A 72089-nucleotide genomic window follows, 5' to 3' on the forward strand; every position below is an offset into this window, starting at 1 on the left:
CCTCCTCCTCCTCCTTCCAATCCTCTTTAAGAGAGGAGGAAAATAGGAGAAACTCCAACTTGACCTTCCCTCTGCGCTCCTCAGACCTCTTGGAAGTCATAGCCTCTGAAAAACTATTGGAAATTCACATCACATCCCACCATCACCCCAAAAGACCTTCCCAACTCCTAGCATTTTTCAGAGTTCATTAACCACTTTGGTGAACGAATCAGAATGATAGTTGCTAGCAGGGGTATCTGCAGGTGTGGTCCCCAAAGTCAAGATTTTGGGCATGATAGTGAGATCAATGCTCCCCCTTCTTTTCTGTGTGTGTCGCATGCAATGCACATAAGAAAGAGGTGCAGCTTCGATTACACCATCTTGAGGTTTTTTTTACCATCCCCTGTGGACACCCCTGGTTGTTAATAACACTGATGGGACTTTTTTTCCTGAGCTGCTGAGCTTGCCGATCGGAAGGTCGGCGGTTCAAATCCGTGTGACGGGGTGAGTTCCCGTTGCTAGTCCCAGCTCCTGCCAACCTAGCAGTTCGAAAACATGCCAATGTGAGTAGATTAATAGTACCACTTCGGTGGGCAGGTAACGGCATTCCGCTTAGTCATGCCAGCCACATGACCATGGAAGGGTTTACGGACAAACGCCGGCTCTTCGGCTTTGAAACGGAGATGAGCACCCCCCCCTAGAGTCGGACATGACTGGACTTAATGTCAAGGGAAACCTTTACCTTTACAGTCAGTTAGGGCAGGGTCTCTCAACCCTAGGGTTCCACGAGAGGTCACTAGGGGTTCCCTGGGAGATCATGATTTATTTTAAAAACTATTTCAAATTCAGGCAACTTCACATTAAAGATGTAAGTTTCATTCATTTTTAGTTTAAGAACTCTGTTAATACATATGTGATAAGGGGGAGAGATCCGACCCACGACCCCTCCTTTGTGGGGTGCTGCAGGGTTCGGTTCTCTCTCTCTCCTCTCCTATTCAACATCTACATGAAACCGCTGGGCAAGATCATCCGTCACCATGGGATGAGGTATCATCAATATGCTGATGATACTCAGTTGTATATCTCCATCCCGGGTGAGGTAAGTGATGCTGTGACTGCCCTCTCTTGGTGCCTGGGGGCTGTAGGGGTCTGGATGGGGAACAACAGGCTTTGGCTGAACCCTGGTAAGACGGAGTGGCTGTGGGTTAAGGGTTCCTCTGAATCCGGGACTTTGTCATCTTTAGTTCTGGATGGGGTTGCACTGCCCCAGACAGACCTGGTGCGTAACCTGGGGGTCCTCATGGACTCACGGCTCCTGCTTGAAGAGCAGGTGGCAGCCGTGGCCGGAAGGGCCTTTGCACAGCTTCATGTTGTGCACCAGTTACGCCCTTTCCTGGATCAGGAAGCCCTTCGGACAGTCACTCATGCCCTTGTTATATCCCATATAGACTATTGCAATGTACTCTACATGGGGCTACCCTTGAAGAGTATCTGGAAGCTTCAGCTGGTCCAGAATGCAGCCGCGCGGGCTATTTTCGGTGCCCCTAGAAGGGCGCACATAACACCTTTGCTACGCGAGCTGCATTGGATACCAGTTTGCTTCCAGGTCCAGTTCAAGGTGTTGGTTATCACCTTTAAAGCCCTACATGGCATGGGACCGGGTTACCTGAGGGACTACCTCTTCCCCATATCATCAGCCCGTCCCACCCAATCATGCAGAGAGGGCATGCTACAGACCCCATTGATAAGAGAATTCCATCTGGCGGGTCCAGGATGTGGGCCTTCTCTGCAGTAGCACCCGCCCTTTGGAACAACTTGCCCCTGGAGGTGAGATTAGCCCCATCGCTCCTAGCCTTCTGGAGGAAGTTGAAGACCTGGTTCTGCCACCGGGGTTGGGGCAGGGAGGAGAATCGACATACTTGGGGTTGGCTAGTGCCTTGAAGTGCCCCTCCTACATAATGGCTGAAGGAGATCACAGCCATCTCGATTTTATGAGCTGGGGTAGTTAAGAAATTGTTTTAGACGGATTTTATTAGAATTTTATTGTATATTTATTAGAATTTTATTGTATATTTATTGTTCTGTATTGTAAACTGCCCAGAGTCCCTCCGGTCGGAGGAGATGGGCGGTGACAAATTTGATAAATAAATAAATAAACGTGTAGGCCTACACATGAAACGAATATAGTGATTTTGTAACTTCTGGCCTATATCTGAGCCTGAATGTGCAGGGGTTCCCCGAGGCCTGAAAAATATTTCAAGGGTTCTTCCAGGGTCAAAAGGTTGAGAAAGGCTGAGTTAGGATATAGAATAGAATAGAATAGAATAGCCCTTGATGTGCTATTCTGGGCAATCAAAATGGCTGCTTCCAACTGCCCAACTGGGGACACCCAATGGTTAATTCTGGTCACTTTTAAAAGGGTGGTCTTTTGAAAGGGTGGCTGTGGTAGGGAGCCGAGAGCTAATAGCTCCCTGGGGGTGTTGTATGTTTCCATTTATTCCAGTCCCTGTAAGCAGCCCCAGAAGGCTTTTCATTTAGGACGGTCCCACCAAGAGACAGTCATGCTCTCTTCCTTCAGCACATGCTCCAGTTTTCCTTTCTGTTTTTATTTTAGGGAAAGCTCTGCCCCAAGAGCAAGGCCTGCCTCTCCAAATGTCAGTCTGGACTTCCAGTCCTGATTTACTGGGATTCAGAGAAAGAAAAAGCTACTACAGCAGAGGCCAAGAAGCAACTCCCAGCCAGGAAAATGTCATCCATCTGGAATCCAGTAGGAAAGATGGGCTGTGGGGCTTTGGGGGAAGCTGTTGGGATATGAGCTGGGTGGAATGAAGAGAAGGCCTTGCTGAAGGAGGGAAGAACTGCTTTTGCGTTCCCAAGAGAGCTGGCCAAGATCCTCTAGAGCAGTGTTTCTGAACCTCAGCAACTTTAAGATGAACCTCAGCAAGGCTGGCTGGGGAATTCTGGGAGTTGAAGTCCACCCATCTTAAAGTTGCTGAGGGTCAGAAACACTGCTCTAGAGAGAGACCCCCACACACCAATGTCTGTTATAGCAAGACCCTTTGCCTGAATTGTTGAAGGTGATGCATTTCAGCCCTACAAGCGATTAGACCGTCAGCAGCTGGACATCTTTGCTTCAGCTCTGATATATCTATTACTGTGAGGAGGACCAGAGAGGAATTACAGACACCCACATCACCAAGATGTCTCCAAGCTGAGCAGCTGATTTTTTTTCCATATATCTTTCCAGTTTCCCAGCAGTATTTTTGGCTTTGGCTCACTAGCTTCAAAATCTTGTGGAATTATTGTTTCATTTTCTTTTTTAAAAAAATGGTATCCATGCGCCAAACAGATGTTGCTCCTTACTTGTTAATGGAAAAAGAGAGCACAGCCCCCTTTTAGGTGCCAGGCATTTCACAGATCTGAGCCAACCTTATAGGAGGGAAAACAACTGGGATAAGACCTGGCATTATGCGTCAGTTGGCAATGAACTGCTGAAATTTGAACTCAGGTTCACACATCAGGCAACAAAAGTGACTTGGCCAAGATTGTCTTAGGGAACCTGTGAATGAACTGATGCTCTGCACTGGCAACTCCGGACACTTCCACAAAGCCGCATTAAAGCACTATCAGTCCTTAAAGCGGCAGAAGAGTGTGCCAGCATATCGGTAGTCCTCAACTTACGACCCCAATTGGGATCGGAATTTCATCGTAAGTTGTTCCAGTCATAAGTCAAGCACCATGTGACTGGACCTGATTTTACAACCATTTTTATGGTGGTCGCTAAGCAAATCACATGTCGATAAGCTTCCCCAATTAGTGTTTTTTGCCAGAAAATGGCAAAAAAATCACAAAACATGATCACATGACTGCGGGATACTGCAACTGGTCATAAATGCGAGCCAGTTGCCAAGTGTCCAAAATGTGATCATGTGACCGCGCGGGATGGTACAATGTTTTGTGACGTTCAGAAGTGTTTTAAGCACAACAGAGACTTAACAAACATATTTTGAGTATTATGATGTAACAAGAGACAGGTTAAAATATAATTGTACTTATAACTGCTGTGAAGAATATCAGAAGCCCCTTCTCTGTATCTTTTTTCTTTTTTTTCTATTTTTCTTCAACTTTTTTTCTTTCTCTTTCTTTCTTTTTCTTTTTGACTTTATATTAGTTTGTATTAATTTTTATCTTCTGTTTTAAAAGCCTCAATAAAACCATATTCACACATACACACGAACACACACACACATTTTGCTTCACTTTCTCACCACCCCACATTAAAAATGGCCTCTTTTTTCTTTTTTTCTTTTTTTCGGGCAAGTGGATATATATCCCCAAAAGACCAGCAGTCACCCACCCCTTTTATTTTCTAGGAATGCCTATCTCAGGCTGAGGGGCATGCTTGAAAATAAAGATGAGGCTGGGTTGCTGAGGTTGCTTTGTAGCATGGCAGCTCTCCATCTGCTTGTTTTTAATTAAAAGACACTTTAAAAAAATACAGTCAGGTGAGGCAAGGACTGGGCAGTGCCAAAGACATTGTTTGCAAACAGATTGGTGCCCATGGACACCATGTTGGCCATTTGGGGCAGATAATGACAGGCTCTGTGGACAAATGGTGGGACTTTTATAAGGCAGCACCATTTTCGGCTGTGAATTCCGGCACACCACACAGACAGCTACTTTAGAACATCTTCCCTCTTCCAGCTGTACATCTTGAGAATGAAAGAATTTTGCTTTCTAAAATTATGTGTGTCGAGTTAGCCCAGACTAGGAAAGCAGTTCAGCTGCCAAGTTCCTGGTTTTCAGTCTGCATCCAAATCCAAAGGTTATAAACTTGACGTTGTTTTCCAAGGGCCGCATTACATCCTCTTTCTTTTTTTTCTTTTTTCTTGGCGTGTGTAAAAGATGGCAACGCCACAAACAGCACCCGTGAACATCTGGGGAAGGAAAACAGCCGTGGAGTCAAAGTTTTTCTCCAAGTGCTGCAACTGTCAGCACATCCCACGGACTTACTCCTTTCCATCTGCTATTTCTAGCAGAGATTAGAAATTCCCTAGTAGAAGAGAGGCTTTAACCTTATTTTAGTCTCCTTTTAACACAGGCATATGTCTTAATAAAAAGTAGCTGTGAGTCACAACCAAGCTGAAACATTTTCACAGAAATTCAAAGACTGACCACCCTGCAGCATGGGTTCATTTTTTAAATCGAAATTGTACATTTTACTTTTGAAATCTAATTTTTAAGCAAGGCCTTTAAAAAGACTACACAGCTTTTCCTCATCTGCCTGTTTAAAAATGTTATGCTGTACGCACGTTCCATTAGTAGAATTCAATATATTACAATGTTGAACTGTGTACAATTAGGTTGGAAGAAGCAGATTTAAATCTCCACCCAGCTATGAAGTTCACTGAGTGACTGTGGGCCAGTCTCCAGATCTTGGCTAATCTACTTCAGAGGGTTGTTGTGAGCTAAAATGGCAGTAGGGAGGAACCATGTATCCTGTTGGGAGCTTTTAGAGCAGTGTTTCTCAACCTCGGCAACTTTAAGATGTGTGGACTTCAACTCCCATGCTGGCCAGGGAATTCTGGGAGTTGAAGTCCACACATCTTAAACTTGCTGAGGTTGAGAAACACTGTTTTTAGAGTAAAGGCAGGAGATAATTCTCATAAATAAATAAAATGAACATGTTTGCATCTTCTTTTCATTCAACTGTTTCCTCCAAGAACACTCATTCCTGAAATAGGAGAGTAAACATTTCATTTCTGCAAACAAATTTAAGACAGGAGAACTTGCTGAAGCAGCTATAGATCTATAGCTTGAAAAATTCACTATAGATCTGCTGGGAACATTCATGGGGTGCCTGTTTTTTCCTGCTATATAATTTTCCTCTTTCTCCCTATACCAAGAACATGGGCATGGTTTCCTGCTTTTTCTTTCTTTCTTTCTTTCTTTCTTTCTTTCTTTCTTTCTTTCTTTCTTTCTTTCTTTCTCTTGTAGATATTGGAAATGTTTCAAATACTGTACTCCTGAGGATGGCATCCAATGAAAAAAAAGTTTATTTAGGAAAAAAAATCCCTAACATAGTCTAAAAACAGCATTTAGTGGCATTTTATGGCAGAATATGTGTACTACAGTTCCCATGCCTTATGCTTACTTTCAGAAATCAAAGCAAAACTCAACCATGTAATGGCTAAAGACAAAAAGAAGGACACATTAAGATTAGACCCGAGCTGTTGGACTAAAGAAAGAGAGAGTACCATTATTATGGTAGCAGTTGGGAAATAACAAGAAATATTGCATCCTAGGACAGTCTTCCCCATCCTAATGCCCTCTAGAAGTGTCAGGTCCTAGCAACAAATAGAAGCCAATGTTGCAATGATTTTCAGGACTCTACATGTAAACAAAGATAAAAGATAGTAACTAGATTGCTACATCACACAGCAATGATTTGTTTAACCTTGGTTTACTGACTGAACCACAGTAACTGGCATCGCACAACAGGTCAACTCCCCCCCACAATCAAAACACATTTCAGCATTGTTTGGACTATCTGATTTAGATCCCACAGTTCATGGATTTTTCTCAAACGGGATGTGCCATCATCCTACCTCTCCTCCATTCTAACTCTGAAATTTCATTGGGCCTTTGTCTTAATCAGGTTAGAGGCACTACCCTCTGTGGTCCTGTGCAGGCATTATAAAAACATCCCTCTTCAGCAGCGTTTATGCCCATGTGAGGACACCTCTGTGGAGTCCCTAAGCCACATGCTCCTTTGTTGCTCTCTTTACAGGGAATCTTGGAAGACATACCTCTATCCCATTTTAAAGAACTACCCTGATAAAGAGCATGGTGCTTACCTGTCACTTCTTCTACCCCACCAGGACTCTGGCGACTCTTTCCAGCCTGCCCGATTTTGTGCCTCTATTTGTTCTGTTCATCCTCCCTACAAGTGAAGATTAGTGCTATTCTTGGTGATCCCCACTGTTACTTGTATTGCTATTATATTAAGTTTATTGTTATGTAAGTTTATTGCATGTTATGCCTACTTTTTAGTCTTAACAATAATTTAAGGGGTATGTGTTTCTATGTAGTGTTTTCTGGCCTAAAGGCAATAATGAAGGTTTGTTGTTGACCACAACCCTCCAGATGACTACTACATAGTAGCAAATCTAATGGGCATCTGGATTTTTGCAGCCCAGATCTAGTAGCCCTATGCTAGGGGTTGTGTAAACTAAGCCAATGACTAAAAAGCATTTTTACTGACATTTCATTTACATATACAAATATATACATAAACTCATGTGTATCCAGTGTGCTGTGATAGTTAAAGGGTTAAACTAAGCTTGTGGAGACTTCGCTTCTGGTTGTCCACCCTCAGCCTTGGAAGATCCATGGGTGACTTTAGCCAATGACCATCTCTCAGTCCATTTTTTTTTCACTTTCATGGGTACAAAGGGATACAAATCTGCTGTATAAATAAATGTACAGTCTTCCTCTATTCTAAAAGTGAATTAAAGTACGAAAACCTATAGAGCTTAAGCAAAGGAATCTCAGATAGCTAAGGGTATTCCTCTTCCTCAGGTCAGAAAAATAGTGTGTGGACTTGGACTGGAGGAGAAGACCAAGCCTAAGTCCAAGCTGTGTCTTTTCACTGAGAACATTAAAAACATTAAAAACATGTCCCTGTGTGAATCTGTGGGGTATAGTCAGCACCTGTTTGACCTCCAGCCTTGCAATGAATACCAAGAGCTGCAAAGCTGTTGGTGGGAGAGGGATTTTCTTTCTGAAGGCCTAAATTGAAATCAGACAGCAGCCATTCCTCCGCCTGTGGAAGTTTGGAAAAAGGAGGATGAGAAAGGAATTTCCTGCTGATTCCACAGAGCTCTAGGGCTCCTGGACTATGCCTGGCCTGTGGAGGAACAAGTGTAATATTTCTCAGAAGTGTCTTATCCTCTCCTCATCCCTGGTATACCCAGCAAGGAATTATTCCCGGGATAATTTAGTGTTGAGGGCAATATTGTTTTGAGGCAGACAAAGGTGGAGGAAAAGATGCCTTAGAGGGCCTTCCGCTGCACAGCATATTTTGAAATGTAGCACCCAAAGGTTGCATAGAGGGGTAAGATCTTCTACTATTACATCCAACACACAGGATGATGCTCACGGCACCTGTGGATAATCAAATGGATTGGGTTACTCTATCTAGGCTGCAAAAATATAGATCAGTGTTTCTCAAACTTGGCCTGCAAACAGTGCGGGTAGCTGAATCCATTGTGAAGTCAGTGAATAATATTAGGAATTATGCTGGCTAGGGAATTCTGGGAGCTGAAGTCCACACATCTTACAGTTGCCAAGTCTGAGAAACACTGATATAGATCAACACAAGGTGGCAGCAAAGAGACAGTGAAGCCCTTAACACTTTGCTGCCATCTACAGAATTTTTGCAACTTAGATCTGGTATGTGTAGTGCTGGAATGGGGGCGGGGGGGCGGTCTGTTTGAAAGTGACAAGAGGGCCCCTTGTAGATAGCAGATGTAGGAATAATCAGTCTATCCAATGGTGCACAACAAGAAACTTCCTCTTCCCTTGACAAGGGGAAAAGCCATAGCCATAACAGAGTCTGTGTTTTTCATGCAGAAAGTCCCACAAGGCTCTGGAGGGAGCTAATGTCAGTTTGAAGGGCCAGCCCTGTTGAGATCATAATTCCTTATACTCCTAGCCAGCAAACTACATAAGAATTCCACATCCAAAACATGTCCATTCAAGGGAAGCTGCTTTAGACTTATTATTTCACAGACTTCACAATGGATTCCACACTGTTTGCAGGCCCTTCTTTTCACTCTGGTCACAGAAACCCTGCCCCAATGCCCCAAAGTCCTTCCCTGAGTACCAACCATATCGGAGAACACTGTCTGGGGTGTAGTTGAAGGAGACATAGTTTAATTTTGAGAAAAATGGACACGTTTTTTAAACAAACCCCTTCTCTGCCCTTCATTTTTTCAAGCTATAAGAGACTGAACTAAAGGAGGTAGTGTTTTCCAATTGACCTGGATACAGTTGAGGTCCACTGATATTTTCTGTCTGATTTCAAGAGAATCTGGGTATAAAAAAAATTAGACAGTATGGTGCTAGCTGTGGTGTGGTAGTCATGGCACATAGGGATCAGACATGGTTTGTTAGTTAACCCTCATCTGAGCTGGTATTAAGGCTGTCTTTGTAATGACTGTCCAGCTAATTCTTTCTGGTTTTTTCCCCATGACTAGAAAACAAAAAACATCCTTACATGGGCTAGAAACATTTTTCTAAACTTTAAGATGTGTGAGCTTCAACTTGCAGAATTCCCCAGCCAGCCATGCTGGGAGTTGAAGTCCACGCATCTTAAAGTTGCCGAGGTTGAGAAACCCTGCTCTAAAGGAAAAGGCAAGCATTAAGTCCTGAGTTAACGTTGCATGACTTTGCTTATGAATTAATTTAGGAGTTCTCAAACTTCGTGATATTGTGAAATGATAAAAGAATTTGTACAATTCACCACCACTACCAACCCACTCCGTAAGTAACACTAATGCTTTTATTGGGGCTAAATTTGTGCAAGAAATAAATACAGCATTTTTTATACTTAAATTTTAACCTATATAGCATGAAGGTTCTGGAATTTTGCAATACTGCAACTGCCTACAAAGGGCTTATGCAGGCAAAGGGAAAACATGTTGAACTGGGACACATCCTGTCCCAGGCTTGCTCCCTTCTCTGTCTGGCACCCAGCCTAGACTTGCTTCTCCAGGCAAAATATGAGCATGGGCAAAATTTGCACTGAGTCTTGCCCCCAGTTCACCTGCTGTGGGCCTGCCCCAAGTAAACAGGAACAAGTCATGGCAGTACCCCACTTTGCCTTGATGAGCTTTAAAGCAAAAAAGTGAGTCCCTCCAGTTGCTTGCAACCCCCTAGCATTGATGTGGGTGGATTCACTGCACAAAAGTGGCACCAGGAAATGCTGATAATAACTAAGATGTGCAGGATCTAAATGGATAAACTCCCCCTTCAATGGCTTCCCCCTTTACTAAGGGATGCCCTGGAAGTTGAGCCATGCATAATAGTAAAAGCAGATTGACTCTTCGCAGAAAGATGCGGGCACCTGCTGCAGATTAACCTCTGACCTCCTTAACTAAACATTAGCTTTTGACAGTCATATAATAAGACAGATTCATATCTGACAGGAGGAAAGGGAAAAGCAAAGAACTTAATCTTTCCAATGACATCAGCAGGAGAGACCCTACTTGCTGAAAAATGATCCCTGGCTACAGACTGAAGCTGTCAGTTTCAGGACAAGATTTCAACCTGTGCTCCGACTTTTGCCTGTGATGGCTCCGTTCATGCAATTCAGTTAACCAGACTTTACTGAATTAATCCATTTTTGGGGTGTGTGCATAGCACACTGAATCATAAACTAACTAATCAAGCTGATTTTACAAAACAAAGCAAAACCAGCCCCCGCCCCCAACCTTGATTACCAATAAGTAAGCTTAACTTCTTGTGTGAATGCATCTGCCGGGCTTTAGTTGCTCTGGTTAAGCATGTTGTGTGAACATGGATAATGAAAGGCACTCAGTTCAACAATGAGAAAATGCTGTTTTCCAAGATTTTTTCGATATCTGTTCGTAAAGTACCAATAGTGGTGGAAAGGTGATAAAATATAGGGAATTGGGGGAGTTACAGTCCCAAAACATGTGGGAGGCTACAGATTGGAAAGTTGGTATCGTTTGCCTATATCTTGGGATCATGAAATCAAGGGAAAGAAAGATGATGTTGAAGTACAACAAACATGTTTGTAAAATAAATTTTTGAAAATGACAGAGCAAGTTTCATTGTCCTCACTGCTGTTGTTTCTCCTGTTTCGGTAACTCCCCTCACATTGCAAAAAAAAAAAAACTTTAGGCCAGGCCTGGGACTGATCTAAATTTTTCCTCTGGACATAGGGGGAGACTGAAGAGACATCCCTAGACACCAAAGAGAGCACTGGACACATGATGGGTGTTGCTGCAAGACTGATGTCAGCCCTCCCAGATAAACAAGACCGGAAACACGAGCAGATGAGCTAATTCTACTTTATTGTAAGGCTACATTAACAGAATCTTGCAAGTCTGAAAGTACACATCTCCCACCATCCCTATTTACTGCCTGAGTAGTTAGGGCGGGTCCTTCCTAAGCTTCTTTCTCTGGCCATTACGCTGTTGAGGGCTCGTTCCTCTTTTATCTGATTGTTCCCTAGGTGGCATCTCCTCCCCCATCTCCTCACATTCCATCACAGATGTAGTCAACAGAGTGAAGGATTTGCTGTGTCCACTCTTTGGCCATCATTCTGCCTGCTCTTTTCTGAGAGATTCCTGATCTGTCAGGCCTATAAAGTTATCCAGAATAAGAAGCCAGTGCCATACAGGTCAGAACTGCTTTTATTGTAACAGTTATAACAACATTATCTTGCATGTCTGAATGTGCTTCCCCCCTCCCTCCCTTTATTTTGTGTGACCTAGGGAGGGGCCTGAGACATTTTGTCAAATTAGTTTGTTGGAACAGGCTAAAGCCCCACTTTTTGTTGCCTTGGTAGCAGCTCTTCCTCCTGTCCTTCAAGGCCATTCCCTATTCCCTCTACATCAGTGTTTCTTGACCTTTGCAACTTTAGGATGTGTGGACTTCAATCCCCAGAATTCCCCAGCCAGTATAATCTCAGGTCACTTCCTCTTGCCTTTATTCCTAGGCATGCAGTTCTAAGTCTCCCCAAAAGAACTTTGACTTCCAGCAAAACAAGATGATCCACCCAAATAATCCTCAGAGAATTAAGCACACCCTGTGAAAATGGTCTTCCTAGGCACTCCATCTCTGTGGCCATTTCAGTTTTCACCACCACCACCTCCACACCACAGCCACAATGGCAGGTGAAAAGGGGACCTAATCATGCACTGCTGGCATGTGGACTGGAGGGATGTAACCACTGGAAAGGATGTCTCAGACAAGTATGTTGTACAATCACAATCAATATATTCCTATACATTTTTTAAAAAATGTAAAGAGCCTCAGCTGGCAGAAAATACCAGGGGCCTCCATCCTAAACAAGAGTAAGGGCAGGCCACATTGCTTCCCTCAACAGACACAACAGCATAAAAGGAGTGAGTTTAAGCAGGTCTTCAAACGTACATTTATTATAAAATTGTGGTTTCTCTGTCCCATTCTTCAAATATTTAGAAGTGAAATATCAGATTCAGCCAGAAAAAAATCCCAAGGGCTGCAATTTGTGTATGACAGCATCCGGCAACCCTTTTTCCAGCCATGGGCTACATGTCTACAAGACCAATCCTGCCATGGGCTGCATGTCTTGTCCTTTTCAGCAAATCAGAGGAAGTGGCGGGGACTCAAAGGTGTCATTGGAGGAATACAGCTGAAATTGGGTGGCCTCTGAGATACTACTAAAGAGGCTGTGCTGTAGGCAGCCCATAGATTGCTCACTTGGTTACCAGACTGAGCCATCCCAAAAGCAAAATGCACCTGAGCAAGGGAAATCTTGTTGCCCAAGAAAGTCTCAGTCCAGACTGGAATAACTTTCTCTCTAAACGAATCCAATTGTCAGAGGTGTTGGATGGAACCAGTTCAGAACTCCAGAACATCTTGCTGCCTAGGAAAATGCTCCAGACTGCCATTTTCATGGCTGCTATATGGCTTGTCTGTCCTGGTGGCTTCTAGCAATACTGGAATTGGAACAATATACATCTCAATTCTCTGCAAAGGCACAAAAGCTGAGCTCTGGCATGAAAGCCATATAGTGTAGGTTGGGGAAGGCAGACTAGGACTAGGCAGACCCAAGTTCACATCTAGATATAGAAGCTCACATTATTGGGTGATTTTGGATAGCTCTCTCTCTCTCTCTCTCTCTCGCTCTCTCTCTTTCTCTTTCTCTGAGAATAGGTGCTCCATATAGCTGCATCCTTACATGTCATCTATATAAAAACAAAGTTTTCAGGATGTGCCAACTTGTTTTGCTGACCAAGGTCACACCAACCGAGCTTTGCAAATTGCTCTAATGTAGAAGGTAGAAGACAACTCTGAAAAGTGAACAACTAAGAAAGTAGTTAGATAGTCCTTCCCTCCCTTCATTCCTACCCGGGGATTAAAGCCAATCTGAAATTATATTTTTCCAAACAAGGAATAGCACTTTGCCACCATTTAATTCCTCCCCTCCCCTCCTCCTCCTCTTCTTTCTCTTTTTGGAATAGGACAGAGTGGGTTGCATTGCAAACACATTGCCTAATTTCCTTTTTTTCACCACCACCCCATCCTGCCCCCTTTCCTTCTGGAACAGCTTTCAAATACCAGACCAGGCTCCACCTATGCTCAAAAGAAGTATTGTCTGCCTCAGACTACTCTGGCATCCATTACCATTTGGGGCAGGGGGCGAGAGAGGAAATCAAGAGGAAGAAATTATTTAATGTTGGGTCACATTATTGTAGTTTATCCAGATGTACTGTATTATGTTCAGTGAACAGGAATTCATTTCCCTGAATCCCAGGACAGCTGCAATTTAGACAGATAAAGAGCAGCCATTTGGGTCAAGGGGATCAAAAGACTTTGTGGCTTTGGAATCTGTCATGCCAACTCCATTTTTTGAGTTCTGTGCTTTTCCCCTACTTCACATAGGCCCAGTGAGAGGATAGAAAAAAGGCTTTATAGAAGCTTTTCTTGGAACAATTTGTTGTTGTGAAGCCAGGTTAGCCTCATTAAGGGTTTTGCCTTTTGCTCCATCAAGGAAAAGGGAGAGAGGCGGGGAGCGGGGAGGGATCAGGTGGTTTAAGCAAACTTTAGATGGGTTTGTCATTGGTTGAGGAAATGAATTGAAACCCATTGCTTTCCACCGCATTCTGGCCAGCTCCCTGATGGAAAGCAGTCAGATCCACTTAAGTAATGCCTCCTGGAAAAGGAAGTATTGGATTTTTATTGGACACCTTTATTATTCAGAATTAACAAGCAAAGGGTTCCCCAGCAGGTATCCATTCTGGAAGCCTTTCACCACATTGTAACCCTGACAGCCGCAAGGCCTGGTCTTCAAATTAGACCCAAAGACATTTCAGCAAAGGAGCTGTTGGGAGGGGAAAGATGAATTTTCACCCTTCTGTAGGCTTATTATCAGCAGCAGCTTCTTTAGATTTGGCTTTGCCATTTGAGAACAAAATCTACATTTTCTTGGGGTGGTCTCTTGACTGAAAAGATGGTACATACTAGACAATTCTGCCTTCACAACCCATTAAGGTATGGTTGGCTTAAGCATGATTTCTTGAAGAAACCACAATTCATTGGATACAAACACCACACTAAACCATAAGCCATTATTTGCCTTCTGTAATGGCTGGTTCCTTGCAACAGTCCCGTGGCTGAGCATGTTGTAGCCCCAGCCTTTAGATTCCTATAAAATGCCTGGCCTTGGGAATTAGGAGATCAAGTTATCCACATAGGCTACCACTTGTCTACCAGACTCTCCAACTAAGCCTGCAGATATTTTGAAGCACAATTTCACAATGATGAGCCTGTGAAATGGTGATGGTTGTCAATTCATTTGGAGGACACTATTGGGGAAAGACAGTTAAAACTTGCAAAGGTTTGAGGCACATTTGTGCTTATTAAAAACTCTGAACTGTTCAAAATATCACACCAACTTTCCCCATCTTTTAGTCAGGGGTAAGGGACAAAGTTTAGGTATGTGCAAAACTGTGAAAAATAAAAGGCTTTGCACATAATTAGCAAAATGGGTACCATGCACCTCTGTGAAGCTGGAGTCACCTATTTCACCACTTAGCCCCTCTAATTCATCCAAAAATGCCACAAATGTCATTCATGTGACATGAAGATGCTACACTCTCTGTGCCCCCCTCCCCCCAGAAAGCATCTCCCCACCACCACAAGTGCAGCTCCTGAGCTGGAAAGATCTGGCAAGGCTTACTTTAGGTTCTGACTGCAGCTAAAATTATTTGCTAGCTTAGTGTTGAAAGCAGAACCCTGGTCAATTCAGTGCTGAAATGCACAAGTGAGACCTCTGCCTAACAACAATGTGAAGGCCCTGAAGTGCATCTGTTTCCTAGTCAATCAGTGGTCTCTTTCATACATAAACAGTGTGCCAATCTAAGCTCAGTGCTGTCCTTGGCTATCCCATGGTGCCGTGAATCTTCCAGCAGTCTTGGGAAGTCATGCTAATGAATCCCCAAGTTAAGTAGGCGTAAGCATCCACAGCAAATGGAGATTGCACCAAATGATGTGCACGGTGATGTCATGATGCAAACTCTACCCTTATGTACTTGCATTTTGACATCTGATGCAAGAAAGTAGGTTGTGTCTTTTGCATCATGATGTCACGTTGCATGTTTCATCACTGGCCTGAACCATGGTAACTAAGTTGTAGCACAGTGTTTCTCAACCTTGGCAATTTTAAGCTGTGTGGACTTCCAACTCCTAGAATTCCACAGCCAGCAATGCTGGCTGGGGAATTCTGGGAGTTGAAGTCCACACAAAGTTGCCAAGGTTGAGAAACACTGTTGTAGAGAGAAGAGCTCCTCTGCAGTTGCAGTGAAGAGTGATTTTTCACTGGTAGGGAGCCTCACTTTGTCCAGCCTCTGGAATTCTCTCCCCACAGCAGCCAAACATGTTCTGATGCCTTTGCTTCCTCCTCTCAACTTTCCCCACAGAAGAGCAACTTTGACTTTTCTCCAACAGTGGCCAGCTTGCTTATTCCTCATTTCTCTCACTCAGAAAATTAATGTCTTAAATGAAGATGGGTGGGTAGGGCAGTACCTGTCTCCTGTTTTTAGAGTTCCTCCATTTGCTGGCGGGAGACAGCAACAATTGATTTAAGGAAGGAAACATAGGATAAATGCTGAAAACCGACTGCAGCATGAAATAGCTACAGGTTTGGGGAGGGGGGAGGGGGGAGGGAAGAAGCAAAGCTGGCAACCATATGGTAGAAGATGGGGTGAGCCAGTCTTGGGGAAGGCAGTCTTGGTGTCTCATACGGATTCTGTGTTCCAGACCTCTGAGCTCTACCCAGTCATCGAAATGGGGTTTGGGCTGCAGCTACTGAATGCCAGGTCAACCTGTAATAAGGCTTCCCACCTTGAGGACTTAATAATAGATTAGAGGGCCTACCTGGCGTGTATTACCTGGCTGGGCATTGAGGGGGGGTGCTCTTGGAAATGTGCCCACCTGGATTTCAAGTGTGGAACCACTGAAACCCCAGGGCAGGAGCAGTGCAGTGGTGACAGTCATCCGAGGGCTTTCAGAGGTGCTGCTCTGGGTAACCAGATATAAGGTCCTGTTTGTGAAGTTGGGCTCTAGGGATCAGATAGGTTTGCTGCTATTGTACCTGCCTCCCTACTGCATAGCAGCTAACCTACCTAAGCTGCTTGATGCTGTGATTAATGGTGGAGCTCCCCAGACTTATAGACTTATAATATTGCTGCAGTCAGAGACAGCTCAGAAGTTCATGGCCACCATGGACCTGTCCCAGAATACTGATCTTAAAAGCGGCTTTGTTCTACTCACATTCCCACGCTCGGCAATGGACCCCAATGAATGAACTACAGAATTCCTATCAGGGATATCTCAAAAAATTCCCTACACAATATGCTCTTAAAAATCCAAATTTGTATCTGTTGGCCCATAAACTCTTGAGAACCTTAGTTGCTGCCCAACTTGCAGTTAAGTTTTCCACTAGGAGCTATCCGTGGTGCTGGAAATACCAGCTGTCTTAATGTTGTTCTATTGGTTGTTCAAGCCAGAATTCTCCTCCAGCAAAAGAAAAAGAACTGGATCATTTGCATTTTAATTCCCTCCCTCCCTACCATTACTACTTATTGTTTTTGTTTGTTTCAAAATTAAAAACTTGAGTTTGAAACGCCTTTTATTTTTTGATTTTGCCAAAGATCCAAGTCCTCCTCCTTGCCACAGGACACACTTGCATTAAGATTTTTAATCTGATAGATCTGTGTTTGGTTTGTAATAGATCAACAAGGGTTTCTTACATCTAATTGACTAACAACACAACTCAACTAAACTAAATTCACTACCTGCACTCGATTCTGAAACTAATCACAAATTACTGGACGGAGCATGTTCACAGAACATTTTAATACTTTGCAGATATTTACCTGTTTAAGTATCTGTTTCGCACTTGGTTCCAGTTTGTAGCCTTCATGGTTACGGACAAACTGTTGGACATACTTAGATTGGAAGATTGGGAAGTCTGCTCTCAACATCAACAACAAAGTTGATTCATAGTCCATGTCTTCTGGTTGGATATGGGAGGAAAACTTGCTGAAGAGAAACAGAAATTGGACTCACACCGTATGCTTAATTAGGTTACTTAGGCTTGATACATTAAACCTTAAAACTTGGCTAGTTTTTGTGTGGCTTAGCACATCCTGTTTCTCTTACAATCCACTGTATTACATTAACTTAGAAAATCAGTGAATTCATCAAACAAGTTGAGATGTGCTACTCCAACAGAAGTGTTGTATAACTGAATAACCTGGTCATTTCTGGATTGAGACTGGAACCCTGCAATCACCACTCAAGTAACTTGTTAACTGTAGGGTTGCTTACTCAAATTCAGCTAGTATGTCATACAAATCCAGAAAGAAGAGTTAAGTACTACAAATTACTTCCTGGGAGTAACAGCCAATCCAATTACATGAGCTGCACAAAGCAGGGCCAGAAACCTAGAGCCTGCCATTCCTGGTAACACTATCCGCTTGTGTAGGATATGGCAGAATATTTTCTCAGGAGGATGCTAGGCATTTCATTAATGAAACCGATGCTGAGATGTTTCAGATCAGTCTCACATGTTGCCACTTCAACTAAAAATGGTATAATCTGGGTCCAAACAGATACAGAAGAAAATTATTTTGCAGAAAGAGAGACATATAATTCAAGGCAAAAAAACAAACAAAACCCTCAGCCAAAGCTGAGAGCCTACAGCACTCCAGATTTTAATTTAGAGTAACTTCCAACATCTTTTACAATTGACCAAGATTCCTTGGATTGATGGGAGCTGTAGTTCAGTAACATGACTAGCCTTGTGTATCTATGCGATTACCTGCTTTTACAGAAAGTAGCTGCCCTCAAAGAAGTCCATTGTAGATTGTTCTGGAAGGGGATTATTTTAATTCCCTCCCCAGTAAAGAACGTGTTAATATGAAGGACTGTGGTAGTCAGTGCTGGAACCTTGCCTGCAGTAAATAGGAGGAGCATAACTTTGTTTGGAGAATTAAAGCTACAAACCTCTACTCCAGATTCAGCTTCCATGCATGTGAAAATAAATGTAAGAGAAGTATCACGCTCCTCCAATGGCTTATTTCGAAAATAACTGAAGTGAAACTCCTCACTGCTCTGAGATGGGGTCGATGCACACTAATATTCTGTATGATGTTTCCATTTTTATTTTAGAATTTCTATTACACACAAATATTTAGCTTTCCCACGGAGCACATCCAAGATCTACTCATGTAAGAAAGGACACACATGAACATTAGAACACTTTATGTGGGCCAGCAGGGGTGCAGCATGCTCTAATGGATCAATTACTGGCTCTATATAAGGCAAAGTCATAACATCATAGGACATAAATCATACAGGCTATTCATTTGGGGGGCAAGCAACATTATATAAAACACACAAAGACATAAATTAAGTAAAAAAAAGTATGGTTTAATCATGAGTTGGTTGACTAATCCACAATGAGCTGCAAGATGGTTATTATAGCTGTTCTAATAAAAGTAGCTTTAGGTCTACACAGTGTCTGTTTCTTAGTCTGGTCTATCCTATAGGGCTGACATCAACCTTGCAAGTGTCAATGTGCTTCCCTTCCTCTCTCTTTTATCTTCATGTGATTGAGGGAGGGAGTTGTCTGAGGCATTTCCATAAACCACTTTCTTGGTCTGGGCTCATGCCTCATTTATCTGATTGTTGCCTTGGGAACAGATCTTCCCTCTGTCCTTCATGGCCATCCTCTATAATCACTAGAGCAAAAACAATATAATATAATCACAAAGCAAAAACAATGTTTACAAAGGTTTCTTCTGAGGATTGACTTGTGAGAGTAGTGAATTTCACAACTGCAATGATAAGATGATGTATCAGTGCCCTCTTCCCACAAACCTCCATGCCCCAGGTAGATTGACTTTGCCATTAAAAGCACAGCATGTAGGCTTATCCAATTCACTGAAGGAAGCATTTGTTTTCAAGTGGAAACCTTCTCAAGAGATTAGCTCTGTAAGAGTTCCTTTATAAGATCACAGGAGGCTAACCAAACAACACATGTGAACAGCAGGGTTGCTCCTTCAAAGTTGCAACAACATTTCTTTACGAATGAAAACCTGGGCAGTAGTTTGGACTGAACACAGTTTCCAAGTCAGCTTCTTTTTTCTAAAACGGTCACTGATTTCAACCATAGAATTGCCAGGAATCTATCTTGCACAGTTCTGGTCCTTCTTCCTTCTTTGTGGTTTACCCACTCCAAGAAAGGGAGAATAAAGGAATCCATCTTCCTGGGAAGCACCACTGGCTCTATTTCCTGACTCCAACGTTGAAGTCATGAGAGAAATCTTAGGGAGGATTACCACTTGCTTAATAGTGGTATTCCCAATATTCCTACAAGGTTGATAGAAATCAATTTATTGGAGAAGAGGCTATTCTGAACTTGGGGAGGGAGCAGAGTCCATGTCTTCCATGTGGTCCTGGGGTGACACTGGTGGTCCACCTTTCACACGTTTCCATTTCATCCTGCGGTTCTGAAACCATACTTTGACCTGCACAAGAAACAGGATAGCACTTCTGATGAGTTTATGCAATCTGCATGTAACTGCATGTTCAAGCTAAAATAATTGTGTTGGGTTCTTGGGAAGTTTTTCTATTCTAAGTCAATGACTTTAGGTTGTGAAAAGAGCAGCTGAACCCTTGCCTTCCTCTACAGAGGGTGGGGAAAGACTTACTGGCTATACTGTATTTGCAGTGGTTTATTTAATGAACCACACAGAAAAGGCGAAGTAAAACAAGAACAAAACACAAGCACTTTGTGAACTAGCTGTGACTGAGTTCATACACTGTACTAAGCCATACCCAATAATGTTGTGGATTTGGTTTTGTTCTTAGTGTATGGTGAGAATCCAATCATTGCAGTTTATTAAAACCATGGTTAAAGCAAACTATGGCTTCAAACAATTGAGAATCTAGCCATTGGGTCTTCAGTTAGCCTCTCCCTATCACTGCAGCCTTGCAAATTTAAATGATAGCCACATGCTGCATGTTCTTTAAAACTCTGAATTAGGCACCCAGCCTTCTCCAACCTGCTAATCTCCATATGCTTTGAATCATGACTCCCATAATCCCCAGACCCACTGATCAGAGGGATGGGGTTGTACTTCAACGTATCTGAGGAGTGCCAGGTTGGGTTATATTTTTAATTTATCCAATACCTAGAGAAATACTGAATCAGAAGAACAGTGAACACAACCAAGGAAAGGAAGGACAGCCCAGATCTGAATGGAACAACAGACCTGCCCATGCACTTAGGCCTGATGCTGCCCAATCCCAGATCCCTTTTGCCTTTGCCCTTCCTGGCACTGGGATGCTCAGGCACAAGGCTTCAGCTGTGTTCACTCAGTACAGGAAATCCTGACCAGACTTCCAGGGAATAAGTGTTAAACTCTCTCCTCTCCAAGTCTACTGTCCTGAGCAAAATTCTAGATGTGCTCCTTGATAGCTTAAAACATCAGTCCCCACCTGTCCTACTTCATCTCTGGCTTCTGTTCTCAATAAAGGAAAAGATGCTGCCCTTGCAACATTCCTGCTGCTTCAAATAGAGAAGACATTCCTGATATGCCATTTCATTACAATATCCCAGACTGCAGTAATTCAACTTGTTTTTCAGTAATCATTAATACAAAATGATTGCTAAAGCCTGAGCTCTAGCAGCAGTCAGCAAAAGCTGCCAGAACAAGCAGGCATAACTTTGGAAGGAATTCTGTGGAAATGGCTTGGCAAATTCCAGATGCATTCTTCTGAGCCCTTTGTTTGCAGGACACAGTTTGTGGATCCCCATAGCACTGCCATTGCACTTGCACTCCTGGCACTTGTAACATCCCATTCAATTGTGAAATTGGTTGCTTTTGGTTTAGCAGAATGTGGAAGCCAGACACTAATCTACAATTTAGTGTTCTGTGTAAATCAGGCCAGGGTGGTTTATGCAAATTGTGGTTAAAACAAACCATGTTTAATATGATGTAGAAACCCAGTCTTAACATGTTATGCTTACTCTTGAAATCCAATCTCAGTTTACTTTCAAGAGCAACAGGAAGCACTAGGCTTAATGTTAAAGCAAATACTTTGCAAAGAGAAAATCTCAGAGTCTATCCCTTCAAAAGCCAGAGTCTACCCTGGCTTCAAAAATCAGCTAGCCTTGTCTTGGCCTTTGGGGCTTATGGGAATTGTAGTTTGAAATATCTGGTGCATCATTGCCTTTCCCCTTGGATTAGACATCCTTTAAAATAGCTTCCACCTCTATAAGGCTGAGTTTAATTAAATGAATTACATTCTAACATAAAATAACCCTATGAAATTAGGACCAGGGACATCTAAATTCAAATGCACTCAGACATATACAGTTATATATAAAATTTAGCTCACAAGATCGATATTCTAAGAACCTAGCATAACCCTTTACTGCCAGAAGGAGGGTGTGTTGGTGGTGGTATTATTATTATTATTACAAACTGGCTGACCTGCTTTCCCCCTTTAAAAAACTGGGATACTTGAGATGGTTATAAATGAGCACGTTTTGAATACTCCCAGCCTCCTTCTCCTTCCCTCTAGGCACTGTTGCCAAGCAGAAGGAGATGTGCTTCAGACAGAGGCAGACCATGCAGAAAAGCTTCACCTGTCTTTCTGTCAAGTCCAGGTTCACCGCAATCTCGTATCTCCGGAGCCTCGTCAGGTAATTGTGGTGAGCAAATTCCACCTCTAGCTCCCGCAGCTGGTCCTTGGTAAATGCTGTGCGCTCCTTCCGTGTTCTGGAGCTGTTAGCTTCTTTCTTTGAGGTGGTGGTAGGGCTGCCACTGCCTGTGTCCTGGCTTTCTGTAAAAAGAAGAGAGACTGTCATGAGTAAGGATGGCGAGCAGGGGGCTCCCATCCAGACTGTTAAGCGCATGCGTAGCACTGAGGAATTGGGCAGCCATTCAAAGAGACACAGATCGGGACTGCCTTAACCTTTGGGGTTTATATGTCTGGGTTTTTCCCACGCTTCTTCAGTTTGTTAGGATTCCTGTTATGTACAAGCAATAAAACATTAGAGACCAGTTCCTTGTCTCAGCATGGTTCCTGGCTGTTAGGACAGAGACATTGCTCATTAAATCAAACCAAACTCATCAGGAAAGCACACAAACCAAAAAAATCCTGACTCCTAGGCTCAATAGTTGGCGGCTCAGTCCATCGTGTGAACCCAGAACACTGGATTAATCAACAAATGGTGCTTTAGTTAAACCAGTAGCTGGCATGTTGTGTCAACACAGCCCAAGGCTGGGAAAAAGAACAGGGAAAAAGATCCAAAGAATCCTAAGTTGTTGCTGCAGTACAAAAATGATAAAGCTGCAAAACAAATTATGCACAAACTATAATGCTGTTTGCTACAAGTAGAAAATATGAGCCAGGCAAATGTACCACTGCAAAGTTCCTATGGAACGTAACACTCCAAATGCTTCAAGCGATCTAATTAAATGATACGTGGCAGGGGAAATATGAAGGGGCAGGCAGATCCTGGAAAAGACCAGTCTTTCACTTTGAAACAGAGAAGGAAAAACCCTGATGGATGCTTAGGTGTCTTGTTAGTGTTACTGTAAATGATGAAGGAGATCCTTCCTATTCATCATGCATTTATACCAGGGCAGCAGCCTACAAAAAGAGAGAGCAGCTGGTAACAATGCAATGAAAATCTGGTACCAGTTGAAGAGAAAATGTACATGAGCTTTAAAGCAAATAAACAAACAAACAAAAAATATATACCGAGAAAAAGATTTATTTATTTATTTAATTTTATTTATATCACCGCCCATCTCCCCCAATGGGGGACTCTGGGCGGTTTACAATAAATAGCATTAAAATATAGCCAGATAAAAATTACATAAAAATATACATAAAAACAAACAAAATATATGCTTCCTGCACACATTCACCAACTTCATCTAAATCTGAAATGTTTTTAAAGGTTGGTGAAGCTGCAGTTAGGCTTTTAAAGCCAAAAGGCGGGCTAAAAATATTTTATCTGTTTGAGTTTAATCGATGCTTTTGACTCCCTTTATCTGACCCTAAAATATCCAGAAAAAGGGCCCTTGGACATTACTGAACATTGACTAATTCTAGCCTTAATTACACCTTAAATAATCTGTACAGTAATCACAAACTGTGATTCTTATAGAATAGTGGCTCACTTAACTTTCTAATCCCTGGGCAGCAAAACTAATCTGCACATTGGGGAGGGGGGAATCTGGATAAGTCCAGCAGTCAGAACAGAACCTGACTCAAATGTTTAGCTCTGATCACCAATTCTAACAAAATACAGGGACATGAGCTGACATTTCTGTCTAGAAGAAAGCAACTCGTCAAATCTCAAATGGTTTGGGTCTCATGCAGGAGCTACTGGCTTTATTTTTGCTTTGTGACGTGAGTCTGCATTAAATAACCCCATCACTTCTGCTATCTAGCCCTCCCCCGTGACTACATTTTTTTGTCCTGGAAGATGAATAAAATTTAAGAACAAGAGATGTCAGTTACTTGACATAAAATTCAACTTGAATATCCCTGGTTGTTCTCCTGTTACCCATTCCTGGGCAGCAGTCAAATTACTGTGGTTTTTAAGCACTCACTTAAAAGATTCTATTCTATTCTTCCAATGTTTATGCACACTCAGAATAGGCAACATTAAAAAATATGAACATCATTAAAATTAAAAAGAATTACAAAAGTAGGGCAATATAGAATAAGCAGACAAATGCACCAAGTAAAATTTACACTTCTGTGGAACAAATATGTGCTCCTAAATAAGGTCTTAATCAGTTTGCAAACCTTAAATAAGGTCTTAATCAGTTTGCAAACAACCATCAGAGAATGTGCTGACTTGGCTTCCTGAGGCCATGAGTTCCAGAATTCAAGTGCAGCTAGCTTAAAGTTATGACCAGCACTTTGAATAAGTGAATCAGTCCCCATTTTATGTATTTATTTTATTTTTATCCCGCCTTTATTATTTCTGTAAATAAGGCAGCGAAATACCTAATACTGCCACCATGTGAGGTGAGTTTGGCTGAGAGTGTGACTGGCCCAAGGTCACTCAGCCGGCTTTCATGCCTAAGGCGGGACTAGAACTCACAGACTCCTGGTTTCTAGCCCAGCACCTTAACCACTAGACCAAACTGGCTCTCTAACACAAAGCTCTGACACACAGCCCATCTTCATTTATTATTTAATACATCAGCAGGCGGCCACCCATTCCAGTCAGGGCTCTGCACTCTCTTAGCCAGATCTACCCAGGCTTCTCTACTCTGACTGGCAGCAACTTGTCACACAGAAACCATTGCGCTCACTACATGGATAATTTTTAATTGGTGATATAAGAACTGCACCCAGAGGCTTCTGTCTACTAAAAAGTAGTCTCTCACTAAGCTCTGACTACTCAGTTAACTGCAGCTGGCCTTGACCTAACCATTGGTGATGTGTGGGTTGTGCAGTCTTTGGATTCAAAGACAAAAAGGTTCTTAAACCAAACATGTATTTTTCCAGGGCAGCTGTGAATCCCTTCTTGAAATCTCTGTAGTCTCTCTGGTTTTCCACACCTCCATTACATTCCAAGAGAAGATATCACAAAGGAACTTCTCAGAGTGATTTTTTTTTTTCAATTTGGGAACTGTGAGGGACCAGGGAGATTTCAGAGGGATGGAAAGATATACAACAGAAAGCAACATCAATTGCAGATTCTGCTGCTTTCAACAACAAAGTAAGTTAAACCAAGCCCTCACTACCAAATGCAGAAATTTGAAAGAAATTCTCAAGAACACTTCTTGAAAAGATGTGGAGGGGGGGAGAAGTATTTTTCTCAGAGAAAGAAAAGTTCTGAGAAAATGCAAAGTAGAAGTCAGCACAAAATTAGAGAAAGAGTTGACACATCCACTTTCTCCAGGCAGTCCAAATTGCATGCTTGCCACCTTTGCCCTTCCACTAATACAGGTCTAGGAGAATCTTCAAACCTGCATACCTGAAACTTCAACTTCGTGAGAAAATATATTTGTGCAATATACTGTATAGTATACGGGTGTGTGTAGATCAGAGGGAAAGACATAGTTGCTTTAAAGAGTTGCAGATCAGCTCCAAAGCACCATTCCAGAATAGAATCCAAAACATTGGAGGGAGGGAGGGAAGTCAATGACCAGTATCAGTTAGCAGGAATGTACAGTATTTTTGGTGCTGGATCTTCACTCCACAAAATGTGTAATCCAACAGACAAGAATGACTCAGTTATGCTCTGAATACTTTCACACCACTCACTAGCCATCACATCTGGAACAGGGAAGAACTTAACCTCAGATTCATGTGTAAGCCACAGTACACCCCCGTTTAGCCAAAGGCTTTGAAATCAGACTAATTACTGTAATTCCGTTTAATAGACTCATGGTTAAGATGGCTTCTACCACTTCATTATTCCATTGGTCCCAGTGCCATCCTCTTCCTTCGCCTGCTGTAACAAACTAGAATGCAATCTCATTCAATGTGTATAAATAAGAGAAGTAATTGAAAAATGGGGCATAATTATATATTTATTTGATTTATACCACACCTTTCTACTCAGGTGACCTTACTCTGGCAGTAGAAGGCAAACTGGCATTAGCTCAAAGTCTTCTCTTTAAAGAGTTGCTATACAATATCACCAGGCTGCAAACTGGTAACCTTATCTGGAATTACTACATCCTGAAAATAATCACATTTCAAAGTGGAATCAGCTATGCTCTTGTTTTAAATAAATCTAACTTCCACTTATCTCTCTTTGCAGAGTGGAAACAATGGTCAAGTTCTGTATTTGGAGTCCCAGTTATTATTCAATGAAATTCCAAAGATGCTTATATGGCCATCATTCCCAAGTGAAAGAGGAGTCTAATTTCTGCAGAACTAGTTTCCCCTGGGATCTTAACACATACATAGCAACCTCTGGCCCTCCAAATGTTGTTAAAATCCTTTTCCCATCTCCCAGTTTGTTGGCCATAAGTGGGGGTGGATGGCTACTGGAGATTGACAGCATTGGGAAGATCACATATTGTTCTTCCCTAATGCAGAATAACAATTCCTAAAATTCTTTTGAGATCATGATATCTCAACCACTTTAAAGCCAATTTGTATCAAAGGGCATAATCTCTTTGATTTAATTGCTAGATTTACCCAGCACACTAAATAGGTTCAAGTGGGCTTGAGTAATGAGTTGAAAGTATTGTTAACTTTAAACAATAATGTAGCTTATTTGTTTAGGCATTGCATGTTATGCATGATATGCAAAGGTAGCAATTATGTTTTGTTAATCCCAGTTTAAGGTTTAATGTGTGAAATTAGCCCATTATTCAGTTCACAGAACACACTAACCCAGAAAACTGCATTATATCTTAAACACCAAACCGAATAATACCCATATTAAGAACAGCCCAAAACAATACGGTCACATTCTCTCAAGAGTCAATTCTCTCACGAGGCTCTAATCCATTTCCAATGAATTTAGCTAGGATGTAAGAGTCAAGTGATGCTGTCTTGGCTGTGGAAATCCACCCTCCTCCCTGAGACCCAGTCAGGTCCTCTCATTGTTGCCATTTAGATAATCACAAATGAATTTTCCCACAAGTTCAAGTATTGTCTTAAGTCAGAATGTAGTTAGCCTGGATTTTTCTTAGTATACTGTATTTGAAAGCCATTGTTTATTGTGTTATGCTCTCCAGTACAATAAGCCCACCCAACTGTGGTGTATTCACCAAACCATGGCCAAAGAAATCATGGTTAAGCATGAGGCATGAACCCAGTTATCAGTGAATTTCTCACAGCTTCTGTTGCTTTATCCCTGCTCTTTCCTGTGACATTTATTTCTGATCTTATTTCTTCTGAAGGCCTTTATTATGTATTCACACAACACACTAGCAGCTGTACCTGCACAACATGCAAATCTGACTTGCCTTTAATGTGTCTTACTTTTTTTGTGGCTTGCAAATTCAGCCCATTTGCTTAAGCTTATGGTGTATGGATTGGGCAAACCCAGAAAATGAGTTAATTCAGAAATTCGATTAAGGATCTGATATGAATGCACCCAGTTTATCTTTCAGTTAGAGCAGAGAAGGGCTTGGAGCAGTGTTTCTCAACCTTGGCCAGTTGAAGATGTGTGGACTTCAACTCCCAGAATTCCCAGCTTGCTGGCTGAGGAATTCTGGGAGTTGAAGTCCACACATCTGCAACTGGCCAAGGTTGAGAAACACTGGGTTGGAGGATCCCAACAATTAAAGGCTGAATGAAGACCAAGACGGCCAGCGCACATCTTCCTTACAGGTCACCTACCTGCGTTTCCCCTTCTCCGCTGGGCTGTTCTATTCTCAGCGTCGCCTGACACATTCCCTGTCAGGAAGTCATTTTCGCTGGTGTCCCCCAAGCTGGGGCTGCCCTCCTCTTGGCCCCCTGACCCCAAAGCCAATTCCGCCGATAGCATCCGCCTGCTCTCGGAGGCCGCCAAATGCCAGGTAGGCTGCTGGAAGGAAACGCCACGTTCCTCGAAAGCGCGTTCAGCGCGAGAAAAGCTCTGGGGGGCCGTGGCCAGGCAGGAGGCCGAGAAGTCCTCGTAAAGCCCCAAGTCTGGTTTCTGGTGGAGCGCAAAGGGGGCTTGAGGATAGTGGGGCGGCTCGACGGGCCCTCGGCCCTCGATGTGGGGGCGGCGCAGGCATCCCCAGAGCGCGGAGGGAGGGTGAGGATTCCTCATGCAACTACTGGCGACAGGTGGATCCATGGCGCCCTGCGGCTTCCTCGCGCGGGCGCTTCTGAATGAAATCGTCGGAGAGCGAGGAATTCTGGCGGAGAGTGAGCGCCGCGGGAGAAAGCGCTGCGGCCTGCTGCTTTTAATAGATCACGGCTCGAGTCGTTTGGGAAGCCTGGCGAAATTCTCCCTTAATTTCCGCGGGAGAATGTCCCCTTCCTTCCCAGGTTGCGCGCTTCCTTGCTGTGTGAAGCAGCGGAGCCCAGAAAACACTTTTAAAGACTTTGCTGGGGTGTGAGTAACAAGTTTAGGAAGAGAAATGTGAGAGAGGGAGGGCTTAACCCGCATCCCCAGCCTCTCCAAGCAAAGCCAAGTATGCAGCGATTAATCACCCGAAACCTTAGAGGCGCATCTAATGGGAAATGCAGATGGAGTCTTTTAAAGAAACATTGTACTTTAAAAAAAACCTGGGGGAGAGGGAATGTAACGCGCACACAAAGAGGGTTTAATATTTCCTTCTCACATTGAGGTTATTTTTATTGCAGTTGAAAAAGAGCACACGTTTGCGATTTGAAAAGGAAAAAAAAATAAAGTAATATTCTGCACCAGAACCCAGAAGCCTGCCAAAAGGGCGCCAAGGGAACAATATAAAATGAAGAGATCCGGGGTAGAGAGTCTGCGGACAAGATGAAAGAAAACGGGAGTAAAGAGAAGGTGAGGGAGAGACTTAAATTTAGGGGCTGATTTAAAAGTTGGAAGCTTGCACTGTTGCACAGAGTGAAAAGGTATCTGGTGCAAAGACTAGGAGTGGGGTGGGCTGATCAAAGCGGGATGAGAACTCGAGTCATTTCTTACACCAGTTTGGTCTCTAAAGTATCACAGAACTTTTGGTTAAAGGGGTTGCGTTTCTCGATAGGTGGTTTTTGGGACCCAATATTATGTACTGCTATTTTCCCAGAATCTTTGAACAGTTACAGGTTAATGCAATCTGAACATAAATGCATAATTTGTTCACCCTTGCAACTATTACACATTTGGATGAACATGATTTATTTCCATTTTTAAATTGTCTTCGAACTTTTGCACATCTGTGCCGAAGTGCCTCATGAAAACTAGGAATAGGTGAACCTCTCCATTTGTTTGCCAGACATTAAACTCCTTTTATCCCATTTTTGTATCCCTTAACAAAACTGAACAAATACATTTTGTGTCTTTATAAACACATGTTTATATCCATTGCTCGGGTACGTACTTTTTGCAATTTCTGCTATCATGGCACATGTGGTTTCCATTAATGTGTACATTTTTGTAGGCACTTCTGTCTATTCTAAGTAATTTAATGAGAGGGGTTTTTAGCATTGTGAATTGCATAGGAAAAATATGAAAGTAGATTTCGACATGCAAGTATGTTTTTCCTCCATTTACAGTGAAATTATGGTGTGTGCTATAGCATCCTATGTAAAATAATACATGGCGCCATATTCTTCTCAGAGGGGCTATAATTATATATGCTTGGTTTATCGCATCTGAGCCTGTACAAAATGAAGAGGTTTGGATATTTAACTCCATGGGACACATACATGCACAAGTAAATCATAATCCATTCCTGTTTGTTCCAATGAACATTACTATTTTTCATAATTCAAAGTCAGAGCTTCTTATGCATCTGAGAATTCCGAACCTTCTACTTTTGACTTAAAAGCTTCCAGGGCACCATTATCTCTAAATATTTCTTTCATAGCAGCATTCAGTTTCCATAATAAGAACAACAAAGACAGCCACTAAAGCTGGTGCAGAAATCAATTTATTCCTTTGTAAGACTGGTGGCTTTTGTTGTCTTTGGAAAGGATATTAACAGTAAATATCTTTGCCTAAGTTCACAGATCAGTTAGATTGAGAGGGTGCTGAATTCTAAAATATTAAGGCGTAACTAATGCATTTTTATAGCAAATACAATTCCAAGGTTTGGACCACTGGGCTGAGGGGGTTTTTGTGGGGGGGAGTGGTCCCTACAGACTTAGAGCATTTTGGTTCGTATTTCCCTCATTTATAAATATAGATCCCTCTGTCCAAAATGGTCCTCTATTCAAAGGGCTGTTCAGTTCATATTCAGTTTAAGGGGAAAGAACCATAACAAGAGAGCAGGGACCTTTATGGATAATTTCAAATTCCTGATTTCCTCCTTTCTGGTGGCTCTTTATCTTAAACTGGATTTGGACTTGGCATTTCTTCAAAGTTGTTTTTAATGTGACCTCTTTTTTAATAATACTATTTTGGGAGGTGAACTGTTAAAACCAAAATGTAGTAAACAGAAGAAACAACAACAATACGAAAGTGATAATACAGTTAAAAAAGAAATGAATACGTTAAAGTTATTAAAGTGAACTAAAACTGAAGGGGGCAGAGGGAATCCATATATAATATTAATATAGAATCTGCATAATGTAACATTAAATCTAGACCATCAAAAATATACTTCTCCATCTACTCATTTTTACAATATAAAGGCACTTCAAAAATCAATAGGAAGTGTCGATTTCTTTGTAACTACGTAGAATAATTTTCCAAATCCCAAGCTTTATAGAGCCAGAATTCTTCATAAAATGTCATATTCCATATTTTGGTAGTATAATTCAACATCACATTTACAACATCACATTTACAAGGATATTAACAGTAAATATCTTTGCCTAAGTTCACAGATCAATTAGACTGAGAGGCTGCTACAGTTTCCTCAAAGGTATATTGTACTGACTGTAAGCCAAAAAAAAAAAGTGCTATGGATGGGCATGTCCAAATCATAACTCAGAGAGCCCTCAACTTCCCTGCACCACCAAGAACATTCCTTCAAACTGAGATGCCTTCAAATAAAAGACTGTCTTCTGAAAGTCATTCCATAGAAACTACTCCTCTCCAGATATTTAACTAGCTTGGAATACGCCTTTTTTTGCCTTGAAAGTCCTTGTACTTCATGCAAGATCAATGCTGGTTACTCAGTAGGGAGTATTTTATATATGCTCAGATGCGCTTTTTTTCACACACAAGCTCAGTTTGTCACCCCATCCTCCCCATCAAAAGTAACTCCCCTCAAGGTACTATAATCTGTTGGGTGCTCAGCATCCCCTTGTTTCAGGCAGTAATAAGTCACAGCGGCTGGGATTTTTCTGACCGGCACACAAGTCTCAGTGGTGCAATGATTCTAGAGTGTCTTCCTAGAGCTTTAGGGATCAGAAGCTCTCCAACTTACCCTAGCCTACCTCACAGAGTTGTTGTCAGGGTAAAATATAAGAGAAGACACCATACGTTGCCCTGAGTTTCTTGGAGAAAAAAATAGAATTGCAATATAATGAATTATGTAGATCTTTTTCAGGGAATGTGAGCTTGTGAGTTCAGAGTTCAGGTCAGGATATGGCCTGTTCGCTTGACCATCCCATGCCCCATTCCATTATTCAGTGCATCACTTCAAAGAAGGACCTGATTTCTAGGGTGGTTTGAAGAAATGGATTCAAAGTTTTGATTTGAAGAGATGACTCGATTTAAGATATCAGATTGGCTGTTTTCAAAATATTGTAGAAATATATAAAGTATTTGTATTTCTAGCTGTGAAGATTACTGCAGATGCTGACTGCAGTCAGGAAATCAGAAGACACTTAATCCTTGGGAGAAGAGCAATGACAAATCTCGATAAAATAGTTAAGAGCAGAGACATCACGCTGACAACAAAGGCCCGCATAGTTAAAGCAATGGTGTTCCCCGTAGTAACATATGGCTGCGAGAGCTGGACCATAAGGAAGGCTGAGAGAAGGAAGATCGATGCTTTTGAACTGTGGTGTTGGAGGAAAATTCTGAGTGCCTTGGACTGCAAGAAGATCCAACCAGTCCATCCTCCAGGAAATAAAGCCAGACTGCTCACTTGAGGGAATGATATGAAAGGCAAAACTGAAATACTTTGGCCACATAATGAGAAGACAGGACACCCTGGAGAAGATGCTGATGCTAGGGAGAGGGGAAGGCAAAAGGAAGAGGGGCCGACCAAGGGCAAGGTGGATGGATGATATTCTAGAGGTGACGGACTCGTCCCTGGGGGAGCTGGGGGTGTTGACGACCAACAGGAAGCTCTGGCGTGGGCTGGTCCATGAAGTCACGAAGAGTCAGAAGCAACTGAACGAATAAACAACAAAAATATAAAGGCAATTCCAACCTTGTTCGGTGATACATTTTTCTGTGGAATGGAGTATCCCAGTGAATAGCAGATTACCATAGGTAGCGCCAGGCTGTTTGCAGCAGGGAGTCTTTGTATACATGCAAATGCTTTCACATGAGCTGGAACTCTTCTCAACCCTCCCTGTGGTGGGCAGCCATGTCCTTGTGGAGTTCTTTCATAACCTGGCCAGCACCACCATTATTTGAGAAGTGTCATTATTACTGCATGCATAATGCACATAATATAAAGAAATAGCCTTTATAGGCTCAACTTAGTACCTATCTGTAACTTTTTAAAGCTCCTGCTTCTTCTTCTGGGATCGCCACCATTGCCTTAAGGAATTGTAGATGGTGCTACAATCACATCTCTGCACACCCTGAAGCACCTTTTTGTAGTCAAATCCAAAATGCTGCACAGCTAATATTAACAATTTCTTTATATCACAGTGTATTATTGTAGTATATATAGATTGATTTTGTGGCATCACAGTGGTATAAATTCTTAGTGACCACAGAGATGGATTTTCTCCATGATGATCTGCGCTAACCTGTTCTTTCAGATCTTCCAGTGGTGCTCCCATCACCATTGTAACAATCCATCCACCTAGCTGCTGTTCATCCTCTTCTTCTCTCTCCTTCCAGTAGTACATACTACACATAGTGTACACATAATACCCTGTGTAAGCACATAAACAATTCTCAGTATTTTTTTTAAATGTACCAGTAGCTCACAATGACTTCCAAAAGGAAGCTAATTTTGCTAATTTGTCAGGCCAGAAAACCTGTCAGAACCATGATGTATGTTGTTTAGGTATGACTAACTTTTCTTTCTAATTGCTTTACAAAATTCATTTTTAATTCAGTGAATGTTTGGGTAACTCTTTTATTGAACCTTTGGTCATGTCATTACTCAAACCAGAAACATTCAAGAAAGAATTCATAAACTTCTGAACTTACTTTTTTTGAAGAGCCCTCAGCTGAATACATACATTGGGAAATAAAATACAAGATACCATATTGTTACTCTATTTCAGTAAAATGAACCATCAGGAAATCCCAGGGCTGTATGATAGACTGCGAAGTGGAAAAACATTCCAGTAAATGGCATTAGCAAGCCACTTCCATATTGTTCCCAAGGAAACTACATGGACATGTCCCTGAAATCACCAGAAACCAGGCTCAGATTGAAGGAAACTTCACCTTTCTAAGGAGAAAAATGGATATTTTAAACATCAATATTTCTACCCAGAAAGTAATTCATATAAGTAAAGGTAATCTATAGGAAATACTTTATTCATAGAACTAAAAATACAGACCCAATCTGAATAAAACAATCCTTAATTTAATGGTTTGAGACACTTCATTGTTACATCAATTTTTCAGCCAATCCTACGTACCACAGTTTTAAGTTCCAGTAGTCCAAAGAAAGACGTCTTTCCTTTTTTGAGTGTTTTGTAGTGGTAACTCTGGCATTTAACATCAAACAAAATTATCAAAAATGTGATAAAACACAATTGAAAAAATATCTATCTCATGTGGAAAGGCAAAGCGCTGCTGAGTTTTTAACTCAGGTCTTTGGCCTTTAATTAAATACTTCCTGTCTAGAGGTCCAGTCTGTTTTATTGTTTTCTAATTATATTATCTGAAGGATTGATGATAAATTGCCCCTTGACGAGCCTCTTCCAGTTGCTCTTTTCACATGGGATTTTAATTTCTGGCTTCCTCTCATTCCCCCCTTTTCTTAGAGTGAAACAGCTCTATTTTACTACTACAGTAAAAGAAAAAAAGAACTAAAGGAAATCAGGAATACAACCTATATCCTCTCCTTCCTTCTCTAGCACATGTGGAAGCTGATTTTAGAACAAGAGAGGATATTTGGGGTGCTCCTAAGCAGCTATTCATAATTTATCCCACAGCTAATGCTCATCAGGAAGCAATACAATATACTATTTTGCAGAAATATTATTTATTTACAAAGATTTCTATACAGCCCAGCTCCCAAGACTCGGTGGTTTATTTAGAAATCAATACTGCACTGTTTTGTTTTTTAAAAGAACTATGTACCAAGTTTTAAATTAAAATGTAATTGAAAGATGTTAACCATGAAGAAAATGTCCACAGCAAAAGACTGCGGTCTAAAATGTGTAAAGGTTGAAGTTGTTGAGGTGAGAACCATTGAATCTCAGGCTAGACAGAACTGTTAAACCTAAACATGGAACAGCTGTTCCCCACTCTCTGGGCCTGGAAGAAAATTTTGCTGATTGACTCAGAAAGGCAGGAGGGAAAGGCCTAGAATTTAAACCATATAGCAGACAGACATAGATGCCTTGATTTCTGTGTATTATAGCAGATAGATTTACCCATATGGCTTATGTCTTGTCTGCAATAAAACAACATACTTAGTAGTGTCATGTCTGTCAACTTCTGCAGTAAGCAAGTTCCTGATTATGGGATGAAGCACCTTGGAAGTTGAGATTTACCAAAAAGTCTGACAGCATCACCTTCTCCAGCCTAGTGCCCTAGATGCATGGGACTAAAATTTCTCCAGCAGTAAAACTATTGGCCGTGCAGCTCATCACATCTAGAGAGTATCAGTCTGATGGAGGTTACTGTGTACCTTTACATGGTACTAGTTCAGTCATGGATGGGGAACATGTGATCTTTCAGATGTTGCTGAATTATAATCTCTAGCAGCCTCAACTAACATAGCCAATAAAGAGGAAATACGCAAGTTGTAATTCAGCAACATCTGGAGGGCTACTAGTTCCTGGCATTTGAAGTCTGAGTGGGCATGTCTCAGCAAAGCTAAAGCTCTTATGTGGAAGGAACCAAGAATCTTTTTTACATAACAAACTAAACCAGAATAGACATCCCCTACCACTGGCCACACTTCTAAGAGATGCTGAGGTAAGTACTTCTGCAACATCAGGAGAGCCACATGTTTCCTATGCCAGTGTTAATGTGGTTGGTTGTTTTTGGTTAATGTGTTGTGTGAGCCCAAATGTTATGGCTTATTCAGCAATGTTTAAATAGTTCATAATCATGCTCATTTGTTCAATCAGCTAAATTTGATTGGGTTCACATATCACATTAAGCCTACACACACATACACACACGCACACAGAGCTAATGATAGTGTATGATGCTCTGGTTTACACAACATAAGCCATTATCTGTAACCACAAGAAGCTCAACCACGGATTAGGAAAGTACATTATGGTTTAGTACAACTTTGTCTTGGTTCCAATTGCTATCCATGCTTAGAAAATTTGTTATTTTGACATCTAGTTAGCAATTCTGCATTCAAGGATTTCCAAGGATATTTTATTTATTTATTTATTTTTCAAATTTCTATCACCGCCCATCTCTCCTGAAAAGGGGACTCTTGGGAAATAATTGGGAAATAATATTCACATAATTGGTGAAGAGCGGAGTTGGGTTGCTCGTATAGTTACAATAAAACTCTAATCATTGTCTCGATGGTCTTCAACCACAATAAAACTTCTTTGGTAACAAACTCAGGAAAGGTTGGTGGTGGAAAGAAAATACTTTGCTCAATTTCCCAGCAACCTCTGACCTTAGCAATCTTCAATCTGTAGCATGAGAGTCATCGTCCTGAGAAGGACCATCTTGGACTAAACTTGAAAATGAAAATAAATAAACCTGTTTTCCTTCTCTGCTGGGATGCTTAAACCAAATGGCTTCTGCCTCCCATTCACCAGCCAGTGAGAGTTGATTTATGAGGCCATGCCTGTTGGGTCAACACAGGCTAGGAAAGAAGTTTGCAGGGAGGGGGACCAGGGCAGGGCAAGGAGCCAAGGCACAAACAAGAAATGGAAATGTTGCCTGAACAAGCCTCACATACTAGCTAGCCCAGGGGAGAAAACTGGGATGAAAAGAATCAGAACATCATTGGCTGGTTTCACACTTCATGCCAGGACAGAATGTAGCCTGTTCAATTTTCACTGAGCAAACTGTGTGTACCCAGTCCTTGTATAAACCATGGTTGATGGGAAGGAAGTACAGTTGGGAGCCCTAGAACTTCTTGGGTATGGCTTCTAAGGTCTTTCCAAAAGTCATCACCAAATTCTAAAGTTTAATGTGATTGAAGAGAAAAAAATATTAAATCCATGGGACATAATTGTGTTAAATATATTTGTCATTTTAATTAAATTTAGCTTTTGCCTGGCCACCAGCTACTCTTTGTCTTAGACCCATCTATTTGTAGTGACCTCCACTTTAACCCATTTTGGGCTGGGTGCTCAGTGGAAGGGCAAGGCACACAAAAGATACTCCAAAGCTGATTTGCCCCTGAAATGAAAGATGAGCTCATCCATGCTCTGCACTCAGATCCTTTCTCACCTTCCTTCTCAAGAAGCATGCACCAGCCAATGTTCTTCAGTAAGGGGAATTGGTGACCCCTTCCCAGACCCCATTCCTTTGACAGCTGCTGCTGTCATGCATGTACTCTGCAGGGGGACAGCTGTTTCCCTCTGCACCACCCAGGATGGGGTGATGGCAGAGTTGGGGAGGGGACAGTCTCCACTCCTCACTCTTGCTTATGGAAGGCCATTTGTCATTAAGGGATGGACACCTTTAACCTCTTAAAAGTCACTGCCTCCCATCAACATCCAGACCGGGGCAGATGGAAGTCATTATTTTTGGTCAAGCGTAAAAGCCACAACCTAGTTGTGTGATCCCAAGCATGTGTGTGCTTGTAGCACATGTGTGCAAGATGAGGGGTAGCCTTTGAGATTTATTCTCTCTCTCAGGATGGCTAAGAGAACAGGACTTCTTTGCTAAGTTTTCCATTGTTAACGTCTCTCAGTAACAATGCTTATGCAAGTATATTTGGCGTTCAAGCTAATTCCAGGGTGAACATTTCTCCTCCGTTTTATTTTGACCAATTCACATTCCATTTGATGAAAAGAGAATTTGGCAATCCCTTTCAAAGAGGACAGAATTTGGATGAAATTCTCCTAGATGAAGCATGATGTCAGTCATAAGAAACATGCATGAATGCATGGGCACTTGTGGGGGGGAAGGGAGCAAATGATGATACCAGCATGATAACAAAGTCCCAAAATGCCATGACTTATACACTTGTATCAGATACCAGGATGCAAGTATATAATGCTGGTATTTGTATTATGACATCATGTGCATGTCATCATCGTTGGCTGCCAGTGCTCTACAGTAGATGCCTGTCATTTCTAGAGTCACTTTTCCAGAGCTCTGTAGCTTTCCTCAATTAAATATCAAAGGAAGACTTCAACAGGGGTGTTCTCCTTTTGGGCAGCCAGAGAGAATTCTGCGAGTTGAAGTCCACACATCTTAAACCAGCTGAGGTTGAGAAGCACTGGTGTAGAGAGTAGAGAGGATGCCCTAATAAAAAAGTAAGCTAGGGTGATAGACAGCATCCTGCAGGGAGACCAAAAGGCAGCAGAGAGCAAATTTACAGTTATTCTTCTTGTAAATGGATATTTTTTCACAGACAACGTCCAAGTTTAATTCCAGTGAAAATCCCCATCACCACCTGAAACAAAGGAACTGGTTCATGCAGGAATCAGGCCCTAAGTTTGTTTTGTATCTGCGCAGTGATTGTGGAAATATAATACATCAAGCATAACACATTCCTTTGGCTTTTCACCCCCAATCGTTGCCTCCACTTTTTGGCTTCTTCCCCTGAGCATTTTCAAAACCCATAGTCCTTGAAAACAATACAGGTTGGATATTTCCCCAGTCCATCTAAAGCAGTGTTTCTCAACCTTGGCAACTTTAAGATATGGATTCAACTGGCAGAATTCTCCAGCCAGCATAGCTGAATTCTGGGAGTTGAAGTCCACACATCTTAAAGTTGCCAAGGTTGAGAAACACTGATCTAAAGAGTGCAAGCAAAAAATCAGAGCATCTCAACTTTCTTCCCACCTCTAGATTGATACTTTTGGCCCATACAGGGGTTTATTTTCCCCCTGACATCATATTCCTACACACTGCTAATTTAATGACAATATGTCTCATCTCCCAAAAAAACTATTTCCGGCATTATTGACATCTGTTATTCTCTCTCCTCCCTCCCTCTCTCTCTCTCTCTCTCTCTCTGTCTCTCTCATATCTACAGCACAGACACCGGAAACATGGAAATGCAGTTTAGGAAAATTGTTTTAGCCAGAAAATAGAGATGAAAAACAAAACAATACCTGGAGGTGGGGAAGAAGGTAAGGCCCAGTCTTCAGCCATTGGTCGCTGTGATGCGTGCATTGCGACCAAGCATATGATTACAGTGAGAATATCTACAAAACAATAGAACCAATTTGGCAATGTTTTTCCAGCACCTTGTTTGCCTCCTCTCCTTTGAAGGTGGGTGGGGTTGATGAGCCCTTTTCCATGAGGAGAGGAGCCTCATTTTCAATGCACATTTTCACAGAGGTATGGCCACTAAGAAAACATGCAACTATTTGAATTGAAGGCCTGAAGTTCTTCACAGGTCTGAAATTTACACAGAAATTTACAAGAGAATTGCAGTTATTGGGCAACCTAGAAATGTAATAAATGAATAAAACACTGTACTTTAAAACACAAAGCCTACATGGATTTTGCTTCTCCCTTAGTCAGAACACGGTTCAATTGTAGCCTATATTCCTTCTATACACACCTATGATAAAGCCCATGCAGTCTTCCAAGGTCCTCTTCCTACAATGAAAATGCACTACATTAATGTGTAGGACTTAATTTTGTGATGAATGCAAGTATTACTGATGTATCACTTTGTTAATACCTCCACTACATGTGAACATAACTCAGTATCCATCAAAATGGACTCTATAGGGTTCTCCCTTGATGAGCATCTTCCAACCCAAGTGGGATGCCTTGAATTTACTTTTACTGTTTCCCAACTTTGCATCAACACAACTACATCAGCATGAGTAATCTGACTGAAAGCTGTGCTCTTTTGAAGGGGCGGGGTTGAAGCACAAGTGGCCACTCCAGGTGTCCCTGGATTAAGTGTGTCATCTGCAACACTTTCTCCCACCTTTCACCTGGCTGGCAAAATAGAGCTATAATTGGGACAGGATGCAGGATGTGGTTTGGACTGAGCAGGCTTCACTTTGCAGTCTTTCAGGTGCAAGTCATCTGCAAATTGGTTAGTGCAGACATCACCACCCTCTCCCCCCTCTTCTTAAGTAAATTGTTCCGAAGTTTATTCATTCTCTTCCACCAGGAAGTGGGGTTTATTTCAGGGCTCATTTTCGTCTGACTTCACCTCCCAGCTGTTGGTCCTTATAATGGTTCTTGTCTGCAAGCCCAAAAGGGCCTCCTGTTCTTCCTTGGCTTATTCTACACTATCAGATTTCAAATGCACTGTAATATTAAGTGACGCTGTCCTCCTATTCCACATTGGTGGGTGGGGGGGGAGAAGAGGGATGAAAATTTTTGGAAACCTGCAGACATTGGAGAATCAAGAGGCAAAGAGTCAAACAAATTTGTCTGTGTATCTGGCAATCTGGAGCCTGATGGGCTGAAAGACAGACAGCAAGCTTAATTCTGTTTGATTAATAGGAAGTGGGGGAAATCACCTGGGATTATCCCTGGAATTTTTTGCCAACATCCTGCAGTGAAGTATGTGAATTCAACACTGTGGAAGTCAATGCCTCTGAGCATGTGTAGAGTTCACCACAATTACTTCTGGATTTAAGCAGGGCATGTAAGTTATGAGCAGGACCTAGAACATCTTTTAAATATTTAATACTAAGTATTTAAATATTTAGTACCCCCTAAACTCCCGTTTTTCAAGGAACTGATCTTCATTACAAGAGGCATCTGTGAGAGTAAGGAGAGCTGAAATCTCATATGATATATTGATAAGAAAGGGCTGTCTCCCTCCCACACCTTCTTTTACCAATTTTGCCTTGTGCGCAGATCTTTTCTCACCATTAGGAGCAGCCCAGGATGTCCTGCCGCATGAGATGAAGGACAGCTGCCAATTGCTTCCCCCGCCCTGCTGTGTTCCAGGTCAGTTACACCTAGTAGCTACTTTTGCACAATGAACAATGCTTGGATAGTTTTAATTAGAGTTGGGTGTCCTTCAAAAATGATTCAAAAGAGGTGCTTCAGAGGGCCTGAAAGCATAAGAGCAGCACCTCTTTAAGGGCCGGGGACCTCTCAGAGCAGTTTATTGAGGTGGGTGCTCCAAGATCTGAGCTGGTTCAGTGCCCTGATCTGAGCGGTTCTCTCTCAAAGCCAGACGTTGTCTCTGTTGGAATTATCAGGGGGTCAACTCAGCATTGTCTCATAAGCATAAGGGGGGGGGGGTTCTCCAGTAAATGCATCTCTATTGTGCTTGTGGGATGTCACATGGGTCACCTGATTTCCAGTTCCTCCTCGGGTTTGGGGATTAACAATCTCCGTTACTTTTTGGCACACCTGCAAGCAGGAGGTGCTGCAGAATGCAGCTCTCGTCCTTTCATCTCTCTTGCACACAAGCATTTCTATTTCCATAGAAAATGTCTACAAAGAATCAGTGATGAATAAGTGCTTTCTACTACGAAGATACTTGTATCTAGATCTACTGAATAAAAATAAGCTATCTCTATTTTTCTTCATCTAACTACTGTCCTAACAACTACTGTGTGAAGACTGAATTTTTTTCTGAACGCAATTAAGCTTAATGTGAAAATTTCTCTTTGGTTCACGCTTCTACTTTGCAAGATTGTTGTTAGCTGCTTGGAGTTCTTTTATTAACCTTTAAAAACTCCCATCAGTCTCTACTTCATGCTGATGAACAGGCAGTAGCAGAAGGCGGTCCTCTGAGGGCCGAATGGGGGAGTATTTCTAATTCACTGTTGCTCCTGAGCTTCCCTATGAAGCAAGGCCTTGTCCTGCCTGCCTTGTGGAAGATGGAACTGTTGAGCAGTGTTAATAGGCCTTGCAGTCCCAAAACATATCCTTAGCCAAAGCTAGCTTTGAAGGGGTACTTGGCAATGTTTTTGTGACAACAGTGCGGCAGCAAGAGATTCCAATCAGGGTCAGTTCATACATAGGCATTGAAATTTCCCAGCATGCCCCCAGCTGTGCCACTGGTTGTTTTCCCACTAGCAACTTACAGTGCTTTGCAGAGTAATCTAACCATCTTTGTGTCAAAATAACAGATAAGGAGGACAAACTCTATATCACTTCAGTGATGGCTGGATGATGCTATGAAGATGCAATAACCCCAGTGGGGATGTGACCATATTAAGCTTTGTGTTTGGTTTGGCATGATCTGTGAACTGACCCCTGGTACCCTAGTGTTATGTATGAATGAGGCCACTATGGCTTGCTTAAAAACCATGGTTTATGAAAACCTGGCTTAGTGTAGTATATAAAAACACCATCTATGTGTAGAGAAGAGATAATTAGCACTATGGATAGAAGAAATGGCCAAACACTCTGAGAAACCTCCTACAGTAAGAGCTTTTAGGCCTTGTGATGCACAGCCTCATGAGGTGGTGGGCACTTTTACATCAGAGACATGTGAGTAGAGTGTTAATGACCATCTGGATGACCTCCTCCTCTAAAATTCTGGGCATCTCTAATTGCAGGACATTTAAATTATGGTTCGCTACCCATTGCTGGGCACAACATCCACCAATAGGGAGCCATCTCAGGGGTTGCTTGTATGCTGATAGCATGTCAGCCCCCAATTCTCGTATGTGTCTCTTTGTGCTATATTTGCTCCAGTCCAGGAAATACAATCTGGTTTTCTGCACATGGATCTGCCCAAACTTGCATGTGGGCAGCATCCTGTAACCTGGCACTGTATCTGGAAGCCCACACAGTGGCTTTTGCTCAAGTTAGCGGGTGCAACAGACGTCAGGTATCTGTAGCTGCTGTGTGACGTGCAGGTCAACCAGCTTATCTTCCACAGAAGGCAACCAGAATGAGGATCCATTTTCAAGTGCCATTTGCATCCATGAGGTATAAGTCTGGAAAACAGAAGAATGGTGTTTTCTCCTGCAACTTTTAAAACTTTTTTTAAAACATTGAATGGTGAGAACATTTACTAAAAATACATCTGAGGAGGAAATCATAATGCTGGCAAAAAAAAGGCAACACGGGTCCAGATATTTTTACATCATGGTATTAACTTGATTAATGAACCAGATGGGCCACTTCCATTAAAGCCATCACTTTAGAGGAATCATTTCTGCAACATGAGCCTTAGATCATTTCTGTTTCTAAGTAGAGATGGGTGGAGAGGGGGAGGCAGATGTAATGAAGTATCTAAGTGAAGCTATGAAGATAATTGATATGATGGCCTAGCACATAAAACCCAATTGCTTTGGCCTCTAACCCTGATAAAAGCCATAGTCCTCTCCAAAGGGTCCATTAGAAGAAAGAAGAGGCAACGCTAGTGGCCAATCTTCTATACAAAGATGCTGAATTCCATAATGAAGTGAGGAAAGCACCCTTGTCAACCTGTTGCTTCCATGGCCACCTCATCCATAATGACAGAGGGGATCCAACTTTGGGGTGCCAACGTTGTAAATGAATAGATGTGACCCCTCATGAATAAATCTGTCGGATTGGGCTCTGACGTGGCTCCTGCCCTCAGATGTGATATTGCTGAGCCTCACCTTCCCCTCCTCTGAGGGTGGCTATTCTGGAGGGCACATTACTGGAAGGTCTTGATGCTTAGCCTGTGTGTCCCCCCCAGACAACCAAAGCACTTTCCCCTCCTCCTCCTCCTCCTCCTCCTCGCAGGAGGACAGTGCACTTGAGTGACATGGCATGGCATGAATTAGAAGAAGAAGCCAAGAAAGAGCCACCCTTGGGAGAGGGAAGGGGAAGACTTGATAAGAGCACCTCAAGCCTGGCCAGGTCACCAATAGTTTGGGGCTATTTTAGGCACTGTTGCTTTGCACACAAAGGGTGACTCTTATGCATGGCCTAGTCCAGCAATTTGGCAAAGATCATCCATGTCCAGGCAAAGCAAGTGTGAAAATGGCCCTACCCAAATTGCCTTACAACCCCTCCGGGGCAACAACAATGCAACATTTGAGTCTTCTCCTCCTCCTCTTCCTCCTCCTGCTGCTGCTGCTGCAGGTGCAGGTGCAGGGTCCATTTTTTGGGATACACCTGGAGGTCTTACACTGGGGAATCCTTCCATAGACAGTTGTGAAGCTAGATGGCCAGTGATCAAATTGTGTGGTCTTATGTTCCTAATCAGCCAAACAAACCTTGTAGATTAACGTGCGTACTGTGCAGTCTGAAAATATTGTTGCATGAAGCAATGCTTTCATTTAATCATAGAATTATAGGACTGGAAAGGGACATTTATAGCTGAAGACAGCTTCTTCTAGACAAAGATGTGTTTGTACAGTTTCTCTCCACCCGTCACAGAATTTTACAGGAGGTCCAGACACTTTCTTCAGCGTTATTGTAACTGTGGGTTGCCTTTTTACTGCTGCTTCATTTTCCTTGCTGAAAATAAATCTGTCAAGGAGGAGAAGTGAAATGGTTGCATAACATTTGTTTGTTTTTAACAGTAATGCTAGGAGCTCTCCATCTGCAAGCACCAGACTATTCTTAATTTGCTTATGTGTAAAGCAGTGGGAGATGTAAAAGATCAGGTTGAGGCCTTCACATCAAAAGCTACACAGATATTGTGGCTAGCAATGCTCTTTTAAAGTCTAAATTGATCCCTGACATCTACAATTCAAGGGTTTAAAGTTGTGGGCTGAGGAAAGTCTAGAATTGCCACTGAATCTCGCCTACAGTGAAATTTGACCAGATGTTGGATTTCCCAGCTTGGTCAAAACCTCTAAAGAATTTGAAGCGGGTGTGAATAAATCTAGCCAGTGAAGGTTTGCTGAGAAAAACTTTGGCAAAGAATGGAAGCGTTTTGCAATAATAACAAGTGACAGTCTGGTTTACCTTCAAATCAGATAAAGCCACAATCCAGGGAAGGTTGTGGCAGTATCTGTGTAAAGACTTTAATTCAGGGGCTCTTTTGAAGAAACGATATGGGAGCAGCTGTGTCGGCCTCTCTACTGGAAGTGTAGTTCAGTCGTTCAAATTATGAAAGGCATTAAAGTTTTAAATTATCAAAGGTAATGAATTAAAATATATTCATGAGAGTTACTTGAGAATTTAGAGTTTTTTCACACATTCCTGTTGGCTTCAGTAGACACTCCCCCACAAAATGGGCGGGGGGGGGCACTGACATAGGATGCAATGTGAGAAAGTAAAGAGTGGGTTCAGATACACCTTCTGCTTCCAAATGTCTGAGACTCTTCAATAGACCTTTCTTTTGCATCTTAGGACAGACAATCATCCCAGTGCAAAAAAGGGGATTATTTTAGGCTGGATTTTTGCCTTGCCTAGGATGAGAAACTAAGCATATTTAGACTAAGACTGAATGTGGATAGGAGACCACTAAGGAATCCCAAGGCTGAAACATAGATTGGAAAGTTGAAAAAGATTGTGGAAGAAGGCAGTGGCAACCAGTTCCATATTGTTGCAAAGAAAACTATGTGTATATATCTGTGAAGTCACCAGAGGTCAAGGCGTTTAACTTAAATTACTTTAGATCTCAAATTATCTTAGGCTGATCAGAAATTGTGGGGGCCAGGCATTTCACCTTGGTACCTTTTAATATATTGGACTTGGACTACAGCTCCTATCATTCTCAGCCACAGTGGCTATTAACAGTGCCATTCCTTGTTAACCAATTAAGTGCATTATTCCAAAAGAAGAGAATATCTGTAGCTCAGGGTTGAACTGTGGAGTCTTTGATGTTCTCTGAGCTTGGTTGTTTGCTTGCAGATGTTTCATTATCTGACTAGGTAACATCATCAGTGCATTATCCCCTGTGGTTACCATGCAGGCCAGTGTCTGCTGTGAATAGGATTATAACTGGAGGCCAGGAGGTCACGAGCAGCAGCCATTGCTTTGTGCAGACAACATGGCCTCTACTGGAATCCAATGATTCTAATTTCAGCTTCTTTTCCATTTATGGTGCCCTGTGAAAAGAGAAAAAAGGGGGTAGTCCTTTATTTTCTTGCGTATTTTATTTATTTATTCATCACATTTGGTCTAGTGGTTAAGGCAACAGGCTAGAAACCAGGAGTCTGTGAGTTCTAGTCCTCCCTTGGGCATGAAAGCCGGCTGGGTGACCTTGGACCAGTCACTCTCTCTCAGACCAACTCACCTCACAGGGTTGTTGTTGTGGGGAAAATGGGAGGAGGAAGGAGTATTAGGTATGTTCACTGCCTTGAGTTATTTATAAAAAAAAATAAAAATAAAGGGATAGAAAATAAATAAATAATTTTTTATTCCATTCACTTCCAGTCAAATCAGCTAGCAACAGTTTGCCTGCCAATGAACTGTGCAAAACTACAGATTTTAAAATAAATTGTGCAAGTTTTTGTAGTTGTTTGACTGTGCTGGTGTGGAAGTGAAATGCAGCTTTTAAAAACCAGAGGCTTCCTGCTCCAGAGCCCCACCACCACCACCTGAGATCAAAGCAGAAACGGGAAGAAGGGTCACAAAACTGACTCTAAGCTTTGAAGCCATTCCCTCTGTAAACATTATATTGGAGCAGATGTAATTTAGGCAGGGAAACACATCTATTTAAAAGACCACTGTAAACATCATTTGGAAAACAGTGGACTATAAAGGGAGAGCTAGAAATTCAATAAACTAAGGTTAAATAAACCATGACTTAGCACAATCTGTAACTCAGCCATAATACCAAGAGAGCAGTCTGGAGAGTAGGCTGCCTGTTACATTAGACGGACTTTATAATAATGGAAGAAAACAGACATGGAGGAGGGCAAAAAAGTCGAGATGATGGTCACAATCATGCAGAAAGCTCCATTTTTTTCACAGATGTTGCATCTGCAAGGCACATAGAAAAGTGGGGGTTTGACTGCACAGTCATGGCCACCATCTTGACTTCTTTGACACACATACGCCTCGTGGATACTCCTGGAAGGAAATGATTGTGTAGATTGGCTCAGAGTTGACTCTGGAGGAACCTACTCAATTTTGAGGTGCTGGATATCTTTCCCAGGAGATATAAGCAACAGCAGCTATGATTCAACCTATGTTCAGCTAGCATAACGCAGGCAAACTGTATATTGCAGGTAAAAAATTATTCTCTACTCAATAATCCATGTCTTTCAGTTATTGAACAGCGTCTGCTATTTTTTTTATTGTACTATATGCATTTTTTTCCCATTTCTATGAAACAGTTATCTTTTATTCTTTTTATTGCAAGTTGCCTCAAGTCTCAGGGAGCAGAAGAGTTATTAGAAATGCTCTAAAAATACAACATTTTCAAAATGTAATTACAAAAAGGAAGCCAAGTGTGGAGTTCAGAGGTGTGAGTGGAAGATACCTGGATTCACACATTGCGCTAAGCCATGTTTTTTGTTTGGTTGGGGTTTGTGTGAACCTAGCCAGCACAGTCCTTTAAAAGCATGTTTGAAAGGAGCCATGGTGTAAATCCAAGTCATACAGAAATGTGTCCTCTAAGGGGAAAAGTTCATGCAATTAACAAAGCATTCTTTATCTCACAAAAGTTTTTCTGTAAGAAATGTATTATATTAAGATGCAGCATAGTCTCTCTTTGGTTCAGTTGTAAAAATATGTGTGGTCTCCCCACAAATGGGAAACATTTTTATGTACCAATCGAAGAGAATCTCTGTAGCTCAGGGTTGAACTGTGGAGTTCTTGCTGCCCTCTGAGCTTGGTTGTTTGTTTGCAGATGTTTCATTACCCAACTGATGTTTACCTAGTTGGCTAATGAAATGTCTGCAAACAAACAACCAAGCTCAGAGAGCAGCAAGGACTCCACATTTTTATATGTATTCAACCAATGTATACAAGATAATAGCAGTTTCCTTTTCCTTAAATGGTTTAGAAGTACTGACATCGAGCAGGCCATTAGAAAAAGCATGCCTTTAAAAAAAGAAGCTGGTAAACTGCTGTTTCCCTGAGGCGTGCCTTGCCCTCTAGGTGGCGCTCCTCTGCTACAATTGGAAAACGTTCCTTGCCAGTTCAAAAAGAAGTGCCAAGAACAGCTGTCCTGAATTTCTTGTAGTCAAGTACTTATCTCTCAAGGTTTGTCTCCCCCTACCCCCTGGATAGCAATGAAGAGGAAGAAGTCATCCAGAATCAGACTCCTTTATTATTTAGATTTGTTAGTGCAGTGTTTCTCAACCTTGGCCATTTTAAGATGTGTGGACTTTGACTCCCAGAATTCCCCAGCAAGCTTGGCTGGGGAATTCTGGGAGTTGCCCAAGGCTGAGAAACACTGTGTTAGTGACTTCACAATGTAGTTGTGCCTGAAGACCTGGCTGTTTACTCAGGCCTTCGGTGGGGATGACTGAAGCCTTTTTTAAACTCAGGTTATTTTGTTTCCATCTGGTTTGCTATTCTGCCTGTTTTGTTTCTTGTTCTCTTTATTATCACGTTTTCATGTTTTAAATCCTTTGTAAACCATCCAGAGTAGCTGTGAGTCAGGTGGCCTATAAATTTTAATAATAATAATAATAATAATAATAATAATAATAATAATAATAATTCTCTAGGGGGTGTGCAAGTAATTTGCAGTAAGACAAACCACCCAAGATGCCAACCTCTCACATACAGACACCTCAAACAACTCTAAAAAATGGTATAACAGCTTAAAAAATAACAGCTAACCATCATAAAAAAATAACATTAATATAAAAGTGGATTGATTGATCATATGCCATCAAGTTGGTGTCGACAGCGACCTCGTGAATAGATTTTCTCCAAGATTTTACCACTATTTTAAAATATCTTTCCCTAACTTGGCAATTTCTAGATGTGTGGATTTCTACACCCAGAATTCTCAGCAATGTCAGTGCCATCTGTAGAATTCTGGGACTTGAAGTCTACATATCAGGAGGGTACCCATGTCAGGGAATGCGGTGCTAGAACATCTTAAAATGATGTTTAAAAGCGCAGGAAGAGACTCTACTGGAGGTGAGCCTATCTAGGGGAGTAGGACACAATTGGGAGGTGTTGCCTTAAAGGTCCCCTCCAGAACCACTCCCCATACTTCAGATGGAAGACCCTCTGCTGATGATTTTACATATTGGTGGATATATGTGGGAAATTGGGGGTCTATGTATCCTTTTTTACAATGCACAGGATTCTTTTTGAAGGGCTGCCCAGTCTAATTTAAAAGTGAAGAATTCTAAGGAAGGAGAGCAGGAAACATTGTCCCAATTAAAAAATGAGAGAGAAATATAATACATTCACCTCCCCATAATGACCAGGTGAACTACTGGGTCAGTCTGTTGTCACAGAATCTGACAGAAACCATACTGGCCTCACACACATCATGATGTCATCATGCAAAAGATGCAAATTACATAATTCACATCAATTGCACAACGATATCGTGACACATGTGACATCACTTGCCCATATGCATCTATATACAAACCTGCATTATGATACTCATTTAAGTCCTTCTATTAATGGGGACAAAGATTGTCCTCTTAAGCCATTAGTTGGTGCTTATCACTCAGTTGTCAGCCCCTGGGGCCAGGAATATGGCCATTGCTAGGTTGCATAAGCATAATTTGCTGTGCCCAGGCACACAGTTCTAGGAATTTTGTTGTCTCTGTCGTCATCTCAAATCATGGGGGTAGGGATGTGGTGGTCAGGAGGACGTGCTTCAGCATCGCCTGTTGCTTGTCTCCATTTGGTGGGCCTGGCCAATGAGAGATGGCCAGAATCATTTCCTGGGATTGCATATATGCAAAGGGAGGCAGGGAGCAGCTCTCCGTTGGTTACAAACCCTGCTTGAAAGCCACTAATGGAGGTTCAGTGCCGCCAAGCCTATAATTTCGGTTTGACAGGAGCGTGGTTTTGGCCTGCAGCAGTCAAGAAGAAGTGTCTATTTCCAGCTACGCCGTGGGCCTGGTAAACGGCTGCAAAGAAAAAATCAGATGTTCCAAAAGGGTGTGGGTTTAGCTATGTGACTGATGGATTTCATGCTGCCCATAAAAACATGCACTAGGCACAGGGAGGAAAAATGAAAATAAGGTCCAGCAAATAATAATAATGGCACTCAGACAAAATCCCTTGGTCCATCTTGAGAGCTGTGGGAACAAAGCAGCTCCCTGATGGAGTGCCCAGCTAGTGCTAGGAGGCTGCCTTCTGAAAGCAGCCTTCCCATCCCAGCACCACCTGAGTGTATTGAACTACAATCCCACAATTCCTATGTTATAGGGACAGTCTATCCAAAAGGGGACAGCTGCTTTCAACCACAGTTTAATATTCTAAAAACACTCGTAACTGCTCCTGATTTGGGCAGTCCTGCTTGAGGACCAGATCCTTGAAGACTGGCTGCAGTAAGTCAGGTTCTGATTCTTGAGGCAGATTGGTAAATTGCTGCATTCATGCAATACACAGTCCAGTTACTGAATTAACTCATTTTATGGATTTACATAATCCATTGAACTATAAAGTAGCCAAGTAGGGTTGACAAAGCCACAAAAAACAGAAGGTTAAAACTGATCAAACCTAGTATGTTGTGAATCTCTAATCTGACCTCGTTAATCAGGTTGTGTGATCCCAACCTGTGTGCCCAGAGTCATCAAACTGGGACAGTATAAACATTTTATTGATAAATAAAAGATTAGTTTCAGAGTAAGAACTGGCTCAAAATATAGCCTCTGTGGAAGTTATGCAAACTCAGAAGAAGTGATTTAAGGGTAAGTCTATGCACATGAATTCATGGGAAAGAAATGAATTGGAAAAAAGGTTGGTGAAGGATGCAGGGATAAAGAGTGGTTCTAAATGTGGGAGAAAAGGTCTTTTTGGTAGTGTGAGGAGATGATCTTGGTAAAAAATGGGCATGGAAGAAAAGTAAAGGAATGAAAACTGAGTGAAAATAGAATGACTTGAGGCAGAGAAAATATACATCCTGAGTGAAAAAGTATTATATTAATATCCCAATAGAGTAAATGGGTCATAAAGAAAGATGTGGAATTTTTTTAAAAAACAAGGAAAATGGATTTTTGTTTCAGTGTGTCACAGTGTGTGGAGTTGTGAATGAGAAGTATGAAAAAGGATGCTTAGTGGAATGATGAAGTAAAAGAGACTATGGATGACCAAAAAAAATCTATATGAGAGAATGATTGCTGCAAAAAGAGATGATGAAAGATATTGCGAAACATGTATATAGAGATAAATATATAGAGATATATAATTTTATGAGGTGCAACGACCTGTAGAAATGAAATAGGCACTAAGGTGTCTATTGGAAGGAATGGTTGTCACATGCAGCAAAAACAGCAGCTGTTCCTGCCTCCTGGAAGTATATGGAAGTGGGAGTTGAGTATGTCAAGAGAAACTTTGAAGTTGAATGCAATGGAAAATAGGTACTTCAGAAGTGTGTATGGTAAAACAAGAAGAGAAAGAGTCAGGATTGAAGGACTGGTGAATGACTATGGGCTGAATACAAAATAGGTGACCAGGCTGGAGGAAAGAGGCTGAGGTGGGTTCGTCATGCAGACGTAATGAATGAGGATCCAATTGCAGAACATATATTTAAAGTAAGAGTGAAGTAAGGGGAGGACTGAGAAATTTGTGGTTGGATGAAATTGATGAGAGACAAGTGTTTAAAGAAAGGGTGATGTATAAAGGGGTGTGTGAACATGGCAGAAGCAAGGATGATTTGCAAGAATAGATAGGGATTAAGAGATAGAGAGAAGAGTACTGGTGGAAATTTAGCTTTGTATCCTTTTCTTACCTTGCGCTTTCATTTCTTTGGCTTCTGAATTCTTACTTTTTTCTGTACTTTGCATAATATTGCTTTCCCCAAAAGGGAAAGGTATGATGGATATCTTTGTAAATATGTAATCAGAGTAAAACAAACATGTGCAAAGCAGCACTAGAATCCCTGCTTCTTCTGTGGACTGCCTGCCCTTCTAACATATTGAGGGATCCTATATCTGGGCTGCAAAAATCTGGATGACCACTAGATATAAGCAAAGAGTTAGAGTTTTCTGTATCTCATTACCACCATAGTGGTGATCCAGATTTTTGCAGCCCAGATATGGTAGCCCTAGGCAAATTGGAAATGGAAGGCAAAAGCTATTTCTTTGACCCATGTTTAACTGGAGGTTGTCATTAAGCCTGAAAAGCTGGGAGCAAAAATAATTTCACAGAGTTGGAGAGGACGGCACCAAAGAATTGACATTTTCTGTGTTTCTTTTGTTGCCACTTAGTGGTCCTCACAAAGAATTAACAATAAAGTAATCATCCAGATGTTTATAGTCCCATTATGGTTGCCTCAAAGACTTAGCAATTAGTTTCAACCTTGCCTGACATTTTTGTGGCTTACCTACCATATTGTCCAAACCCTGACCCTTAGATTAATTCGTGATTTTGTGAACTCAAAAGATGTTGTTACAGAATTAATCCATTAAGCACAGTTGTTATGCAAAGCAATTCAGGAGGCTTCATTACAGTTCCCTCAAGCCCAGTATTCAAAGAGACCAAGGCTCCTGCTTTACAGATAGTGTTGCTCCATTGGAAAGGCTGTCAAGGAACAATCTTCTTCTTGAAATTGGTTTGTAATCTCACATTACTAAAATAACTGGTTTGGTTTGGGCTAGCATGTGAACTCAGCTATTATGGGCTGTAAACCATAATCAGTGATTTAGTGTTTTATATGAATCTGGCTTATATGGTTAATCCAATAAACCATTGTTTATAGAGAGCCAGTCTGGTCTAGTGGTTAAGGCAACGGGCTAGAAACCAGGCGACTGAGACTTCTAGTCCTGCCTTAGGCATGAAAGCCGGCTGGGTGTCCTTGGGCCAGTCACTGTCTCTCAGACCAACCCACCTCACAGGGTTGTTGTTGTGGGGAAAATGGGAGGAGGAAGGAGTATTAGGTATGTTCGCCGCCTTGAGTTATTTATAAAAATAATAAAGGCAGGATAGAAAATAAATAAAATAAAAATAAATAGTTGAACCATATATAGTGTGATGTATGAACCTAGTCACTTGTATATCCTCTGTTCTCAGGGCCTAGGTCATCAAAGTCTGCTTTAAGGAAAGAGCAGTGCCCTTTATAGTTGCCACCACCCATTAGCACTTAAACCGCAATTAACACTTGCTCAGTCTTTTCCGTTTTTTGAGGATTGACGTTCTTTCTAAATTATAAATAACATAATATTCCTGCAAAATTTCAAATCAAGATCATTTTTTTCTTTTGTTTAAAGATGCTGAAGTCATCCTCTAGGATTACCCCTTCTCTAAGCAGCAACCAAGTTTCCTGCAAATGCTGGTTGGACTCCTATCAGTCCCATCCAGCATATTCAAGAGTCAAAGGTGTTGCTGTCCAAAATGTTCTAAGTGGCTAAGATTTCCTACCTAACCTGAATGACTGGCCATTATTCTCCAAGAAGCCCCATATAAGGCTTTCCTTGACCTATACTTTGGGGTGCATTGTTACAAGATGCCCTTGAGCGAAGCTGGGACTTCTTCCATGAGGATTAATGCTTTACTAGAGCACCTGACCTGGAGAAAATTATTGCCCAGCATCAAAATGTATCCATGAATCTTCAGTCAGATTTCCTGCAAAGACAAAAGCCTTTGTCAAGTACTACTGATGCACCAAAGGAAATAGGGAACATTTGAGACCTTGTCTTTTGGAATAGCTTCAGCTTTCTAACCGAGAGGCACCTGCAGTTCAACAGCCAATGGCGTTTTCACCTGAGTAGGAGCTAGCCAACCCGCAGAGCACAGACCCCCTCCCTCCACTGTAAATAAGCTCCCAAGCAAGGAGAAAAGATCATGTGGGCAGATCAATTCCAAGATTCAACACCCAGAACTGTTAGCTATAGCCTCAGGAAACACCCCAAAAACCTCCAAAGGTCCATCTTTCATCACATCCAAAATAGTTCCTCATTGAAATGTATATATTCTATTATATATTGTCAAACCAAGAACACTATAAGCAATCGTCCTGTATTCATTACAAGCAGACAGAATTCTAATTATGCCAATTTGTGTCGCCAAACACCTCCTCCAAATGGGTCTGGAAATGAAGGGATTGGTTTGTACTAGTAATTATGGTTTACCATTAAATTACTTCCCCTCCCCTCCCCCCAGTACTTTGTCCAGGTTAAATTAGCCTTGGCTGGATTTATATTTATATTTACCCAACTAGGAGCACGCAATCTAAACAACAGGAGACCGGGTGGAGCACAGAAGAGGACTGCAATTAAAGTTTGGGAAGCTTTGCGGGTTTTCAGAAGGGTTAATGCTACCAGCTTCTCTTTGCAGATGAAAGTTTCAAACAGAGAATTGAGGAATGATGAAGGTGAGAGAGCCTCTGAGTGTGCAGAGAGTGCCACTGTTGAATGACCACAGTTTATCCATGTATATGAATGAGGAAAATCTCAGTAAAAAGGAGCTTTCCAAGAGACTTGCACACAGGAAACTAACTACCAAATCACTTTCTGCCTAATCCAGTACTGACTGAACAAACCTTTTCCAATTTTGCTCTATCCAGATGTGTTGCACTACACCTGTCGTCATCCTCAGCCAGCCTCATCCTATTCAGTTGCTGTGGATGATATGGTTTATTGTCCAACACATCCATTAGATACCAGGTTGGAGAAGACTGGTCTGTCTTCCTGGCTACGCTTCTAAGGTTTCAAGCTGGAGTTTTTCCCTTGATGTACCTAAAGATGTTCTTATAGCATTCTTATCAACAAAATGGTCAAATATGGGTTTGACAACTCAACTGTTAGGTGGATCCATAGTTGGCTCAAGGATCATACTCAAAGGCTAGTTATAAATGGCATTAAATCTCCCTGGAGAGACATCTCAAGTGGGGTGTCACAGGGCTCTTTCCTGGTGTTATTCAACATTTTTATAAATGATATGGATGAGGTAGTTGAGCAAATGCTTACCAAATTTGCAGATGACACAGAGCTAGGAAGGCTGGCTAATACTTGGAAAGAGAGGGGGGGAAAAAAAATCTTAAGTTAGAACAGTGGCAGAAACAAATAGAACACAATTTAACCCAGAGAAATGTAAAGTCTCATATCTAGGCAAGAAAAACAAAAGAAACATGAACAGGATGGGGAAAATCCTGCTCAGGAGCAGCACATGTGAGAAGGGCTTGAGTATACTAATAGATTACAACTGAACATGTCCCAACTGTTACGTAGCCGCAAAGAATGCCAACAGCATCCTGAAGAGCATCAAGAGGAGCATAGAGTCCAGATTGCAGGAAGTGTTTATCCCCCTCTACTCTGCCTTGGTCAAGCCTCACTTGAAGTATTCCATTCACTTTTGCACACCCCAGTCCAAAAAAGATACTGAGAAACTGGAGCAGGCCCAAAGAAGGGCTACCAAGGTGGTGAAAGGAATAGAAACCAAATTAAAAGACCTAGGTATGTTTAGCTTGCAGAAGGGAAGGTTGAGAGGGGACATGATAGCTGTCTTCAAATATCTGAAGGGGAATCACGTTGTAGAGGGTTCAGACTTATTCTCACTTGCTCCAGAGGGTAAGACTAGAACTAATGGGATGAAACTTCAAGGCTGTAGATACAGATTAGACATTAGGAAGAACTTCTTGACAGTAAGGGCTGTCAAGCAGTGGAATACGTTACTGCATGGAGTGGTTTCTTCCCCTTCACTGGAGGTTTCCAAACGGGGTGGATAGTCATCTATTGGAGATGGTATAGGGAATTCTGCAGTGTACAGGGGGTTGGATTTGATGACCACATAAGTCCCTTCAAAATCTATGATTCTGAGGATCAATCCCAAGACCCTTGACCTGCAAAGCTGGGGCTCAGTTACTAAACTGCCTCTCTTCTCTGACCTCTTACTTTCGGGAATAAAAACAACATAGCTGATTCACACAACTTGTTCAGTGTGGCCTGGACAAACTATAGGCCAAGATGAAAACATGTCCTTTTTTGGCCATATTGTCAAGAGCACAGATGGTGAGCAGGAGGGGGCCCCTATCCAGGGGGGAAAACGCATGCGTAGTAGTGAGGAGTCATTCAAAGAGACACAGAACAGACCCGCCTTGACTTTTGGGGTTTATCCGTATGGGTTTTCTCACGCTTCTTCAGTTTGTTAGGATTTTCTGTCTAACGTAGCAGTAGTAAAACACTAGAGACTTATTCCTCGTCTCAGCGTGGTTCCTGGCTGTTAGGACAATACTGCTGATGTACCAAATTACCCTAGAACAGTATCTCTGTGATTGTGTTTATGACTACATTTAGATTATTTTAGGGCAGTACCTTATTACTGTTTCCCCAATGCACAGGTGAAGTATCACCGTGTGTGTGTGTGATGTGAAGACCTAGCTTTCTGGAGAAGGCTTTAGTTCTGGGAAAGGTGGAAGGAAGGAAGAGAAGAGGATGACCAGTAGCAAGGTGGATTCAGTCAGTTACAGTGGCAATGAGTGGACTGTTGGAAGACCTGAAGGACAGATCGTCATGGAAAATCTATGTGGTCACTAAGTGTGGACACCAACTTGATGGCACATAAGCTATCGTGTGTGTGTCTGTGTGTGTACAGTTGCATCTACTTCTTATATTGTTTCAACAGGACTGATGAGCAGATAAGAAACAAACATTTCTACATTACACACACACAAACACATACCCCAATGTGAGTGTGTGAGTATGGGTTTGTGTGGGTGTGGGTGTACAGTATGTGTGGGTGTTTATATATGGACTTATATACATACCAATGCATGTACTGTATGTGTATATGTATGTATGTGTACAGAATACACCGAAAACTCATTTGCAACCCCTGAAAATTAACCGTATTTGGAGGTGGTATTACATCCCACCACTTGATGTTCACTTTAAACAACAAACTCTGCAAAATTTTCAGTAAATCCGGCAGTTCTGAACTCTAACAGAAACAGTGAAACGACTGGAGGCTACTATTGATACAGCGCACGTGATCCCAACCTACATAACGATTTTGAGATTCAAAACTATACCCCAAATGGCCATCCAAACTGTCTTCTCTAATTCACTTGCAAATGTGTGGGAATGTGGAATAGCTATTTCTGTCTGGTCCCATTTTTTTTCCAGTAGGAGGGCTATTAGCTAACAGCCTAATTGGTGCTTCTGGATAAGGCTTTTGTTGCATAGATGTCTTGCTTTGAACATGAGCTTTTACTCAGGGCAGAGAGACTAGAGAAAGTTGTATCAAAGTTGGAACCTTTCTATATTTTCCCAATTCTCCATGTACACATACCTTATTTTTCTTGTAAAAAAAATCCATGATGGATTTTTCATCAGGTGGGAAAAAAGGAAGAGCTGTGCAGTTTTGACTGGTAGTGTTTGTAGCCAAAGCATCTACTGGCACATTTACACACTACAGTAATTCATAATGTAAAGTATTTGCTTTTGGCTTAGCATGATATGCAAACTAGGCCATGATGGCTTATTCAACAAGCCATGGTTAAAAGTGTACAAATAGGATCATTGTATGGCTATTCCAGCTTTTCCTCCTTAAGCTGTGGGTATGTGCACTGTGTGAATGCATTGTGTGCGAGTGAGACTGTGTTCATGCATCATACTAAGCCACAATGTGGTTTTATTTGGTTTTGGCTTCATGTGCATTATGAATCCACTCATTGTGGTTTGAAAAGTATGATTTATGTCGTAGCATATTATGTGAATCAAGCCAATTGTGATTTATTTAAGAAGCCATGCCTAACTAAATGGTGGCTTTGCATGATGTGTGAACCCAAAGTAGTGGCAAAACATGTTCAGGTTACAAATGGACCGTGCCTTTCTGTGAATGAGGCAGGAAAAAGCAAAAGAAAAGCCACAGCTAGAAAAAAAAACTCACAATGTTATTTGATTTGCTAATATATAATCAGGAATTAGGGGTTAGCTATGGAGTGTCCAAGCCTGAAGGTGACTCAGAATGATTCAACATGGTAAAAGCCAAGAGTTTTGACATCTTGAGAGATGAAGAAACTCAAGAATGATTTAAGATGGTGAAATCTGAGATTTCAAAAACTGTCTCTCCAAATTGAGTAGAATGACAAAACAAACAAACAAGGAAACGAACAGCAAACAAGGCCCAACATAAACAATCAGTCAGGCCTGTTAATAGCATTCTCAACCCTGCATAGACATTGATGGGGGCTTAGAAATGGCTCATCAAGGAAGAGATTATGCAGTCATGACAACCTGCTCAATGAAAATATGGACTCAGTGCAGGGACAGGAAAGAAGGCACAGTCCACTGTAAGGGAGCTGATCTTAGCCACACCATGAATGTGCCTTACTTTTCAAAATTTTCAACTCTTAATAGCCCCCATGGTGTTTGTGGGAGGGGAAGGTTCCAAAAAGTCAAGCTGGCAACTGGGGCCATGTGATCAAAGCTCTGTGCCTTTTTAATGTGCATTGTCCATGCAGCACACGTAAAAAAGTTGAGGCATCAATCACGTAGAACTATCTTGACTGCCATCTTGACTTTTTTGACACTGCCCACCCCCACAGATACCCTGTAAACTCTCCTGCTTTTTCTGTAAAATGAAGCTATGGAGATCTGCCCCCAAGTCCTACCCTCACAGAACTTTTCCTTTGAAACGTCTATTCTCTGTCGCTTTCTGGAAGAGGCTGAGAGGCCTGAGCAAAAGTCTGAAGGCTAACCTAAAGCAAGCCTCATCAGAGGAGAGAGGCCCAAATCCTGGGTACTCCTAACATAGATTGATATTCCTCCAGTGGAGGACTTGTTGGCCAAACCATTTAACAAATAATAATGAATTATAAATCAGACCAGGAGAGGCTGAACATCTCCAAGCCCAGCTTACAACAGAATACAATCATTTCTGTTATAATAATAAACCTCAAACAGCATACGACTTAAATTGGTCAAGCTCTGAGGGGAAAAAATAACTTTTCCAGCCCACACACTGTGGCCTAAAAAGATGATGGCAACTCCTGTGAGGCTGCATCTGGGACCAATGAAATTAATTTGTTGTGGTTTTACTTATCACTTTGCAATAAGCAAGAAGGCTCCGGGTGCATACAATATGGTCCATGATTTCCTGTTCCTATTTTAGCCTGGCTCCATCAGAACAGGACAAATGACTGAAACAACAATAACAACAACAACAAGAGAGAGGGTGGGGAGCACAATTATTGTAGCCCAGAGCCACTGGAAGCATTTTGTGAAGCACGTTTGCCATGGGGAAAAGTTGTGAGCAAATCCAGCATTGAGAAAGCCAGCAGGCTGCCCCAGATATACCATGGGTGCAGGTGTGCAATGCCCAACGATCACACCTGAAGACCAGCGCAAGCATTCTCTTAACCTGAGTAAGCATAGTGCATAGGGAACTCATTGCCTCTAAATAAAGAGAGTAAATTCCAGCCTTCTCCTGTTTCTCCCTCATTCTACTTGCTCTGGGTTGTTTCCCAGCCTATAGTAGGCACAGAGCAAGGGCAGTCTGGAATCCACCAAATTATCCTGCATTCTACTGTTTTTACTACTAGCCAGATTTATTTCAGTTTTCCAGATGGGTAACTGAGGTTAAAAGAAAGCCTGGGCAAAGAAGACCACCCAGTGAGTCCAGATGGCCGAGATGCCAATTTTGTTTCAGGCGCTGTACAGAATATAGAAGCGGGTGGCATTTAGTTTGCTTTCTTGAAAAAGAGAAGAAAAAGGAGTTCCAAAGGGCTTGCAGATATCTGAGTCATCCCACTCTGACTTCTTGGTGAAGATGCCAGCACTTTTAATAGCCCCTGCTCTTCCGCCTTCAACCCAGGTTTCTTCTGCAGAAATTAGCAGATTATTGCATTCCTGCCCTATAACAAACACACACTGACTTTCCTAGATTGTTATTAAAGGTGGAAGAGAAGGGTGGAATAGTTTCTTTTGGTCACTTAGCACACCAACAGTCTTTTATGATTGCAGGAGATATACCCTGATAAACAAACATTACTACGTAATATCAAGTTACTTAGGATCTCAAGTTCTGTTGTAGTGTAATAATGTACAGACAAATCCCAAACCTGTACAAATCCCATTCTTTCTCTTGGCTCCACTGATCAATCAATTAGTCTGCCTTTACCATGGTGCACTCTCTATCCAATAGCAAAGCACATAGGGACCTTGCTTTCTCCCCCTTCTTCCACACTCAGGGCCACCACTGATCTGAGATCAGTATTGTCTTCTCATGCCCCAAAACTCTACATAGCTTTCATGCAGCTTCAGAAGCTACCTCAGCTCCTGCTCCAGAAGAAACACAGCAATTTTTTTCCCTAGAGCTGCAGGGAGGTAGTTTCCATTTTCCTGGGGTCCCTCCCTTCAGAAGCCAAGATGCCATGACACATTGTCACCATCCCTGCATTCCCCCAGTTTGGGCTGTTGTGGCTGTTTTGGTTTCTTTCTCTCCTTGCCACAAAAAGCCAATGCGATAAGGAAAGAATAAGAGTGTGAGTGTGGTGCTGACTGGCTCCACTCTTCGAGCCCTTTATTGGCCAGGTCTGGGGAGGATGGAGAGCAGCCGTAGAAACTCCAGCAGGGAGGCACAAAATTTCTGCCAAGGATTTCAGGGAGAGGTGGAGGCTAGTGACTAGTTGGAAGTGCCTATGACATGTGAAGAAGATTAGAAAGGGTGGTGGTGATGGAAAATGAAGCGAGCAATTAGATGCACAAGGTGATGGATGGAGGGATGGATACATTTAGAGAAAGGATGTGATTAATGGCATAGGCTTCAATTAACATTTTTTCCCACAAATAAAGAGTTTAAGGTTGGTTGCTGAATGATGGAAGTAAAGCACACATACTGTAAGAGTAACTTGAACATTTAGTGCAGTGTTCCTCAACCGCAGCAACTTTAAGATGTGTGGACTCCAACTCCCAGAATTCCCCAGCCAGCATGGCTGGCTGGGGAATTCTGGGAGTTGGAGTCCACACATCTTAAAGTTGCTGAGGTTGAGGAACACTGGTTTAGTGAATGGTTCAGCGCTGAGCAGGGTGAAAGACAAGGATGAGTTTTGTCCTTGGTTGTTTAACATATTTATGAATAAATGTATAAGGAATGCTTGTACTAACATTACAGTTGTTTTGGTTGGGGACATGTATGTTCATGTACTTTTCTATGCACGTGGTACCATGTGGTTAGCTGAGAACCTGAATGATTTGCAGTAAATGTTAGGATAGATCATATGATGCAGTATGGATCCAAACATTAATGTATCAGAGACCAAGATAGTTGGGTTTGACATAGAAAATGGGGTGGACAATTCTAAGTCAGTCAGTCAGTCAGTCAGTCAGTATTTATTTATTTATTTATTTATTTATTTATTTATGTATTTATTTATATTTCAAATTTAGTCACTGCCCATCTCACTCAAAGAGCTCCTCTGGGTGGTTTACAATAAACCAAGAAGGAATAAATACTAGTTAAAATAAAAAAAAATATTCTTAAATAATATGTTCCTAGGCATAGATGGTAAATAAGAAGCTATTGATTTATGGGAGCATCTTCAGGGAGCTAACCATCCCCAGGGCTGGTTAGCCCTCTTCATGTCCCACGTGAGATGGAGAGAGCCAGATCTTCACCCCTTTCTGGAAGGCCAGGAAAGTGGGGGCCTGCCTCACCTCTGGGGGAAGTGTGTTCCATAGGATGGGGGTAATGACAGTGCAGGATCTCTTCCTGGGCCCCGCCAAATGACATTCGTTCATGGACGGGGTCCGTAACATGCCTTCTCTATATAAATGATGAAAAACTAGAGCAAGCCGATGAATTTGTATACCTTGATACAATGTTTACTGAAGATTGGGAAAAGATGGAGATATGTTATGACATGCAAAACCTGTAGAAAACTAATGATAGTAAGTAGTCTGTTGCAATAGCAAAAATGGCTATGTATAAGAGCATACATCTGCCCACTTCATTGTATGAGGCTGAGAATCGGATAGGTCATGAAAAATATAAAAGCAAGTGGCATATGGTGGTAGTGGACTATTTAAGAAGTGTGTGTGGCAAAATAAAAAGAAGAAGAGATGGAATCAAGAATGAATAGGTGCTGAATGAATGCATATAAAATTGAGTAACCAGTACAAAAAAATCATAGAGTGGTTTGGTCATATAGAAAGAATGAATGAGGATTGCCTCACAAAACAAATATATGAAAGAAGAGTAAATGGGTCAAGAAGAAGGGGAAGCAAAACAATTCACAGTTGGATGGAGCTGGTAAGAATGGTGAAAATTTTTAAGGAAAAAAAAGGGAATGTGTGAAACAGAGTATGGATGTGGGTGAAGCCAGGTTGGTTTTCCAGGATAAAAAGAGAAGGTATAGTGAACTGTGTTGCTGTAAACTAGATTTTGCTATATATTCTTCTATTTTTCTTATCTCATGGTTAATGCATTTGGTGAACTATTTCTTTTTCCTTTCCTGTGCTCTGCATAGCACTGCTCACTCCAAAACAGAACTGTGAGATGAGTATGTAGGTATGTATTTTACATCTTGTTATAACATCGAAGTGGTATAAAAACATCATTGCAGAATAAAACAATTCCTTTGAATATAAACATTAGAGTGAAAACCAACATTTAAAAGTAAGTTTTAAAGACCTTTTAAAGATGCTTGGCTTTGAAGCCAGCATACTGCAAAGGTGCTACCACATCTCTATTATACTATAATACCCAAGCTATTTCACAGCAGACGATCTCCCCAAGACTGCTGATGCCTAAGAGAGCTGGTGTAACTGGACATGTGCTTTAGGATAAACAGGCATTTGTAGGCTGTTATTATTCAGCTGCCCAGCCTCAAACATAGATTTTACAAGGAGTCCAGGTTTCATCTTCCATATATAACCCTCCTGGGTTTTTCTGCCATTATTCTGTTGATACCAACAACATGGATATGATTAAACATTAGTATGAACCCAGATTCAGGTCTACATTGTGCTGATAAGGGTAGCAAAGCATTACACCTCCCCATTTATTGCATCTGCAGAATGGCATCCAGTGATGCTATTGAGTGTGACCTGGACTTTTGGGGGGAATTATGGGTGAAAAGAACTCCCAATAGGTCACTGTGACCCTTTTTTTGCTATCCTTTTTAACTAAAATCATGCATATTTGCTCAGAGCTGGACTCTGGCTTTTTGCTTTTTTTTTTTTTTTTTGGTGCCTTCAAGTCAGCATTGACTCAGGGTGTCTTTGCTTCCAAACCACTTCCTAGGGCTGAGAGAGAGTGACTGGCCCAAGGTCACCCAGCTGGCTTTGTGCCTAAGGCAGAAAGTCCCCAGGCTTCTAGCCTGATGCCTTAACCACTACACTGAGCCCAGTGAGTCAACAAGAATATCATCTTGTGGTATCACTTGAGATTCATTGCACCTTACAGATTCCAATGAAGTGTAAGACCTTCTGGTCATGGAACAAAAACCATTCTGATCATCTTGGTAGTACTTGGCTTGCAGAAGTATAGTTTTCTTGATTCTGCTGGGTGTCTCAGTGGCCTTTGATATCATTGACCACAGTATCCCTTTGAGCTGCCTCCAAAGATTGGGCGCTGGAGTCAGAAACTAAGCTTCTGTTATGGCTCTCTCTCTTAAATACTCTGCCCCCCGAAGTGAGGATGGCTCCCCCGCTTAATATTCAGAAGCGCAGTTAAAATCCTACTCTTCCACCCACCCTTTGGGGAATAAAAAACTAGTACTGTGTTCTGAGCTCTCATTGTATTATACTATTATCTTTAGGGGGATGTTCTTCTTATGACTAAATTGCTGACTTTTATCTTATTCATGATTGTCTTTTAGCATTAATCATAAAGCCATCTAGAATCTTATGACTGAGGCAGCCTATAAATCTTATGCAACCAGTTGCCTAACATGGTAATGATCAAGCAAGCTGCATTATAACCCACAGAACCCTCAGAAGTTCAAGCCAAAAGGGCTGTGCTGTGCATTCTGCATCCCAAAGTTATGATGAGATTGCGTCTGCCTCTTGCTGAAGGCTATATAGAGTATAGACCAAGCTCTGGAAAAGGAAGGTTGGGGGGAAATCTCTTCTGTTTGGATGCTTCAAGATGCTTCCTGTTCTGTCATTAACAGTCAGAAGGAGCTGTACAACTCTTTTCTTCCTTACTGATTTTTTTTCCTGTAGTATCAATATGGACGAGGTAGTGGAATAAATAGAGGAAGGCTACAACTAGAAGTTTACAACATCTTGGAGCATGGGCCTCATCAAGTTCTGCAATTAAAGCAAGGTAATTTCACAATAACATCTCACTTAGGTGCATCCTTACGTTGTGGATAGTGTACAATATACTTTGGGTACAATATACTTTGTGGATAGTGTAATTGCATGGTGATAGAAGGGGGAGGGGGCAATTTTTCCAAGTTAATTTTAAATAGATTGAGAACCCAAATGTGATGTTAGCAATAATATCAATAAAAACGTGTTTATTTGTTTAGTCATCATTATTTCAGACCACCCAACAGGTAACTGAAAGACATAAAATGAAAAATAATAAAGCAATTATAATGGAACAGTACACAGCAGGCGGTGGAAAAGTCAGTGCAATGCTTGTAAAATTCACAATAAAACCAGAAGAATGATAGAAGAATGCAAGGCTCTAAAATAATGATATGGAACCTTTGGCTTTCCAGATGTGGCTGAAGTACAATTTCCAACAGCCCCAAACAGTATGGACAAGGGTAAGGAATACGAGGGCAGTGGCAAAATTTAATAAATAAAAAATAAAATAAAGCTCCCTGTCCTTGATTCAAAACAAAACAATAAAGGTATGAAATTGGTCATCCATATCACCAGTCCCCATCCTGCACCTGTAGCATGTGACTGGATCCATGGCATCCCCTTTGCTTTTGCTTCTCCCCCTTCATGCCACCCTTCATATAATGTCCCTTATATACAAGTCAAGGCCACCCTTTGCAGTTGAGGCACGGAAGGCTCCCCCATGTCATTCACTGATTGTGCAGTTCTAGCTTTAATTCTCTGGGCATGCTTGCTCGTACCACCTCCCATCGGCTAGCTGATTCTGTGCTTCTGTGGCAATCATTGCAAAGAACTCCTGGTTTCAAAAACAGGGAGGAGGAATAGCTGAAAATAAAATAGATGTCTTTGATTCCTTTAGATCTTTCCCTGAAACATACATAAAGAACTATGCTTATCCTCTTGGATTTTCCATGCAGGTTAATACTTTCAGGATTGGGATTTAATTCCCAATGAAGTCTGGATTTTAACCTTGCACCAAGCTCCTTGACACAGAGAAAGCTCACACTAATTTAAAAATAATTTCAACCTCTAACCAAGCATGCTTGGTGAGTTATTATGCGGTTGAACATTTCCAATAATTTCAAGAGAAGTTCTTGGTATCACAGAAAGAAATGGTGGCAGAGTGGCTGTCCCATAATCAGAGGAGAAGGGCATGCCTTAATCAGCTCAACACACCACAGGCTTTTCCCACATTCACAAAAGGTCACTTGACTGTGCCACCGCCATAATGGGTGCAAAACATTAGCAGGTTTTGCATACCATTAAGTTACAGGGGGATGGTGTTAAGGGGAGAAAATCCCCTTTTTTCCGGGGCAACAAGCAATTCTATAAGACAGCTTCAAGGGGCTGTGAATGGGATGAAGCTTCAGATGAACCAAGAGGAACATTGGCGTTCTCCAGGCAGTACGATGCTGCTATAAACTGTAACTGTGAGAAGGGCCTAAAAGCTATCGTTCAGCAATATCTGAAAGGACATTTAAAATATTTGAGAGAATGTAAAGGTCTTCTCAAGCAATGAAAATGTGGGTAGGTATTCGGCAGATGAAACAGCCTCACTGAAAGAACTATTGTTGCCACCCACTTGCCTCATTTGGCCAAAGTAGGGGGGTCCTGGGCAATTATTTTATGGGAGAGAGAATCATAGGAGAAGACAGCCTTTCAGGTAACCTGGCCTCAAGCTATTTAAATATTAAAACCAGCATTTGGACCCAGGCTGTCAAACCCCAGCAAAATGGAATGTTGATGTATGGAGAGTGTCTGCTTTTGGGGCACCAGGCATTTTTGTTACAGTTTTATGGTTTATGGAGTTTTTAATGTTGTTGGGAGCCACCCAGGGCTATGGTACACAAGATGGGCAGCCGTATAAGTTGAATGAGTGAACAAATGAATGAGCAAACGAATACAATTAATAACATAATTACCTGCTTTCAGTTTAACTAAGCCATTATCAGACACAGCTCAAATACTGCTACAGCCAATCAAGGTTATCACAGAATAACATAGAGAGGCACCATACAACATACAACCCTGAAATAGTCTGCTTATAAAGTCTTAGCAGCTAATGCAAAATGCACTGCCAAGTAATAAACCAAAGAGGGTTCATTACGTACAAAAAATACTGCAGTGCCCCTTAAAATTGGGTGGAATTTAAAAATGAGAAACAAAATCTCCATTTGAGGACTGAGTAAAGTGTGCAAAATGGAAAATAGTATCCCTGATCTCTGACCTGCCAGACTGAATACAGACACCCATTTCAATACAAGTGGGCTCTCTGTACATGCTAAAGACATCACTTAAAACCTCCAATCTATGTATATATTTCTATATCTATCTGTAATAATCATAGGAGATTGCCAGTATGATTAATTGTTCAAATCTATCTTTGTTCATGCATCACTTTGATTAAAAAAACAAAACACAAACCACTGGGCCTCCTGGGTCTATAGTGACAATGTTGAATCCAAGAGCACCCCAAAACTATAAACCAGCCCCTAACTGCTTTCCTACATCTTTGTATCCTCTGAATCTATATGGCTGTAACTGGCAGAATTCTTGACTTCGGAGAGTTATAATTCCATGTAATTGGAGAGTCACCCATCCTAGGCTATTGTTAAAAAGAACACTATGGAGAAGACTGGGTAGTGCAACCCATCTGGTTTCCCTAATTCCTCTTTGAGTCTGAAACACTGGGCTACATACCTTCCTATGGAACATACTTTGTGACCTGCAAGAATTGATTATGCCTGGTGAAGAAATCTATCTCTTAATCATAATCCTGGCAAAACAGCCAACTTTATGCTGTTTGGAAAAGCAGTGTTTCCTCTTACCCCAATATCCTGTCTTTGTTTCTTTCACCATGATGGGATGGGATGAAAAAGCTGGAACCATGGGAGCAAAATTTGCTGGGGGCCATTTCCAACCCAGAACAGTCCTTGGGACTCTCAAGATTTCTACCACCAGACCATCACAACTTTGGCTACGAATGTGCATGCTTGGGAGAGAGCAAGAATATTATGCATGTTCTGTTTCCAAAGGCTTCCAGAGAACTTGGCTTGCTTGAAACTCCACCTTGGCCAAGCTGCCTCCTAGGTTCCTGGCCTGGGAACCCACTTTCCATGACTGGTTCCTCATGAGGCTGCATGTGAGGTCTTTTGCTCCCCCATCCCACCCCTCTTCCAAAAAGTCAGTTCCAACTGTGGTTTTTCCTAGAATCCACATTGCCCCTATGGGCCACCCATCACTTCCCCCTCTTCCATTTTCTCTTACAAAAGAATGGCTTCTGATTTGGCTTCATCTCTCTAATAGGGCTTTTTCTGGAATAAGGATTGGTTTCCAAATCTGCTAGCAATTTACATTAAGCGTCAACATGTCCCTTGTCTTTCAGGAAATAACAAATAAAGGATGATGATGCACAGACAACCATACTTTGTCCTGTTGCTCTTTATTTCTTCACAAGGTAACTGGAGCAGTTCACAGTGCATAAAGATGAACAGGTGTTGGGAAAAGACACCAAATGCCAAACCCATAAGCCTTTTGTAGTGTTGTACTAAGGCCACAACACACCACTCCAAGGATGAGGAACCTCTCACCAATGGGCCCAATGCAGCCCTCAAGAAGTCTTAGTCTAGTTTGTTAGATTCTCAGGCTACACCCCTTCACTGGATATGCTCCAGGTTATTGATGTTTTTATTCTATTTATCTACTCCAACTAGAAAGCTAATGAAGGGAAACTTGCAGAAGATGGGCAAGGAGAATCCCTGGCTGTGAATACCTTCTTTCCTGCTCATTGCATACTAAACAAGCATAAGAATCAAATCTATTGCTCCATTTATTTTTGGCTCTAGACATACCCATGCCCATTTGGAATTCTGGTAGTTGTCGTTCCAGTTTATTTCTAGGGCACCAAGTTGGAGCAAACTGATTTCTCGTCAGGACTAAATACTTTTCTTCTCACCTCTGCCCACAGTAGGATAAGCCCCCAAGTATAAATCTCAAAATGATGTGTAAGCCATTTGAGACAAAAGTTAGCTAGATAAGACAGAAACGAGTAGATAATATCAGGTTGCCCTGCCTTCTTCCTGATCCTGTTCCTGTCCCTTTAATATGCAAAGATGCAGGTGGTAGAATTTCTTCCCATCCCTACAGCCCAAAGCATGTTATATTCATATTTTCAACAGATGGAAACCTTTTTCAGTAATAGTTTATGCCTCTTTCCACAGTTCACAGTTCCCTTCAAATGCTAGCACAATCTCTCTAGTTAGTTCCTCCCTTGTTGGTCTGCCCCAGATGCTGGTCCACCTCCAGCCCAGCATTTAACTTCCTTGAAAGCAGTCAGAGTTCTAAGTCTTGATAAAGCCCAAGAATGACCCTTTGACTGTATACCTGTGCACAGGTTCATCTTGTGCACCAGTTGTGCCCATTCCTTGAGTGGGAGGCCTTTCAGACAGTTACTCATGCCCTAGTCACCTTGTGTCGTGATCGCCGTTGCAATGTTTGCGACATTGCAACGGCTCGCATGACAAAGCACAGAGGCTTGTCAATGACTGGAGAGGGACAGGCGATAAACAAGACAAAGAAGATAATAGGTTGGGAGATCTACAAGCTCTCATCGCCCGGTAACTGACCATTAACACCAGTATCAAGGAAATGATCAGGGCGAGGATCGGAAGGGAGCGTCCGGGCGCTTTCTAGGAATACCGAAGCCTAATCGCCCGGTAATGGACCATAACTCCGCAAAAGGATAAATGGGGCAATGCCCGAGGCGAATGGGGCTGGACGACCTCTCACCTATGGATGGCCTGTCACTCCGTAGAACTCGGGCACACCCGGGGAGTGTGGGGGTGGAGCGCTGTTTGGCGCGAGACTATTTAATTCAACTTTTGGCGCGCTTCCCTCACTCTCAGCTTTCTACTGGTGTGCATTCTATTCTGAATAAAAGCCAGAACTTAAACTTGCTTTAGAGTCTGAGTCTTTTATTTAGTTTTAGGCATTTCTCACATAAAGCTGAGAGTCATTCAAGAACGAACCTCGCCAGCCTCTACCAGAAAAAAATTTTTTTTTGCGAGAGAAGCAGCTGGCGATGACCGAACCGGGGACGATCCTGCAGTCAGCGCTTCAGAGCGGAGACGTGAAGGACTCAACGTGAGGGGGGGAGGCGACCAGACAGCTTCTGGAATTGGTGCTCCCACGATGGGACACGAGCCCCACCCCTACCCACACCGCACCCCAGTTGGGAGCCTGGAGCCCCAGCACAGAGTGGAGGGCCCCGATGGAAGAGGGAGGCATGAGTCCACAACACTTCAGGTGGGACGTCGTCGTGGACCCCCAGCCGGGGACATCCCACGCCACCTGGAGACTTCAATACCCCCAGACGCCCGAGAGGGAATTCGCGGGACTGCCGATCAGGCCGCAACTGGCAGCACCGAGGATGGACAATCCCGTCACACCAGACAGGATCAGGGCTCTGGAATCCAGGGTGCAATCATTAGAGCACCTGCTGCAGTCCCTGTCAACTGCGGTGAGTGAACTCATGAAGAGTACGGCCATGCAGGGCGCAGGGAGGGGTCTCGGCATCCCACCCACCCTATTGCCAACCCCGAGAGGAAGGGGCCAGATGCGGGACTTACTCCCAAGGCCCCGTGGTTTTATTCCAGTGGGGGTCACCCCTACTCACACAGGCTTCCTCCCAGCAGGAAAGGACCAGCGCCACAGTCGGGCCCAACATGGGATGCCGAAAGACAACGTCGCTTTGCCTGTGGGCAATGCATCAGGTGCGGGAAGGCGGGTCACCATGCGGCGGAATGCCACAAAGCTAGGACAGCGGATCGCCCATCTAGACCAACAGAGAAGGCTCCACAGAAACTGCCTACCCCCCCCCCCCCGATGGCTGACAGCGGCACTAGTGACCCAGGACGAAGAAGAGGACGTCTACCTCGCAGAGGACAGGTTGGCCGCCCTGAAGCAGCCGGCGGAAAATGCCTTCCACCTGTCCTAAACAGCGCCACTGGACAGGTGGTGGAGAATGGGTGCGATGACACCAGGGTGAGTGTGGACTGTCCCATCCTGGCCGTAACAACTGAACTGAGCTACTGCTCCAAGACCATCGAAGTCGGGGCTTGGGTGGACTCCGGGTGTTCCAGATGCCTGATCCACCCCAACCTAGTCGCTGCACTAAAGTTACCCTGTTTCCCGCTCCCGAAGCCACTGCTTTTCAGCAACTTGATGGTTCCATGGCAGGGGGTGGGCCGACCACCCAGGGTATAGGGAACGTTACCCTACAAATGGGCATGCACAGGGAAACCATAGAATTCGTGGTCACCCCAGTGGGCAAGCCTATAGTGGTTCTGGGAATCCCCTGGCTAACTCACCACAATCCCTACATTAACTGGAGGACCCGGACGATAACATTTGAGGATGGGTTCTACCAAGCACCTGACAAGGGGAAACCCCTCACTTTGATGGTAGGGAGGGCAGAGATTGTCGACCCTCAGGTTCATGCTTCCCCCATGGAGGGGTTGCCGGAACAATATGCAGACTTCGAGGACGTCTTCGGGGAGGAGGAGGTGGACCAGTTACCCCCCCCATCGCAAGACGGACTGTGCCATCGAACTACTCCCTCATGTCCCGTTGCCTAAGCCAAAGATTTACCCAATGACACTGAAGGAGTTGGCGGCATTGCAGGACTTCCTCGATAAAAACCTCGCACGGGGCTTCATCGAACCGGCAAACTCGCCAGTTGGAGTGCCCGTTCTGTTCTGCGAAAAGAAGGACGGTACCCTAAGACTGTGTACAGACTATCACAGGTTAAATTCAGCTTCCTTGTCAAACAAGTACCCCCTCCCCCTCATGAAAGACATGTTGGCACACTTGTCGACTGGAAAGGTCTTTTCCAAACTTGACCTCCGCGAGGCGTATTATCACATTCGCATCAGGGAGGGGGACGAATGGAAAACAGCTTTTAACTGTCCCTGTAAGACAGGTTCTCACCAAGCTCCGGCATGCTAAACTTTATGCTAAGCTCTCCAAGTGCGAATTCCACAAGTCGCGCCTGGATTACTTAGGCTACAGGATTTCAGATAAGGGCATCGAAATGGATCCCACTAAGGTTCAGGCTGTTTTGAGCTGGGAGCGCCCACGCACCCGGCGCCAACTCCAAAGTTTCCTGGGATTCGCAAATTTCTACAGATCCTTCGCAAAAGGGTTCGCAGAAATTGCCCTGCCCTTGACTGACTTGTTGCGGACCAAGGGCGTCAGGGAGACGTGCAAGGTAAAAAACCCAGGGGCCGTGCTCAATTGGACTACCGCCTGTCAGGCTGCATTCGACCGATTGAAAGCTCTCTTTACAGTGGAGCCAATTCTATCCCATCCCGACCCAGAACGGCCTTTTGTCGTGCAGGCTGATGCCTCTGATTTTTCCATTGGGGCTATCCTATTGCAAAAGGATCCTGCCGGACTCTTGAAGCCCTGTGCCTATCTCTCCCGGAAATTTTCCGAGACGGAAAGGCGCTGGCATGTCTGGGAAAAAGAGGCATTTGCAGTAAAAGTGGCACTGGAGGCTTGGCGTCACCTGTTAGAAGGGGCGACTTGCCCTTTTGAGGTCTGGACAGACCACCGCAACCTCGAGGCGCTTCGCATGCCCAGGTGCCTCAGCCCTAAGCAGATTCGCTGGGCTCAATTTTTCAGCCGTTTTAACTTTCAGCTGAAGTTTATCCCAGGGAAGAACGTTTTGGCAGATGCACTTTCCCAACTGCCCCAGGACGCGGAACCTGCCTCCGACGTTGTAGGGACTGTGCTCTCTGAATCTCAATTGGGTTTGGCCACTGTCACCCAGAGCCGCGCTCAGGAACAGTCCTCTCCCCCCTTGCGAACGACTCCAGCACAGCCCGCCCCGGGCCGCCGACAACCGCAGAGGCCGGGTGGGTTGTGTGCAGATTTTGCACTCGCCTTAAAATCTGATCCTTGGCTCCTTGCTAACCCTGACAAGGTCTCCATGGAACAAGACCTTGCCTAGGTGGAGGGTTGTTTATACGTCCCTGACTCGCAACGGTCAACTATCCTCAGCCGGTCCCATGACAGCAAACAGGCTGGTCATTTCGGGTTCCTCAAATCCCTCCACTTGACCCGACGCCAATTTTGGTGGCCCTCGCTGAGGAAGGATGTCAAAACGTATGTGGCATCCTGCCCTGTTTGTGCAATGTCTAAGCGACCGTCCAGTAAACCCCAGGGGCTGCTGCAGCCCGTGGCTAACCCTTCACGCCCTTGGGATGAAATCTCTATGGATTTCATCGTGGATTTACCGCCCAGTCAGAAGAAAACAGTCATTTGGGTAGTCAAAGACTACTTTTCCAAACAAGCTCATTTTGTCCCCTGTGCCTCTATCCCGTCGGCACAACGGCTGGCGAAGCTCTTTTGGTGCACGTGTACCGCCTTCATGGCTGCCCCTCTCGCTTGGTGACCGATAGGGGCACACAATTTACCTCACGGTTTTGGCAGGCTTTTTTGAAATTAATCGGCACCGAGCAAGCATTGTCAACCTCCTGGCATCCCCAGACGGACAGATCTAC

The 72089-nt window shown here is 42.5% G+C and overlaps 1 protein-coding gene across 1 annotated transcript; it reads right to left on the reverse strand.

Annotated features, from left to right (window-relative positions):
- Window positions 1–19185: 19185 nt before the first annotated feature.
- On the reverse strand, window positions 19186–28092 carry MEOX1 (mesenchyme homeobox 1). Its single transcript, XM_063302355.1, has 3 exons — window positions 27628–28092; window positions 21938–22134; window positions 19186–19811 (listed from the first exon to the last, which is right to left on the reverse strand). Exons 1-3 carry the CDS (start codon window positions 28067–28069, stop codon window positions 19692–19694), a joined length of 759 nt encoding a protein of 252 aa, XP_063158425.1. The 5' UTR covers window positions 28070–28092; the 3' UTR covers window positions 19186–19691.
- Window positions 28093–72089: the final 43997 nt, after the last annotated feature.

The sequence above is a fragment of the Candoia aspera genome, chromosome 4, assembly GCF_035149785.1.
Source record: "Candoia aspera isolate rCanAsp1 chromosome 4, rCanAsp1.hap2, whole genome shotgun sequence".
In the NCBI taxonomy this organism is placed as follows: domain Eukaryota; kingdom Metazoa; phylum Chordata; class Lepidosauria; order Squamata; family Boidae; genus Candoia; species Candoia aspera.

Bases quoted from the DNA above. Each gene is read 5' to 3' on its own strand.
- MEOX1 (XM_063302355.1), bottom strand. From the start codon at position 28,069: ATGGATCCACCTGTCGCCAGTAGTTGCATGAGGAATCCTCACCCTCCC. The intron at 22,135-27,627 runs GTAGGTGACCTG...TTCTTTTTACAG, and splicing joins GCGGAGAAGGGGAAACGCAG to AAAGCCAGGACACAGGCAGT. The intron at 19,812-21,937 runs GTGAAGCTTTTC...TTTCTTGTGCAG, and splicing joins TGGACTTGACAGAAAGACAG to GTCAAAGTATGGTTTCAGAA.